We start from the raw sequence: 55,540 nt of genomic DNA on the forward strand, positions 1-55,540 counted from the left end.
TAAAAGATTGTAAAACTTACAGAATGTCATGCCTGTCTTCACTGGGTTTGGCTCTGCACTCTCCCTTCCTGGACTTTGGAAAGCTCAGTTTGAAAAGAGGATCTCCTGATGATGTGGTGGCTTGTCCTCTATCAGCCTTCTCACTGTAATGCAGTGCAGCCAGGTAGAGTCTTGAACAGTAAAAAGACAATAAAACATAAAACAATTGCAAGAAATGGGCAAATGTTCTCAAGTGATCACAGTTAGGAGTAACACATGACAGCACTGTTACAGTATAATTCAAGCACTAAAGGCTGCATCGCGTTACGTTACTCTAACCTGACCTCTTTATTTCTGTAACGAGTGATCTAACATTTCCAAACCAGTGATCAGATTAAAGTGATTTATTCAAGTCACTGTGCATTACAATTATTTTTATCATTTTCCTCAGTAAAAATATATATTCTTGCTTTCTTCTTGCGTGTTGGTAGTGATGTCACGTACGTCTCAAGTCACGTTTTTACCATGAGGATAACTCACGTGTAACACCACGCAGCAACACAAAAATGGAGGGAGGAGAGAGATGCGCGTTTTCTAGCTGGAAATATGGTCATTATTTTGAGTATTAAAAACAAAAAAGTCACGATTACTGGTCAGGGCCCGTCCAGCCTGCTGTGTAGCATTCAGCAGTACACTGGTTTTGCCCTGGCCTATGCCAACATATTCCAACTTAGCAAACGTTTTCAAATGCATTATTTCACAAAATCCTGAAAACTTAGACCCGGCGGAGGGTGTGTGTATGTACCTTGACCGACCGGTCTCTGGGTTTGCATGTGGAGACCGTGTTGATCGCGAACTAGAAGCTCGCGGTTAGCATTAGCCTGGAAGCTCGCGGTTAGCATTAGCTGGTATATGTGACACTGCTGGTTAGTTCGTGTAAAATTGCTAAATAAACACAGCTAAATACTTGCACATGCAGACATTTACCTAGACACGCATACATAATGTGCAGATCAGAAATGTAATACACAGCAGTGATTTCTGCTGTAGCCTAACTTGTGTGGTCAGAGAAGCTAACGTTAGCGGTTAGCCGCTAACCATACTTGGTCTCATTGGTAAAACACACAGTACATCACGCACCGAGTTCAGCCTTATCTACAGGAAAACACACAGCACATTATTTGTATACTTACATGTCCTTGGTCTGCAAGTATTCCTTTGAGTAGACGTTAGCCGACTACTCCTGCCTTGTACTGGCCCAAGTTGGTGAAAGACAGTCAGCGTCAAAGTGGTTCACACACACAACAGTTTTTTGCCAACTTCAGCTGGGACATTGGCCTCAAAAATAAATTCAGTCCATGCAGCTCTTTTGTCCTCTGCAGCTCGGGAGACGATGGAGTGTTTTGTGCTGGTCCTTGCAACCAACAACAGCGCACTTCTCCTTGAGCTTGGACATGGTGATTTCAATAGCGTAATGGCGGATCTCCCAGACGGTAGCTGTACCTGGTGGGTGGAGACACCGTGCGGTGAAGGGAGGGGCAGTGGGGTAGCCATATGCAAATGAGTGGCCGTCGACGTCGACAGCGCTCAGCCCAAATTTGACTGGTGTATCTGGAAACTGCAGGCAGGACCCCTTTAGAAATCTGTATCTCACTCAAAAAAGCACGGATAGTCTTTTTTCAAAGTTTCTAGGTGTGTGGCAGCACCATGGACCCACAATAACACCCCAAATCCCAGAAAAAGTCAGTTTTTCATAATATGGGACCTTTAATATGCAAGTAGCCTCCTGTGGTAACGTCACCACAGGAGCAGAGTCAAAATCTCCTGCTTTAGGAACGCGCACTATTGTGCGCTATTCCTGTTCGGAAAAAGAGCCAAAGCGAAAAAAATAAGCCACTTTCAAACTCCAGCTTTTCAGGCAAGTTTCAACAGAGGTCCAACACCAATATGCATGATTTAACGAGAGAAATTGCGATTTCCGGGTGATGACTCCTTTAAACTATGTGACATTGTGTGATATTGGAGTATGAGCAGAAACTAGAGCTGACCTGAAGTCAGTATTCAGAGACTCAGTCTGTTTAAACTGAAGAAGAGCTGCTTGATATTCAGCTCTCCCTGCTGACACTTAAAGAAATCATGTTTGTAGAGACTGAACAGAAAAAAGTCTGGAGAGAGAAATTCATGTTTCACAGCTTTCTTTTTAAAGAAGCCTCCATTTTTAAAAGAACTGGGATTATCTCAGAAGAGATAATCACGTTCTGAATTGAGTTCTGTGCTTACTGACTCAGAAAGCAGTAATTCAACATCAATACATTTGAAAAAAAGAGAAATTCACTACACTGTCTTTTCGTTGATGGTCTGTACGATAAACATTGTAACTATTAATGCAAATCTCACAATTCTGTACAAATTCTGTAAGCTCCGTTTCAGAAAACACAATATCAGGCTTAGCTGATTTCATCCAGATCTTAAACATGTGAGAGAATAAACACTGATATGTATAACCCCAAAACCAGATCTAGATTTAAGATCTGCAGATGTGAGGCATTGCAGGAGTGACAGGACCTGGATTTCTCCCAACATGTTGTAAGAGCAAAAGCAATAATAAAACAACCCGTTTCTGCTTGATGTTACAGCAGACTGGTGGTGAATACATTTCAGGTAAATGATGTTGTAGGAATATTAAAATGTCCTTCAGCACAAGGAGACAATAGCAGTGAAGAGACTCCTCAACTATAAGCAGCCATTTTAACCAGAGACTTCACAACCCTCAGCTCAGATTAGAGCGTTCAAGTATTTTTGCAGCAGTCACGGTGAGAAAAGCTAGATTGACATATTTAGCTGTTCCCTCTCTGCAGCACTGTTTTTCCTGTGGAATCATCACAGGAGGAGAAGGAGGTCTCCTAGACCCATGGGGGGTCTGGGAAACTTTGGATCAGCCTCATAGTAAAAGAGGGAATCTCTGTAATTCTGCTCAGGAAGGGAGGGTAAGCAGGTGTCAAGCAATATCACACAAAGAAAGAGATCCAAAGTTTATCCACTCTGGAAAAAAGGCCCAGCAGACTCAAAGCAAGCTGACAGAAATCCTCCAACATCCAGCAGCACAGGAGATCCAACAGACCAGTTCATCTGTTAGAAACAGGCCCAATAAAACCAGATAATCCAGCATTCAATTCAGTAGCTCACATGCTTCACATGGCTGCTGACTCTCCACAAATCCACCCAGAAAAGTCAGCGGCAAAATTTAAAATCCACAGGGAAAATCCAAATCCAACTTAAAACATATGAAAACCTCTTGGACACCAGAGGGCCTGCTGGGCTACAATGCTATAAAAACAAACCCAATAGCAGGAGTGAGTATGTGGTTACAGATCAACATAGAAATAGATTAGTTACAACTCTGGCAGTGTACCACCTAGAACACATGTACACTGATGCTCTGCCTCCCTTAGGTGCTGTAACCCAGCAGGTGGATTTCAGGTAGGCCTAGTCCTCAAACAGTCCAGATTTAGAGTTCAGTGGTAATCCAGTAACATCCAGAGAATAATGTTTCATCTGGTGATCCCACACTGAAGAGATGTTGTTCTTTCACTCGGGTCAAAGTGTCATAAAAAACATAAAACTCAGACATCAGACACTGACACACAAACAATGCACTGACCTGGTGGCCATCTTGGATTGGATTGATTGACACACTGTTTATCAATCACAGCGGTTTCATATCAATATATTCTTTTCAACCACATGACCATAAGACTGAGGAGGCTCTTTGAATTCAGGAATATTTCACAAACAGTGAGACTTGGTGTTCAGTGTGCAGTTGTTAATAGTCAGACAGTTGTTTCTCTCCAGATTGATCTGAGTGAATTTTCTGCAGATTCCTCCTTCAGTGTGACCTTCTTGGATGATGATGACTCAGCATCACTGTCATTTCTACAGCTTCCATCAGCCTGAACGTAAACAGACCACAGCAAGAGGAGGAGCTACACAACTGAATATGAAAGGCTTCATTTTAGAGGTGAAGAGCTGCTGTGTTCTCTCTGTTCTTCATTCACTACAACTGAAGATCATGCAGCTCTTTTTAATCTGGATGATGATCTTCATGTTTCATGCTGGTAAGTCAATTTTAATCAAGTTTTACTTTTACTAAACTCACTTTAAAAAAATACAGATGTCACAGTGAAATATACGTTTGTTCTTTCAGGATCCTCTGAGGATTTAGTGAAACCATTTAAAGATGTGATGCTGGCTGTGGAAGGAGACACTGTGACTCTCTCCTGCAACTATTCAGGCACTGTTACCAGCCTCTACTGGTATCAACAGAAGTCCAGTTCATCTCCACAGTTTCTCATCGCAGAAGGTTTCGTTAATACAGAGAAGTTGTCTTTCAAACATGATAGAGACAGAAAGGAGTTTCATCTGAACATCTCCTCTGCTGCAGTGACAGACTCTGCTGTGTACTACTGTGCTGTGAAGCCCACAGTGACAGGAAACACCAAAACTCTGTACAAAAACCTTTGGAGCAAAGACAACACAATACTCCACAACATCCACTAGAGGGAGTCACACACCATGAACCCATTACAGTCTGAGCCAGTGTCACTGGACTGATGACAAATACAACAAAACATCAACCAATAAAGATTCCACACAGAGCTGCTGTGACAACAGACAGAAATGGATTGGTTGAGCTGAAGTGAATAAATAATGTGAAGAGCTGATTGGCCCCGCCCATTTAGCCTCAACTCAACCAATGACATCATTCCTTCCTCATTGTGCTGCAGTGGAAGAACACTGCTCATCTGCTGTCTGTCTGGCTTTAATAAATCCAAAGACATGTTGCTTTACTTCTTTTTACTCTTCTGTCACTTTACAGGTGAGTTTTGGAACACAACAGGAATTTAAGTGTTGTTGAACCTGCTGCATTAACCACATATACACATATATTGGCACATATATTGTTTGTATGTGACTGTGAAGGAGCACAGAGTAACACTGTACACTTGATATTTTCCACTGTCTTCTCCTCTCAGCCTCATGAACAATGTTAGTCTAATGGCTTCATTTTCTACACTTTTTCCAGGACTAATAGCTGGAGACAGCATCTCTCCTGAAAAAGATGAAGTTAGTGGAACAGAAGGACAATCTGTCAACCTCAGATGTCAATATCAGACAACAACAGCAAATTATCCTAGACTTTACTGGTACAGACATCATTCTGACCTTCAGGCTCCTCAGTTTATACTCTGGAAAGGAGAGGGATCATATAGGGGTCAGCAGTACATTCCTAACAATCGATATCAGTCTGAAACAACACAAACATCAACCTCACTGACCATCAGAGAGCTAACCCTGGCAGACACAGCTCTCTACTACTGTGCTCTAGATACACAGTGATACAAAGTGTAGAAGAGGCTGTACAAAAACCTGAACACAGATATCTGACTACTCTTCAAAGAGGAGGGAAGTGGTATTCAAACCACAGCTTCATATCAGATGGATTCTGCTAATTCCTGTTTTATCACAGTCACTGTGGTTACAGCTGTTAACACAGTGACTCCAAACCAACGATGAATTGTTTTACCTCTCTGGATGATGAGGACACACCTGCTGTCAATGAGTTATACTGCTAGTCATATATTACATTAAATAATACTAATTATAAATTGAGATTCATTTCAGCAGAGTTCATGTCATGTGACCCACTGATGCAAAATCAAACCAAATTATGTTATTACTATGACAAATCAACATTTTTTGTCATGTGACCTGGAAACAAATGATAAAACATGCTGAGTCTAAAGACAATATTAATATCATAAATAACATATTTTAATAAAAAATATGATATGAACATTTTCATCCATAATAATAATAAGATCAATCCAGTAGGAAGGTACTGAAAATACCATGAACTTTGTTTCAGTCAGACAGTAATTTATTGACGGACCCTGAGTGAAACCTCTGTGTTTCAGAGGTCAACTAACGTCCTCTGACTGCCAACACCGGGACAAACTGACGCCGCTGGATCCAGAGATAATGTCTGTCCAACATCCAACCTAAAATTAACTTCACTGTGGGTGGAATATATAAGATCCAGTCTATAAATTAAAGTATTTTGTAACACATACATGGCACATGAAACAACTGACCAACAAAATCAGACTGATTGATGAACAATAATGATCAACCATGAGACTTTAGAAGAGACAGTCTGACAGATGGAAACAATCTTTCTGGTTGGAGCTGAAAATCAACTGTGTAGGTGATTTATGTTTGTACAGGACTCTCATGATTTGACTGGTCCTCACATGGGACACAATAATGTGAACAGTACTGTTTGAGACAAGTTTCCAATCAGTCATTAATATGGTTGTCATGTGGAAGTGAAGGGGAGCACAAAGTCAGATTAAAGATTGAGCCGAGTCAGGACCTTCACATGTGCTGTCAGGTGTAAATCAGTGTTACCTCATCAGCTGCTTCTTACCAGATGGAAATGATGGACGTTAGTGAATAACAGCAGCACAGCAGTGACAAACACACTATCTGTCAGAGCTGTGAGAGGAAGGAGGGAGGGATTAAGGGAGGAGAGAAACTGAGACTCAAGTTCAGAAAAGACAAACTCTCACAGTGGAGTTTCATACAAAAACAGATTGTCTTGATCTTTAAGATGCTGTCAGTGAACTTCAGTCTGTCTGTCACTTTGTTTCTGCTCACAATAACAGGTAGGTGACATAATTCACTTTACAAGAGCTTCAGTGATGAAATATTTACATCAGGAAGTTACAGAGTTACTTCTTCCTTTAGGTGTCAGCTGTGAAGAACTCAGTCCAGTCAAGAATGAAGAGTCCAGTTTAGAAGACAGCACTGTTACTCTGTCCTACACATACTCCAAACAAGCTGATAGCACTGATTATTTCTTCTGGTATCGACAATATCCAGGAAAACCACCAGAGTTTCTGTTCTACATCTCAGGGCTGAATGTTACAAGACCTGCAGAGTCTCTAAAATCAGACACAAAGTTCTCGACTAAACTGTCTGAAGAAAAACGTGGTGTGGATCTGCAGATCTCCTCTGCTGCAGTGACAGACTCTGCTGTGTACTACTGTGCTGTGAGGCCCACAGTGACAGGAAACACCAAAACTCTGTACAAAAACCTTTGGAGCAAAGACAACACAATACTCCACAACATCCACTAGAGGGAGTCACACACCATGAACCCATTACAGTCTGAGCCAGTGTCACTGGACTGATGACAAATACAACAAAACATCAACCATAAAGATTCCACACAGAGCTGCTGTGACAACAGACAGAAATGGATTGGTTGAGTTGAAGTGAATAAATAATGTGAAGAGCTGATTGGCCCCGCCCATTTAGCCTCAACTCAACCAATGACATCATTCCTTCCTCATTGTGCTGCAGTGGAAGAACACTGCTCATCTGCTGTCTGTCTGGCTTTAATAAATCCAAAGACATGTTGCTTTACTTCTTTTTACTCTTCTGTCACTTTACAGGTGAGTTTTGGAACACAACAGGAATTTAAGTGTTGTTGAACCTGCTGCATTAACCACATATACACAACCTGGATTTCATCACTTTTCTCATGTCTTTGCTCTGACAGAGTCAATGCTCCTCATGTTTTCATCAGATTGACAACATGGATGTTCATTGAATGATATTGTTTGTATGTGACTGTGAAGGAGCACAGAGTAACACTGTACACTTGATATTTTCCACTGTCTTCTCCTCTCAGCCTCATGAACAATGTTAGTCTAATGGCTTCATTTTCTACACTTTTTCCAGGACTAATAGCTGGAGACAGCATCTCTCCTGAAAAAGATGAAGTCAGTGGAACAGAAGGACAATCTGTCAACCTCAAATGTCAATATCAGACAACAACAGATTATGTCAACCTTTACTGGTACAGACATCATTCTGACCTTCAGGCTCCTCAGTTTATACTCAGGAGAGGAGCCAAAGGGAGAACAGCTGACTATATTCCTGATAATCGAGCTAACCCTGGCAGACACAGCTCTCTACTACTGTGCTCTAGAAACACAGTGATACAAAGTGTAGAAGAGGCTGTACAAAAACCTGAACACAGATATCTGACTACTCTTCAAAGAGGAGGGAAGTGGTATTCAAACCACAGCTTCATATCAGATGGATTCTGCTAATTCCTGTTTTATCACAGTCACTGTGGTTACAGCTGCTCATGAAACACTGTGGGAGGATTCACATGAGCACCAAATCCACATCAATGACAAACCAACTGGATGAAGCTTCAAACTCAACACACCATGAAAACAAAGACAATGACACTGAATCACTCAATAAATCCTCTTTGTAGCCTGTGGTTCATCAGGACACAATCAGCTGCTTCCACTGTTCAAAGTGTTGAGTTACACTCTGAACAAACTAACTAATGAAACTCTGAATTGTTTGTTCTTTAACGTGTTAATCAAAATGATCAGAAAATATTCACCGTATTTGCATTGCTGCAGAGCACCAAAATATATGAAAATGTCAATTAAGATTGTCAGTAAAGTTGTCAGTAGGGAGTAACACAGGGCTGTGAATGAGCCCTGTCACTGTGATCAGGCTCCTCCTTCTAATCCACCAACTGAGTGTTGATGAAGACTGAACACAGAGATCACAGCCTTCTTTACACTTGCTGTAGCTCACACTTACTCAACACTGCACATATGATGCAGCCTCTGTTCATCTCAGTGCTGCTGGCTGTTATGTGTCTCGGTATGAACACAACTCTGTTTCTGTGATATGGATCCAACACTGACATGATTCTTTAACAGCACACTGATACTGTTTGTTGCTGTTTTACAGAATGCAGAGCACAACAAGACAACGTGCTGCAGCCAGAAGGAGATGTGACTGCTGCTGAAGGAGAGGCAGTAACACTTGACTGTCAATATAACAGCAGTTCAACAGATTATTATCTCTTCTGGTACAAACAGGATGGAGACAACAGCCCCAAATTCATACTGAGCTGCTCTCAGTTTGGTACGGGGAACACAGAGAAGAAATATGAGGAGAGATTTTCATCCAAAGTGAATTCCACCTCAAAATCAGTTCCTCTGAAGATCCAGAAGCTTCAGCTGTCTGACTCTGCTGTGTACTACTGTGCTGTGAGGCCCACAGTGACAGGAAACACCAAAACTCTGTACAAAAACCTTTGGAGCAAAGACAACACAATACTCCACAACATCCACTAGAGGGAGTCACACACTGTTAAACTGGTTTAAATCCTGGTTTGATGTGTGTGAAACAACAACACAATGAAACAAACAATGAATGAACAATAATTCAAAATATGTTTCTTGGATCAGTAGAAGCAAAAATCATCTAAGATTAAACATTTGAGATGTCAGTATTATATCACCAAATCCTGGTTGGATGTTTGTTAAAGAAAAAACACATTTGGAATCACAGAAAATATGAAATGTGATGTTTCACCTGAGTTTAGGAGGAAAACTAAAATATATCATCTGTGTAACATTCTCACCACATATGAGACATTATTAATCAGTCATCAGAAGGGGAATCACCCCCATTGATTAAGTCCTGTGGTGATGGACGGGCTGATGATGAGGTGAACTTGTAAGTTCAGTGAAGCAGCTGGTCTCACTTCTTCAGAATGATGAGTCCAGGCTCAGACAAGGTCTATCTGAGTCCACAGAGGAGACACACAGCATGTGTTCTCTGGTCTTGTTGTGTTCAGATGCAGATGCAGAGTTGAGATGAATGGAGCCAAAAAGTCTTCAAAAGTCAATGTTTACTTGATAAAAATAAGGGGGATTAGAAAATGAATGATGATTCATCAAGCAAGCCTTTGCTTCTGGCTTTTAAAAATCTTTGCAGTTGTTGTTAGCAGCATGTAGAAGACGGAGGGCTTCACCACCGAGAGCCTTAAAAGTGTGATGAGCAAAAGCCAAAAGTCAGAACAAGAAGACGAGCTGAAAAGTGACAAGAGACCATAAGACAGCATGTGTTCAAAGTTATGACCTGAACTCATCAGACAGCAGAGTGGAATCCTGTGAATTCACACAACACAGGCACAAAGAGACTTTTGATTAAACCATCAAAATGTTGATGAAAGAATTTAGTTTCTTCGTATATTCCTGTGTTCAATCCGCTACAATCATCATGAAGAACATTTGAGCTGAACAGATGAAATGTAAATGAGATGTAAATGTAGAGAGTTCCTCAACAGATGATAAAGATGAAGGACCAATGATGTGAAGGCCCAGATCCATCAGAGTATCAATGTTCTTCCTCTCTCTCCTCCCCTCTCACTGCAGACATGAAACACTGGCTGAGAAACATCCTGATTCTGACTCTCTGGCAAGGTAACTCTTTAAACCTACTGATTGTTCTCCTTTAATCAATCAGATTTATTGATTCATCTCTTCCTCTGCATGTTCTCTTCTTCCTCAGAGTGTAAAGGAGCAGACAGAGTGATCCAGCCAACAGGAGATGTCATTGCTGCTGAAGGAGACACAGTTACACTGGACTGCATATTTGAGACCAGTAACCCAGGTCCAACTTTGTTCTGGTACAAACAGGATGGAAACAACAGCCCCAAATTCATAGTGAGTCGCGATAAGATTGGTACAGTCAAAAGAGAGGAGGAATATGTGCAGAGATTTTCATCCAAAGTGAATTCCACCTCAAACTCAGTTCCTCTGAAGATCCAGAAGCTTCAGCTGTCTGATTCTGCTGTGTACTACTGTGCTCTGCAGCCCACAGTGACAGGAAACACCAAAACTCTGTACAAAAACCTTTGGAGCAAAGACAACACAATACTCCACAACATCCACTAGAGGGAGTCACACACTGTTAAACTTCAGCAGGATGTGATGATACAGTAATGGATGAAATGCGATATAAAGCTTTAGAATTTAAACTGCTGACAACATAACATCCTGGAAAGTGACAAAGTTACGTTTTTTCGCGCTAAATTACATAATTATACATAATCACCATCAGTAAACAGGACGCTGTCTGACTCTCTTGTGGAGACGGAGGCTGTTTTCTGGGGGAAAGTTCCCTGAAATCTCTGTCAGGAGGGCTGATGGTCGTTGTGATTCATTTTCATCACAAACACTCGGTGAGTTAAAGTTTTTTGCTGGTGCCAGACACTGTTTTTCGGATAGAAATGTGAGGAAGAGTCAGTAGGACAGGCGGGAGGACAGACACTTCTCCACATACAGCTGCGGTATTTTTTTTCCTCATATAAGTTGCCAAAGACAGTTTAGTTTAGTTTAGTTTATTAGTTTATTATATCGAAGACAATCCCAATTAATTAACTGCATCAACAACAGTAAAAAGGGCAGCTTTAGCCAACATGGCTAATATCCTGCTGTAGTCCCCGGCCAGATGACAATAGGCACCCTAAAAAAACAAAACAAAAAAAATAAAAAAACAAAAACAATATATTACAGCACACTGATTAAAAAGAGAGCATTAGGATAGCTAGGATACAAGATAAATCAATAATGATGATAAGATAAGATAAGATAAGAAAGGATAAGATAAGATAAGATAAGATAAGAGAAAACAGTGAAACATCAGTACAATCATGCAAAGACAACACATAATCAAAGCATACAGAAACAGCACGAAATATAAGCACACATCAGCACATACAATCACATTCAGGAGTGCAGACAGACATCACACACTGTAGACATGCAGCATCCATGACGCAGATAACACACAGCCATATGTTAGTGTGTGCAGGTGTAACTGTCGACTAGCCATGTTTTTAACTTGGCTGTAAAAGTGGAGTATGTATGTGTGTCTTTGATATGGGTGGGAAGGGAGTTCCAATTATGTATTGCTTTAACAGAGAATGATAACTGGCCAAATGTACTTTTCTTTTGTGGGATTGATAAGTCACCACGTGTGGTGCTTCTAGTGATCTGAACAGTGCTGCGTTGGCTTATGAGTGAGTTCAGTGGAGGGGGAGCTAAACCATGCAGGATTTTAAAGACCAGACAGATGTTCCTATATTTTATGACATCTTCCCAACTCAGAAGCTTGTGTTTGACTTGTTACAATTGCTTTGTGAGACATTTCTCTGTATTTAGTTGAGTGAAGGACCTGTGCAGTTATCAGACTGTCAGACCGACACGCCCTCGCTCCGCGCCTCCGGATGATCCGTTCACACTGGGACGGCTCACCAATAATGCGGCCCTGATACTACCTCCAGAGGCGGATCAGTGCCGGAGTGAAATTTCCCCCCTCTCCGCATCTGAAACGTTCACACAGAGGAGGGTGCGGAGAATTGGTGCAGGATCCCTGCATGCAAACGGCAGTGTGAAAGAGGCTATTGATTGTAATGATTTCATTAAAAACAACACTTATATGAATTCTTTACTGCATTAAAGGCGTAAATGCACTTGTCCTGCACTTACGCCTTTTATGCACCAAGCTCAGTGCACTTACGCCTATTTCGCTCCAAACTCAGTTGAAGTTTTTCACTTATGCCTTTTTGTTTTCAGCCTTTATTTTAAAAAGTAACTATTATTGGGACCATATTTTTTACCATTTGATAGAGCTCATCAAGACCTTTAAAATGATGTATAAAACTTATTTTCGCCCATGATGTAACTTACGCCCCTTGTGCTCCAAACCCTCGATATTCACTCTGAACATTGAATTACATTTCACCAGGGTAGCACGGGCAGCACTTAAAACACTTTTGATGTTGGAATCAGATCTCAAACACTTTGTCAAGAATAATCTGTAAAGCACCATAGATCAGAGACGAATTGTTTGTTCGTCCAGATTCCTCTAGATTTCAATACTGAGTCAACAAGTTGTTGTTTGATGTTTGTTTAAACTACATTTGTTTTCACAGACAAAATCTTTAATATGATGAAAACTGAAAGATATCTTGTGTGTAACGTTCTAATCACATATGAGATGTTATTAATTATGAATTAATTGATTAATTAATGCCTCGATGGACCATGATGCGGATTTCCCAGAAAGCGTTGAGCATGGCGAGCAGACTCTGTGATCCACTGTCGTCAGGACACAGTCAGATGATGACGTAGTCGGTTCAGTGAAGCAGCTGGTCTCACTTCTTCAGGATGATGAGTCCAGGCTCCGACAAGGTTTATCTGAGTCCACAGAAGAGACACACAGCATGTATTCTCTGGTCTTGTTGTGTTGGACACCATCAGGCCTCAATGACTAACGACCAGTGGCCCTCACATCTTACATCATGAAGGTGCTGGAGAGACTGGTCTTGGCCCACCTGAGGCTGAGACTCCACAGGGGACTGTACTGTCTCCTTTCCTGTTCACCTTATACACCACTGACTTTCAGTCAGTGTTGGGGAGTAACGAATTACATGTAACGACGTTACGTAATTTAATTACAAAATGTACGTAATTGTAATCCGTTACATTACTGGGAGAAAATATGTAATTAAATTACAGTTGCTTTTGGAAATTTCAATGATTACAACTGAGGTTACATTTGAAAAATCACAGCAAAAGCTCGGATTTATCAAATAGTTTTTCGCCTGGATTCATGTTTGTTTTTAGTTTTTTTCATATCAACATCCTCCTGCCAAAACTGACGCTTGTGATTGGCTCTCTCTGGTCATGTGCCATTCGACTCAACAGACAAACCGTACGGCAGCAGTCAGACTCAGCAGCAACAGTGTCGGCGGCGCAAAAGATGGCCCTGGGCTGGAAACACAAAAAACACTTCATACAGACAGAAGCCAGGCTTCCCTGTATTACAAAGGTGGCTCTCTTTTAACCCGGCTAGATCACCATGGTAACTTATGGTTAGCTCATAACCTGGTCCCGACCAGGTTCTGTTCAGAGTTTAATCATACAATCGGCTATTAAAGCGCCGCTGTTTCACTATTTAACTCATTTACAGCTGACGTCACCTGTGAAAGTCCAGTGGAGCTGGATCAGAACATTTGTACGGAGGGAGAGATCGTGCTGATCCGCTGCTGTTTACTTTCTCTCTGAGCGTCTCCGCCGACAGATGTTCAGCTGAGGGGATACGCTGCTCAGCTGTTGATCCGACTCGCGTCAGGAGGTCATTTATTAGGCTATAGCCTATTTACTTTTATATACAGTCAGTCACCACTGAAATAAGTTGTGTGCTCGCAGCAGGACAGATAATTTAACTTAATGTGGCCATGAATACATTAATTGTTTCGCCAGTTATGTGTTGCCCAAACGCAAATCTTGAGTAGGTCTTCTCTGTTTTCTCACATTTAAAAACATGAGATTTGCTTGTAGCTACAGCACCTAAAAAACCCACTGTAACCTATTTTCATACGCACACCAGCCTCACTTTCAATAAAACACACACTGGCATTTTATAATTGCGATCAGTGAAATATATGAAAACAATATAAAACACAGTTTAAAACAACAGTTGTTGTTGCTCTAAAGCTTCATATTTAAAAGCAGCTCAATGTAGAGCTGTCAGAAATTAAAATCAGCCTCCTCTTGTCATATTTGCAGCAACACTGTTGCTTCAGGCTGTGATCAGGCTTTTTTGTATCGCTCATACTCTCTCCATTAAAACAACCTGCTCCTCTTGGCTGAAATCAGCCCGTTGTCGCTCCATTTAGTGAGGAAGTGAGCCTCCTTCACAGTAAAGGCCTGAGGTCAGACTCATAATATATGGTTAAACCTTTGAACTGAAAGGTTTATCACACTATAGGTCTTAAAATGTGAAAATGGTTAGCAGTTGAGAGATTTCATTCAAAATTAAGAAAAGTAATCATAATGTAATCAAATGTAATTAGTTACATTACTTTGAGAAAGTAATTGAAATAGTTACACTACTATTACATTTTCAACAGGGTAACTTGTAATTGTAACCAACTACATTTCCAAAGTAATCTTCCCAACACTGCTTTCAGTACAACACCGGGTCGTGTTACCTGCAGAGGTTTTCTGACGACTCAGCTGTTGTTGGGTGTATAAGTGAGGGACAGGAGGAGGAGTACAGGGCACTGGTGGACAACTTTGTGGAGTGGACTGGAGAGAATCACCTGCAGCCGAACATCAGCAAGACCAGAGAGATGGTGATAGATTTTAGGAAGAAGAGGAAGACGGCTTCCCAAGCTCTGTGCATTCTGGAAAGGGATGTGGAGGTGGTAGAGGATTATAAGTACCTTGGTGTTACCATCAACCACAGACTGGACTGGAGATCTAACACTGAAGCTGTTTACAAGAAGGGGATGAGCAGACTTTACTTCCTGAGGAAGCTGAGATCGTTCAATGTGTGCAGCAAGATGTTGGAGATCTTTTATCAGTCTGTGGTGGCCAGTGTACTTTTCTTTGCTGTGGTTTGTTGGGGAAGCAACATTGGAGCCAGCAACACCAACAGACTCAACAAACTCATTAGGAGGGCTGGCTCTGTGATTGGCTGTAAACAGGACACTCTGTAGGCTGTGATGGAGAGGGTTATCCATGATGGATAAAAGACAGTGGAGCACCTTCTCTGGAAGGCTGCTTCAGCTTCACTGTCGTAACAACAGATGGAGGAAATCTTTCCTGCCACGAGCCATCACTTCACCCAGCAACTCTCTCACCTCTGCCTGACAGAGAGATCTCTGATCTCACTACTGAGTTTACTCAGTTTATAACATGCTTACATCTGCACATTCTAGGTTCTTTTAAGTCTATTTATCTATTTATAATACCTGTGATTCTATCATTGCACACTTATATGTACATTTTGATTCTGTTCTTACACATTCATAAGTATATGTTGGTTCTGTCATTGCACATTCATAGAAATTGTTATTTTCTTGTACAGTTGTATGGAAAATTATTGTTTATAGTATAGCTTACACTGTGTATTTACATTGCATATATCTTGCTTTCTATTTATGTTATGTACAGAGCATTTTTCTTTTTCTTTCTGTCATTCTTGTGGACCCACTGCTGCTGTAACAACATAATTTCCCAGTCTGGGATCAATAAAGTAATTCTATTCTATTCTATTCTATTCAGTGACAGGCTGCAGAGTTGAGATGCTTGGAGCCAAAAAGTCTTCAAAAGTCAAAGTTAAATAGATATAAATAAGGAGGATTACTAAATGAATGATGATTCATCAAGCAAGCATTTGCTTCTGGCTTTTAGGAATCTTTGCAGTCATTTTTCTCAGTTCAGAGTTCATTCTGGAGCTTTGCCTTGTTCTCAGTAAAAAGTGAAAAACAGAAGCCCACATCCCTAAATGCTTGTCAGCTGTCCAGGAGGGTTTCAACACAGAGAGCCCAAAAAGTGTGATGAGCAAAGGCCAAGAGTCAGGACAAGAGGACGAGCTGAAAAGAGAAAAGTGACCGTAAGACGGCGTGTGTTCTAAAGTTTTATATTCTAGGGCTGTATCAAGTCATAAGTAAATCATACTGGTTAACATCAAATACACTCATGCTGTGCTGACATTTCATTATATCACTGTGTTAAAAGTTATTACCAGAACTCATCAGACAGCAGAGTGGAATCCTGTGAATTAACAACACAGGCACAAAGAGACTTTTGATTAAACCATCAACATGTTGATGAAGAAATGTAGTTTCTTCTTATTTTTCCTGTGTTCGGTCTACTACAATCATCATGTAGAACATTTGAGCTGAACAGTTGAAATGTAAATGAGATGTAAATGCAGAGAGTTCCTCAACAGATGATAAAGATGAAGGACCAATGATGTGAAGGCCCAGATCCATCAGAGTATCAATGTTCTTCCTCTCTCTCCTCCCCTCTCACTGCAGACATGAAACACTGGCTGAGAAACATCCTGATTCTGACTCTCTGGCTAGGTAACTCTTTAAACCTACTGATTGTTCTCCTTTAATCAATCATCTTTATTGATTCATCTCTTCCTCTGCATGTTCTCTTCTTCCTCAGAGTGTAAAGGAGCAGACAGAGTGATGCAGCCAACAGGAGATGTCATTGCTGCTGAAGGAGACACAGTTACACTGGACTGCACATTTGAGACCAGTGGAACAAATAATTATCTCTTCTGGTACAAACAGGATGGAAACAACAGCCCTAAATTCATACTGAGCTGCCCCCAGTTTGGTACGGGGAACACAGAGAAGGAATATGAGGACAGATTTTCATCCAAAGTTAATTCTACCTCAAACTCAGTTCCTCTGAAGATCCAGAAGCTTCAGCTGTTTGACTCTGCTGTGTACTACTGTGCTGTGAAGCCCACAGTGACAGGAAACACCAAAACTCTGTACAAAAACCTTTGGAGCAAAGACAACCCAATACTCCACAACATCCACTAGAGGGAGTCACACACTGTTAAACTGCAGCTGGATGTGATGATACAGTCTGGAGAGTTTTCACTGATGAGGAAATGATTTAAAAATCAAACTACTCACACTGAACATTCACCTGCATTTTGCCCTTGTAACCATGGCAACACTCTTGCCATCATTTCACTAGGCTCATCAGATTTGAAAAGAAAACCTAAAATAGAAAGAAAATATTTAAAAAACAAATCTATTTGAGTGTAAAGTCTGTAGAGGAGTGGGAATGCCTTCAACATAGATGCTAACTGTGTGAACAACAAATAAACATGACATTTCAGAGCTGTGACTGGTTAATGATCAGTCAGTTCTGTTGGACGGTTACTGCGTCAACGATGTCTTTACATAAATTGGACACTGTCAGACAACAAATCCTCTGAGAACTGAGCTAAAAGCTGAGAATCGTCTTTCATAACTGATGAATATTGAAAAGTACATCAAAATCAGGATGTCAAGGTTATTACTTAGAATCTTAGAAATTAATGGCATTCAGCCTGGAAGTGAATTATGTAAAACAATATATATTAATAAATGACATACAATATTTTGCAAACAAGTGTAAGGACTGCTGATGAAACAGGTTTAGATCAATTCCACCTTTTGTCATGTTACCGACAGTGATGCACAATACAGCTTTATCTGCCCACCCACTCTGACACACTGCTGTGAAACAAGAGAAGCAAAGCATGGAAGTTCATTCTCCACCTTCAGAATGTCTGGAGCTTTAAACTGATCATTGCTAAAATAAAATATTAATACTAGTATTTCTTCGCTGTGTTTTAAAGGATCTATTAAACAGCCTCCATGTTTCCAGAGTAAAGACTAAATGTTGAGGTGATCAAAGCTTCCTTCTCCTGTCACCTGCCTCGGTCTCACAGAGCTGTGAAGGACTGAAACTGGACATTCAGTCAACATTTCTCTGAACTGCTGGATTCACAAATCACCTCACAGGCTCAACTGAACTTTAGGAGGCAGATATTCTCTAAAAAGGTTTTTCATTGGCTCCACCCACTGACCTTTAACTGAACCAATGAGATGATTTCTGTCTCTGGAGCAGAAGTGTTTGAGGAACTAAAAGCACAATCAGCTTGATGTTGAGGAGAAGAGCTGACATCTGCTGTCTGTTTGACTTGAACAACTCTAAAGACATGTCGCTCTACCTCTTTATACTTTTCTCTCACTTTATAGGTAAGTGTTGGAGCAGAGATCAAAGTCTCATTAACCTGCTGTCTGAACCACATATTTGGTCTCCTTTAATAACTACAGCTGTATCTGTGGACGGTAACAATATCCACGATAGAAAAGAACATTTGGTTTATTAAAGAAGGTCTGCTGAGTCTCTTGATGTCAGAATGTTACAGACGACTAACATGAATAACACTCATTTTGCAGCGCTGGGTTCCATGAACAGCATAAAGCCAGAAAGAAGTGAAGAAAGTGTTGAAGAGGGAAGAAACATCAACCTGACCTGTAAATATGAGGGTGCTATCAACAATATCCAGTGGTACAGACAATACCAGAGATCCAGACCAGAGTTCCTGCTCTACATCACAGAGGGAGGACTCATTCATCCAACTGACTCTGAGTTCTCAGCTGACATCAACAAAGCAGACAAACGTGTGGATCTGAACATCATCTCTGCTGCAGTGACAGACTCTGCTGTGTACTACTGTGCTCTGCAGCCCACAGTGACAGGAAACACCAAAACTCTGTACAAAAACCTTTGGAGCAAAGACAACACAATACTCCACAACATCCACTAGAGGGAGTCACACACCATGAACCCATTACAGTCTGAGCCAGTGTCACTGGACTGATGACAAATACAACAAAACATCAACCAATAAAGATTCCACACAGAGCTGCTGTGACAACAGACAGAAATGGATTGGTTGAGTTGAAGTGAAAAAATAATGTGAAGAGCTGATTGGCCCCGCCCATTTAGCCTCAACTCAACCAATGACATCATTCCTTCCTCATTGTGCTGCAGTGGAAGAACACTGCTCATCTGCTGTCTGTCTGGCTTTAATAAATCCAAAGACATGTTGCTTTACTTCTTTTTACTCTTCTGTCACTTTACAGGTGAGTTTTGGAACACAACAGGAATTTAAGTGTTGTTGAACCTGCTGCATTAACCACATATACACAACCTGGATTTCATCACTTTTCTCATGTCTTTGCTCTGACAGAGTCAATGCTCCTCATGTTTTCATCAGATTAACAAAATGGATGTTCATTGAATGATATTGTTTGTATGTGACTGTGAAGGAGCACAGAGTAACACTGTACACTTGATATTTTCCACTGTCTTCTCCTCTCAGCCTCATGAACAATGTTAGTCTAATGGCTTCATTTTCTACACTTTTTCCAGGACTAATAGCTGGAGACAGCATCTCTCCTGAAAAAGATGGAGTCAGTGGAACAGAAGGACAATCTGTCAACCTCAAATGTCAATATCAGTCAACAACAGATTATGTTACACTTTACTGGTACAGACATCATTCTGACCTTCAGGCTCCTCAGTTTATTCTCTGGAAAGGAGCCAAAGGGAGAACAGCTGACTATATTCCTGATAACCGATATCAGTCTCAAACAACACCAACATCAACTACCCTGACCATCAGAGAGCTAACCCTGGCAGACACAGCTCTCTACTACTGTGCTCTAGAAACACAGTGATACAAAGTGTAGAAGAGGCTGTACAAAAACCTGAACACAGATATCTGACTACTCTTCAAAGAGGAGGGAAGTGGTATTCAAACCACAGCTTCATATCAGATGGATTCTGCTAATTCCTGTTTTATCACAGTCACTGTGGTTACAGCTGTTAACACAGTGACTCCAAACCAACGATGAATTGTTTTACCTCTCTGGATGATGAGGACACACCTGCTGTCATTGACTTATACTGCTAGTCATATATCACATTAATACTTTACTAATTAGCATTATTTTCAGCAGAGTTCATGTCATGTGACCAACTGATGTAAAATCAAAATCATGTTATTACTATGACAGATCTGCATTTTTGTCACGTGACCCTGCAGCAAATGAGAAAACATGCTGAGTTTTCTAATTACAATATCAATATTACAAATTAAAAATATATGATAAAACTATGACATGTAAATGTTTGTCCATAATCTTCGAAATTGTCAAGTCGACAGGAAGGTATTTAAAATAACATGAATTTTCTTCACATGTCATGATTATTTACCATCTCACATAATCATAAATCATTATTGACAGCCAAATTTATCCTCAAACCCTCTGTTGATGTTGCATGAAGCAATATACGTGGTACCCTGTGCGAGGCAGTGTATAATATATATCTCGGAATGTTACCAATGACAAGATTAAATTGTACAGTGTTTAAATAATGTTGTCTCTACTTTAAGAACATAGAGTAAGTCCCTCTTTTCTTTGCAAACCCAGAAAGGTGATCCATCATTGAAACCATCACAGCTACATTTCTGCAATTCATTCCAGTAATAAAGGAATCAAACACAAAAAACTACAACAAAGAAAACTTCCCAGCTCCAGCTGTTACAAACTGCTACCTCCAGTCTGTTAACCAGGAGGAAGAAGAAGAGGTGAAAATACAGATCTAAGAGGAGACGGAGAGATTCAGGGAGGAGCTGAGCTGTTACTGAACTATAGAAGAGAGAGGAACTTCCATATTCAGCAGAGTTCAATACACAAACCAGAAACATTACCTTTATTCAACATGCTGTCACTGGACTATTATGGGCTGTCTCTGATGTTTCTATCATAACAGGTAAGTTGCATTGTGCTTTTATTATTGTTTTAGTTATATTATAATGTTTCCTGAAGGCAGTTCATTTTTTTTAAAGCAATATAATTCATATTTCTCTTCCTTTAGGTGTCAGCTGTGAAGAACTCAGTCCAGTCAAGAATGAAAAGTCCAGTTTAGAAGACAGCACTGTTACTCTGTCATACACATACTCCAAACAAGGTGGTAGTGATTATTTCTTCTGGTATCGACAATATCCAGCAAAACCACCAGAGTTCCTCATCTCTCACTTGGGAAAAGGAGGAATAGTAAATAATCAAAACTCTAGACTGTCTGTTAAAGTGACCGATGATGAAACCAAAATGCATCTGCAGATCTCCTCTGCTGCAGTGACAGACTCTGCTGTGTACTACTGTGCTGTGAGGCCCACAGTGACAGGAAACACCAAAACTCTGTACAAAAACCTTTGGAGCAAAGACAACACAATACTCCACAACATCCACTAGAGGGAGTCACACACTGTGAAACTGGTTCAAATCCTGGTTTGATGTGTGTGAAACAAAATCAGAATGAATCAAATAATGAATTAACAATATCACAATCGATTCAAAAACACAAAAAGGGGAATACGTTTCTCAGATCAGTAGAAGCAAAAATCATCCAAGAGTGAACATTTTAGATGTCAATATTATAACACCAAATCCTGGTGGGATGTTTGTTGAAACATCCAAAATAAAGGCAGCAGATCAATCAGTAGAGACTCGGCTTGGGGACCAGAGGGTGGCTAGTTCAAGTCCAGCTATGGACCACAATATGGAAGTGGACTGGTAGCTGAAGAGGTGCCAGTTCACTTCCTTGACTACTGCCAAGGTGCCCTTGAGAAAGGCACCAAACCCCCATATGCTCCCCGGGCGCTGTCACAGCAGCCCACTGCTCCTAGCATGCAGTGTTACAATATATATGCAGCTAGTGATGGGTCACATGCAGAGAATAATTTCCCCTCAGGATTAATAAAGTATGGACAAAAAAAACAAAAAAAAAACACACATTTGTAATCACAGAAAATATGAAATATGATGTTTCACCTGAGTTTAGGAGGAAAACTAAAATATATCATCTGTGTAACATTCTCACCACATATGAGACATTATTAATCAGTCATTAGAAGGGGAATCACCCCCATTGATTAAGTCCCGTGGTGATGGCTGGGCTGATGATGAGGTGAACTTGTAGATTTCGATAAGCAGCTGGTCTCACTTCTTCAGGATGATGAGTCCAGGCTCAGACAAGGTCTATCTGAGTCCACAGAGGAGACACACAGCATGTGTTCTCTGGTCTTGTGTTCAGTGACAGGCTGCAGAGTTGGAATGCATGGAGCCAAATCGTCTTTAAAAGTCAATGTTAACTTGATAAAAATAAGGAGGATTAGAAAATGAATAATGATGCATCAAGCAAGCCTTTGCTTCTGGCTTTTAGGAATAATTGCAGTCGTTGTTAGCAGCATGTAGAAGATGGAGGGCTTCACCACCTGGAGCCTTAAAAGTGTGATGAGCAAAAGCCAAAAGTCAGGACAAGAGGACGAGCTTAAAAGTGACAAGAGACCATAAGATGGCATGTGTTGAAAGTCATGACCAGAACTCATCAGACAGTGTGGAATCCTGTAAATGAACACAACACAGGCACAAAGAGACTTTTGATTAAACCATCAAAATGTTGATGAAAGAACTTAGTTTCTTTGTATATTCCTGTGTTCAGTCCACTACAATCAGCATGAAGAACATTTGAGCTGAACAGATGAAATGTAAATGAGATGTAAATGTAGAGAGTTCCTCAACAGATGATACAGATGAAGGACCAATGATGTGAAGGCCCAGATCCATCAGAGTATCAATGTTCTTCCTCTCTCTCCTCCCCTCTCACTGCAGACATGAAACACTGGCTGAGAAACATCCTGATTCTGACTCTCTGGCTAGGTAACTCTTTAAACCTACTGATTGTTCTCCTTTAATCAATCATCTTTATTGATTCATCTCTTCCTCTGCATGTTCTCTTCTTCCTCAGAGTGTAAAGGAGCAGACAGAGTGATCCAGCCAACAGGAGATGTCATTGCTGCTGAAGGAGACACAGTTACACTGGACTGCAAATTTGAGACCAGTGCCCCAAGTTATTATCTCTTCTGGTACAAACAGGATGAAAACAACAGCCCTCAATTCATACTGAGCCGCCCCCAGTTTGGTACGGGGAACACAGAGAAGGAATATGAGGAGAGATTTTCATCCAAAGTGAATTCTACTTCAAAATCAGTCCCGCTGAAGATCCAGAAGCTTCAGCTGTCTGACTCTGCTGTGTACTACTGTGCTCTGCAGCCCACAGTGACAGGAAACACCAAAACTCTGTACAAAAACCTTTGGAGCAAAGACAACACAATACTCCACAACATCCACTAGAGGGAGTCACACACTATTAATCTTCAACAGGATGTGATGATACAGTCTGGAGAGTTTTCACTCATGAGACACAGCTGTGATGAAGAACTTCACAAAAGAAGATACTTTGATTTATAAGCCTGCTCCTACTGACTGCAGAGGAGCTTCATGACAGAACTGTTTGATTCCAGCTGGTTTATTATATGTAAGGTTCTACTATTAAGACCTTCATGCAATCAGCTGAACAAAGAACTGAGAAACTTTGAGGTCCTCCTCTTGTTCTGTCAACCAGCTGAAATGAAATCTTTATCAGCTGATTGTTGATGTTCAGTATACCCCTCATCATCTGAGTATAAACAATGAGCTGTGATTTAATTATAATCTGACTGAAGTTGTACAGTGATTGAAGAATACACCCTGGTATCACACCAAGTTGTCTAAAAAACATACCAGTCCACAGTGTCACTCTCATGTTGGACCTCACCTACCACCAGTGTTGGGTGTAACGCATAACAAGGTAAAAAGGAAACGGTTAAAAGTAATGCATTACAGCAACGGAACTACTTTTTTCGGGTAAAAAGTAGTGTAATGCGTTACTATTGAAAATCCGGCAACGAAATGTAGTTCCTTTTTTAGTTGGGCACAACGTTACTTTTCCCAGGGACAGATTTGACAGTGACACTGCCTCAGCTGCGCGCTTGCACAATAGTCGCAGGCTCTCATTCCACACTGAGTGTCAAGCTGGGTGGTAGAGTTAGAATCCAAAGCGGACACTGAAGCTTGGAGTAGTTGAGGAAGAGATTTATTGATTACTTGAGGAAACAGATAGTGAGGGATTTGCGAGCTCTGGATGGAGTACCCGCCTGGAGACGCGGAGATGGGGGTGCTGGAGCTGTAGCGCACGGTGGCTGGTAGCATGGTGCGACGGTAAGCCGGTGAGCACGGAGATCATGGAGAGAGTAGCTGGCTGTAGAGGTGCAGAGGGCTGGATGGCTGAGCAGGAGCACCAAGCACCATAATAACCCACAAATATCACAGGACATGACACTGAGGCTGGTGCTAGCAATAGCATGCAGAGAGCAGTCAGTGATCATGGCAAGCGCAGCGGAGCAACCACAACCAACTGTAACGTTGTTTTCTAGTCAAGTGTTCTGTTTGTTTCATTTTTTATAATAAAGAGCGCAAAATAAATTCCTGTTATGTCCTCCATAGTAGAACTTTATGTAGGCCTATACATAGGTGTTTAGGAAATGAGATGGGGTTCTGCCCAATGTCGAGCACCATAAAAGTAACTTTAAAGTAACAAGTAACGTAAAAAGTTACTTCCCATAGAGGGTAACAAAGTAAGGGATTGCTTTTTAACGAAGTAACAAGTAATGAGCAAACACTACTTTTTAAAAGTAACTTCCCCAACACTGCCTGTCACTGAATACAACACAGTCTCATTCCCTGGTCGAGTTACCACTGACAAACATGCCATGTCTACCAAAATAAAGGCACCAAAAAAACTTGCTTAGACAAAGGAGGAAAACCTGGTTTCATCATAACTCAGCAACCAGACTGCTGGCTTCAAACAGGACTGGAACCCTGGTTAAACCCTGTCTGAAAGTGTGAAAGTCCTCTGAATGAACTACCCAACCAACCCTGATCTTCTCCTCATGTGGGCGTTCTGGTTCTTTATTGGTCGCTTGTCCTCCTAATGATTTCACCATTACTGCCCCTTGATGCATTTTTACATTTTGCACCAGGTGAGACAAACTGTCACACTCACACACTGTCCTGTAGAAGATCTGTGGGTCTGTCACACTTGGTGTTGTAAAACTGAGCTGAATAATGTTGTCTCTACTTCAGGACTATAAAATCAGTCGATTGTTTTTGTTTACACACCCTGAAACATGACCCACCCTTAAAATCCTCACAGCTACAGGTCTGTAACTCATATTAGAAAGAAATCATCAACAAACAGAACAATCAGTGACGTATCTGGACGGCAAAACATTCTGATCTTTTAGTTTAGATTTAACGATGACTCTTTGTTTATCCTTATGTGAGTGAAGGAATGTAGACAAGGTCACTATAAAGTACTAAAACTGAGTTTGACCCTGACGTCAAATAGTAAAAGATGCCTAAAGGTTTATGTTCCCGTAGAAGGACAGAGAGACCATTGGGGTCATTTTGGGGAGAGGACCTAAGGTTGACCACAGCCAAGTTAGATGAGTTATGGGAGATGAGGAGGGGGAGAGGTCCACTGATCTTTTAGTCTATTGGATATATGGATCCTTAATTCACCAAAGTGACCAATTAGATGAAGTAGGTGTGTACCGGAGAAGGAACCCTAAAAAGGCCCGCAAGGGAGAAAATGGGAGTGGTTACTTGTAGATTTTCTAAGATAGAAGGTCCAAGAGGATTTCTGATAGAGCAGAGAGCAAACCATTGGGCAGAACTTTGCCAGGATCTGAGAACACCAGGGGGCGGCCGCTGCTGGTTCAGATGCAGGCTTGTGATCTGTTTCAATAAAGATTGCTCTACCATTCCACCCAGCCTTGCCTCCGCAGAATTATTTTATCATCAAATTACATGCCTACGCCTTTGTTGAAGAGAGCCCAGAAACTACAGCAGCTAAAAGTTATTAGAAGCTGCTGCCTTCAGTCTGTTAACCAGGAGGAAGAAGAAGAGGTGAAAATACAGATCTCAGAGGAGACGGAGAGATTCAGGGAGGAGCTGAGCTGTTACTGAACTATAGAAGAGAGAGGAACTTCCATATTCAGCAGAGTTCAATACACAAACCAGAAACATTACCTTTATTCAACATGGAATATTATGGGCTGTCTCTGATGTTTCTCATTATTATAACAGGTATGTTACATCATGCTTTTATTCTATCAAGTTAAATTCCAATCTTTTCTGAAGGCAGTTCGTTTCTTTTGTTTTTTTAAGCACAACATAAAACATATTTCTCTTCCTTTAGGTGTCAGCTGTGAAGAACTCAGTCCAGTCAAGAATGAAGAGTCCAGTTTAGAAGACAGCACTGTTACTCTGTCCTACAAATACTCCAAACAAGCTACTGCTCGTGATCAGTTTTACTGGTATCGACAATATCCAGGAAAACCACCAGAGTTCCTTATTTCTCACTCTGGAACAGGATCATCCATATCTGAACCAGTCTCTAGACTGTCCTTCAATGTGAGTGATGATAAAACCAAAATGCATCTGCAGATCTCCTCTGCTGCAGTAACAGACTCTGCTGTGTACTACTGTGCTGTGCAGCCCACAGTGACAGGAAACACCAAAACTCTGTACAAAAACCTTTGGAGCAAAGACAACACAATACTCCACAACATCCACTAGAGGGAGTCACACACCATGAACCCATTACAGTCTGAGCCAGTGTCACTGGACTGATGACAAATACAACAGAACATCAACCAATAAAGATTCCACACAGAGCTGCTGTGACAACAGACAGAAATGGATTGGTTGAGTTGAAGTGTATAAATAATGTGAAGAGCTGATTGACCCCGCCCATTTAGCCTCAACTCAACCAATGACATCATTCCTTCTTCATTGTGCTGCAGTGGAAGAACACTGCTCATCTGCTGTCTGTCTGGCTTTAATAAATCCAAAGACATGTTGCTTTACTTCTTTTTACTCTTCTGTCACTTTACAGGTGAGTTTTGGAACACAACAGGAATTTAAGTGTTGTTGAACCTGCTACATTAACCACATATACACAACCTGGATTTCATCACTTTTCTCATGTCTTTGCTCTGACAGAGTCAATGCTCGTCATGTTTTCATCAGATTGACAAAATGGATGTTCATTGAATGATATTGTTTGTATGTGACTGTGAAGGAGCACAGAGTAACACTGTACACTTGATATTTTCCACTGTCTTCTCCTCTCAGCCTCATGAACAATGTTAGTCTAATGGCTTCATTTTCTACACTTTTTCCAGGACTAATAGCTGGAGACAGCATCTCTCCTGAAAAAGATGAAGTCAGTGGAACAGAAGGACAATCTGTCAACCTCAAATGTCAATATCAGACAACAACAGATTATGTCAACCTTTACTGGTACAGACATCATTCTGACCTTCAGGCTCCTCAGTTTATACTCTGGAAAGGAGCAAAGTCAAACAGAGATTATGAATATATTCCTGATACTCGATATCAGTCTCAAACAACACCAACATCAACTACCCTGATCATCAGAGAGCTAACCCTGGCAGACACAGCTCTCTACTACTGTGCTCTAGACACACAGTGATACAAAGTGTAGAAGAGGCTGTACAAAAACCTGAACACAGATATCTGACTACTCTTCAAAGAGGAGGGAAGTGGTATTCAAACCACAGCTTCATATCAGATGGATTCTGCTAATTCCTGTTTTATCACAGTCACTGTGGTTACAGCTGCTAATGAAACACTGTGGGAGGATTCACATGAGCAGCAAATCCACATCAATGACAAACCAACTGGATGAAGCTTCAAACTCAACACACCATGAAAACAAAGACAATGACACTGACTCACTCAATAAATCCTCTTTGTAGCCTGTGGTTCATCAGGACACAATCAGCTGCTTCCATTGTTCAAAGTGTTGAGATACACTCTGAACAAACTAATAAACTCTGAATTGTTTGTTCTTTAACGTGTTAATCAAAATCATCAGAAAATGTTCACTGTATTTGCATTGCTGCAGAGCACCAAAATATATGAAAATGTCAATTAAGATTGTCAGTAAAGTTGTCAGTAGGGAGTAACACAGGGCTGTGAATGAGCCCTGTCACTGTGATCGGCTCCTCCTTCTAATCCACCAACTGAGTGTTGATGAAGACTGAACACAGAGATCACAGCCTTCTTTACACTTGCTGTAGCTCACACTTACTCAACACTGCACATATGATGCAGCCTCTGTTCATCTCAGTGCTGCTGGCTGTTATGTGTCTCGGTATGAACACAACTCTGTTTCTGTGATATGGATCCAACACTGACATGATTCTTTAACAGCACACTGATACTGTTTGTTGCTGTTTTACAGAATGCAGAGCACAACAAGACAACGTGCTGCAGCCAGAAGGAGATGTGACTGCTGCTGAAGGAGAGGCAGTAACACTTGGCTGTCAATATAACACCAGTTCATCAAATTATTATCTCTTCTGGTACAAACAGGATGGAGACAACAGCCCCAAATTCATACTGAGCCGCTTTAAGATTGGTACAGGGAAAACAGAGGACGGATATAAGGAGAGATTTTCATCCACACTGAATCCCACCTTAAGATCAGTTCCTCTGGAGATCCAGAAGCTTCAGCTGTCTGACTCTGCCGTGTACTACTGTGCTCTGCAGCCCACAGTGACAGGAAACACCAAAACTCTGTACAAAAACCTTTGGAGCAAAGACAACACAATACTCCACAACATCCACTAGAGGGAGTCACACACTGTTAAACTGCAGCAGGATGTGATGATACAGTCTGGAGTGTTTCCACTCATGAGACACAGTTGTGATGAAGAGCTTCACACATGAAGATGTGTTTAGCATATGAGTCTCCTACTGACTGCAGAGGAGCTTCATTACAGAACTATTTGATTCCAGCTGGTTTATTATATGTAAGGTTCTACTATTTCGGACCTTCATACAATCAGTTGAACCGAGAACTGAGAAACTTTGAGGTCCTCCTCTTGTTCTGTCAACCAGCTGAAATGAAATCTTCATCACCTGATTGTTGATGTTCAGCGTACCCCTCATCATCTGAGTATAAAATATGACAATAAGCTGCTATTTCATTATATCTGACTGAAGTTGTACAGTGCTTGAATAATACACCCTGGTATCACACCAAGCTGTCTAACAAACACAACAGTCCACAGTGTCACTCTCATGTTGGACCTCACCTACCAGTGAATACAACACAGTCTCTTTCTCTGGTCGAGTTACCACTGACAAACATGTCATGTCTACCAAAATAAAGGCACCAAAAAGACTTGCTTGGACAAAGGAGGAAAACCTGGTTTCATTATAACTCAGTAACTACACTACCTGCTGGAATCCTGGTTAAATCCTGTTTGAAAGTCTGAAAGTCCTCTGAATGAACCACCAAACCAACCCTGATCTTCTCCTCATGTGGATGTTCTGGTTCTTTACTGGTGGCTCGACCTCCTAATGACTTCAACATTAGATGATCTGTGGGTCTGTCACACATGTTGCTGTGAAACTGGGCTGAATAATGCTGTCTCTACTTCAGGGCCCGTATTCACAAAGACTTTTATCTTAATGTTAGGAGTACTCCTAAATCGGACTAAAAGTTTTTATGTGAGTCGTTTCTTAAAAGTAATTCACAAAGCTGCTGAGACCTACTTTTAGTTGTGAAAACACTGAACTCCTAAACTAGAAGTAACTCTCTGTTGCTATGGATGATGTCATTTTATAAGGACGCACTTAGAAGCGGTGACAACGGTGATTGGTTGTTGAGTGACAGGGCAGCCCATTAAAAAAAGTCATTTAGGCTACGCAATGCATGAAGGGAAAATAAGGAAATTGCCTACGAGCCCATGACAAAGCCTATGAAAAGATATTGGATAAAGAAATGTATTTATGAGGAGAATGAAGTGCCCCCCCCCAAACAAAAACGCTTCGGACAAAAATGACAAATTAGAAGATTGCGATGAAAAACGTGAATTGCCAATAAAAGCGGCATTTGCTCGAAAAGCTGCGTCAAACCACTCTCCATTAAAATTCGGGAATCGTGTGTTGATCCGAGCCATTTCGCAACAATGTCCAGTATATTGTAACAAGCGTCAAAGACAATTTGTGTATTGATGGAATGCAACTTTTTCCGATTGACAAAAGCCCTATTCGCACGGGACTAGTATAACCTGGGGACCTCCAGTAATCTGTAATAATTGCGGAGGTCGTCTGTGATCTTAATCCCATGCGAATGTCCGCAATTTAAAAATTCCACCGCAAATTACCTACCATATTTCACCAAACACAGAGGTCATTTGATAATATTAGTCCCGTGCAAATCGGCATCTCTGTGATTTGGGGTTGTTTTTTGTTTTTCTTAAGGTTTTTTGTGTTTTCCACACCTTTTTTCTGCCTTTTTCCCGGTCGAGAATTATGGAGGCTGCAGAGGGAATTATGAATGAAAGTTTTGACAGCATTTTGGGTGCAAATTCAGGAGGCTCATCAGAAGAGCAAAATCTCGAAAGATGATTAGATGGATTACATACATGGCAGCATGCGGTAAGGAAAATGTTTCCATCTTTCAACAGGCTCACCAGTTATTATATTAAAAATATCCATATCTAACTGTTGTGCTGCTCCAGCGATTGGATTGGATTGTTTCAGTTGATTGGGAACGTTATTGCGTCTCTCACCAACTCAACCACAACTTCAATCCCTTTGCGGTCCATCCAACATCGTTTTAATAATTCCCTGTCATTTAGCGTCTTCAAAACATTCGGCTGTTACCAGGTCTTAGCGAGTTAGGAGTCCTCTGGACTACTTCTAAGGTCTCCCAGACTTAGCTGCTACTTTTAGGCTTAAAATGTTTAGTGAATAACTCTTATTTTCAAAAATTAGGACTCCTAAAGTTACGACTGACACGCCCATTATTTTTAGGAGTTGCTCCTAAATTCGCCTGTTAGGAGCTACTTTTAGCCTTAAGATTCTTTGTGAATACGGGCCCAGGACTATAAAATCAGTCCATTGTTTTGTTTACAGACCATGAAAAGATGATCTACCCTTAAAATCCTCACAGCTACAGGTCTGTAACTCTCATTTCAAAGAAATCACCAACAAGTAAAACTATCAGCTGAAAGCTGTTACAAACTGCTGCCTTCAGTCTGTTAACCAGGAGGAAGAAGAAGAGGTGAAAATACAGATCTAAGAGGAGACGGAGAGATTCAGGGAGGAGCTGAGCTGTTACTGAACTATAGAAGAGAGAGGAACTTCCATATTCAGCAGAGTTCAATACACAAACCAGAAACATTACCTTTATTCAACATGCTGTCACTGGACTATTATGGGCTGTCTCTGATGTTTCTCTCTATTATAACAGGTAGGTTGCATTTTGCAGCATGTAAAATGTTTGAAAAATTCTTGACAGTATAAAACAGGTTTCTCTTCCTTTAGGTGTCAACTGTGAAGAACTCAGTCCAGTCAAGAATGAAGAGTCCAGTTTAGAAGACAGCACTGTTACTCTGTCCTACACATACTCCAAACAAGCAACTGCTGGAGATTATTTCTTCTGGTATCGACAATATCCAGGAAAACCACCAGAGTTCCTTATTTCTCACTTAGGAACAGGAGAAATATTAAAAAATCAAGACAATAGACTGTCTGCTGAAGTGAGTGGTGATAAAACCAAAATGCATCTGCAGATCTCCTCTGCTGCAGTGACAGACTCTGCTGTGTACTACTGTGCTGTGAGGCCCACAGTGACAGGAAACACCAAAACTCTGTACAAAAACCTTTGGAGCAAAGACAACACAATACTCCACAACATCCACTAGAGGGAGTCACACACTGTTAAACTGGTTTAAATCCTGGTTTGATGTGTTTGAAAAAACATCAGAATGAAACAAACAATGAATGAACAATAATTCAAAATATGTTTCTTGGATCAATAGAAGCAAAAATCATCTAAGATTGAACATTTTAGATGTCAGTTTTATATCACCAAATCCTGGTTGGATGTTTGTTAAAAAAAACACATTTGTAATCACAGAAAATATGAAATGTGATGTTTTACCTGAGTTTAGGATGAAAACTAAAATATATCATCTGTGTAACATTCTCACCACATATGAGACATTATTAATCAGTCATTAGAAGGGGAATCACCCCCATTGATTAAGTACTGTGGTGATGGACGGGCTGATGATGAGGTGAACTTGTAGGTTCAGTGAAGCAGCTGGTCTCACTTCTTCAGGATGATGAGTCCAGGCTCAGACAAGGTCTATCTGAGTCCACAGAGGAGACACACAGCATGTGTTCTCTGGTCTTGTTGTGTTCAGACAGGCTGCAGAGTTGGAATGCATGGAGCCAAAAAGTCTTCAAAAGTCAATGTTTACTTGATAAAAATAAGGAGGATTAGAAAATCAATAATGATTCTTCAAGCAAGCCTTTGCTTCTGGCTTTTAAGAATATTTGCAGTCGTTGTTAGCAGCATGTAGAAGACGGAGGGCTTCACCACCGAGAGCCTTAAAAGTGTGATGAGCAAAAGCCAAAAGTCAGGACAAGAAGACGAGCTGATAGTGACAAGAGACCATAAGACGGCATGTGTTAAAAGTTATGACCAGAACTCATCAGACAGCAGAGTGGAATCCTCTGAATTAACACAACACAGGCACAAAGAGTCTTTTGATTAAACCATCAAAATGTTGATGAAAGAACTTAGTTTCTTCGTATATTCCTGTGTTCAGTCCACTACAATCATCATGTAGAACATTTGAGCTGAACAGATGAAATGTAAATGAGATGTAAATGTAGAGAGTTCCTCAACAGATGATAAAGATGAAGGACCAATGATGTGAAGGCCCAGATCCATCAGAGTATCAATGTTCTTCCTCTCTCTCCTCCCCTCTCACTGCAGACATGAAACACTGGCTGAGAAACATCCTGATTCTGACTCTCTGGCTAGGTAACTCTTTAAACCTACTGATTGTTCTCCTTTAATCAATCATCTTTATTGATTCATCTCTTCCTCTGAATGTTCTCTTCTTCCTCAGAGTGTAAAGGAGCAGACAGAGTGATCCAGCCAACAGGAGATGTCATTGCTGCTGAAGGAGACACAGTTACACTGGACTGCACATTTGAGACCAGTGACACAAGTCCATATCTGTTCTGGTACATACAGGATAGTAACAACAGCCCTAAATTCATACTGAGCCGCATTCAACGGGATGAGGGGAACGTACCAGATGAGTTTAAGGAAAGATTTTCATCCACATTAGATTCCACCTCAAAATCAGGTCCATTGAAGATCCAGAAGCTTCAGCTGTCTGACTCTGCTGTGTACTACTGTGCTCTGCAGCCCACAGTGACAGGAAACACCAAAACTCTGTACAAAAACCTTTGGAGCAAAGACAACACAATACTCCACAACATCCACTAGAGGGAGTCACACACTGTTAAACTTCAGCAGGATTTGATGATACAGTCTGGGATGATAATGAGATGTAAAGCTTTAGAATTTATACCACTGACAATATATTCACTCTGAACATTGAAGTATATTTCACCAGGGCAGCACTGAAAACACTTTTGATGTTGAAATCAGATCTTTGACAAGATTAATCTATAAAGCATCATAGATGAATCTAATTTGTTGTTCGTCCAGATTCCTCTAGATTTCAATACTGAGTCAACAAGTTGTTATTTGATGTTTGTAAATCTACATCATGGTCTTGTTGTGTTGGACACCATCAGGCCTCAATGACTACCGACCACTGGCCCTCACATCTTACGTCATGAAGGTGCTGGAGAGACTGGTCTTGGCCCACCTGAGGCTGCATGTGAGATCCCTGCTAGACCCTCTGCAATTTGTTTACCAGCCCCACTTGGGAGTTGATGACGCTGTCATCTACCTGCTGCAACGAGCCCATACGCACCTAGATGGTGGTGGCAGCTCTGTGAGAATCACATTCTTTGATTTATCCAGTGCTGTTAACACCATCCAGCTACTGGGTGAGAATCTGCGGGTGATGGGTGTCGACACTTCCATTGTCTCCTGGATTACTGACTACCTGACAGGCAGGCCACAGTTTGTCCGTATGGGCAGTGTTCTGTCTGATGCGGTGGTCAGTGATACAGGAGCTCCACAGGGGACTGTACTGTCTCCTTTCCTGTTCACCTTATACACCACTGACTTTCAGTACAACACCGGGTCGTGTCACCTGCAGAAGTTTTCTGACGACTCGGCTGTTGTTGGTTGCATAAGTGAGGGACAGGAGGAGGAGTACTGGGCACTGGTGGACAACTTTGTGGAGTGGACTGGACAGAATCACCTGCAGCTGAACTTCACTTTGCGGCAATAGCTCAGTCCGTAGGGACTTGGCTTGGGGACTTGGAGGTCGCCAGTTCAAGTCCCACTTGGATTCATCCTGGCATGTGTTGCAGCCCGTTTGCTCATCTCCTCTACATTGTGTGTGTGTGTGCACGTGTCAAATACGAGTGATAAAAAGAATTTACCAAGTTAGGATTCAAATAAATGAATAAAATTATGGTGATTGATTTTAGGAAGAAGAGGAGGAGGGCTTCCCAACCTCTGTGCATTCTGGGAAGGGATGTGGAGGATTATAAGTACCTTGGTGTTACCATCAACCACAGACTGGACTGGAGATCTGACACTGAAGCTGTTTACAAGAAGGGGATGAGCAGAATTTACTTCCTGAGGAAGCTGAGATCCTTCAACGTGTGCAGCACGATGTTGGAGATCTTTTATCAGTCTGTGGTGGCCAGTGTACTTTTCTTTGCTGTGGTTTGTTGGGGAAGCAGCATTGGAGCCAGCGACACCAACAGACTCAATAAACTCATTAGGGAGGCTCTGCTCTGTGATTGGCTGTAAACAGGACACTCTGGAGGCTGTGGTGGAGAGGAGGACACTGACCGAAGGCTGCTTCAGCTTCGCTATCGTAACAACAGATAGAGGAAATCTTTCCTGCCACAAGCCATCACTCCACTCAGCAACTCTCTCACCTCTGCCTGACATAGAGATCTCTGATCTCACTACTGTTTTTGTTCAGTTTATAACATGCTTACATCTGCACATTCTAGGTTCTTGTAAGTCTATTTATCTATTTATATTCCCTGTGGTTCTATCATTGCACACTTATGTGTACATTTTGGTTCTGTCATTGCACATTCATAGAAATTGTTTACTTCTTGTACAGTTGTATAGATTATTATTGTTTATAGTTTGGTTTGCACTGTGTATATACATTGCATATACCTTGCTTTCTATTTATGTCATGTACAGAGCATTTTTCTTTTTCTTTCTTTTATTCTTGTGGACTGTTACGGCTCCCGCCGGCATCTGTCTGTAGTGTGTGTTTTTCTTTCAGCCAGAGTGAGCGCTCATATCGCCCCAAAGATCGAGTGGCTCCCGCACCCCATTGGCTCCGCATTCCTGGCGTGGCAGCGATGGATTGGCCAACACAGGCAGCGAGGACTTAAAAAGCCGATGCTGCCCGACGATGAGTGTGGATTGTTTTTGCCAACGCATCTACCTAGCTGAGACTCTGTGCAAATTGTACTGTGAGAAATTAACGTGTGAATAACTAAGAGTGTGTTTGTTTGGCTGAGTGCGGGAGTGCTTGTGAGTGTGCGTGTGCTCTGGGTAAAACCAGAGCAAGAGTGTCTGAGCTAAGGGAAGCAGTAGGTAGTGTTTTCTCCTGTGTTTGGTATTAGGTTAGGGAGGTAGGTTCAGCACTTGTCTTTTTGTTTCTTTTGTTTTCTGTAGGGATTATTAAGTTTCATGCTCCAGAGTTTAGATCGGTATTTTGTTTGTTATTTTAGGCCTGGGTTCACCCTGAAGCCACGCTTCATCACTATTGCACCTATCACTGTACATATTGCACCTGTTGTCCTGTAATAAATTGCATTCTTCTCTTAACTTACACCGTGTTCTGGTGTCGGTTATTTATGTTAGGCTCGGCTCCCTAGACCGAGCGTAACAGGACACACTACTGCTGTAACAAAATAATTTCCCAGACTGGGATCAATAAAGTAATTCTATTCTATTCTATTCTATTCTATTTTATTCTATTCAGAGACAGGTTGCGGAGTTTAGATGAATGGAGCCAAAAAGTCTTCAAAAGTCAAAATTAAATAGATAAAAAAATAAGGAGGATCACAAAATGAATGATGATTCATCAAGCAAGCATTTTTCTTCTGGCTTTTAAAAATCTTTGCAGTCATTTTTCTCAGTTCAGAGTTCATTCTGGAGCTTTGGGTTGTTCTCAGTAAAAAGTGAAAAACAGAAGCCCACATCCCTAAATGCTTGTCAGCTGTATGTCCAAGTAGGAGGGCTTCAACACGGAGAGCCCAAAAAGTGTGATGAGCAAAAGCCAAGTGTCAGGACAAGAGGACGAGCCAAAAAGAGAAAAGTGACCGTAAGACGGCGTGACTTGTAAAGTTTTATATTCTAGGGCTGTATCAAGTCATAAGTAAATCATACTGGTTAACATCAAATACACTCATGCTGTGCTGACAATTCATTATATCACTGTGTTAAAAGTTATTACCAGAACTCATCAGACAGCAGAGTGGAATCCTGCAAATTAACACAACACAGGCACAAAGAGACTTTTGATTAAACCATCAAAATGTTGATGAAAGAATTTAGTTTCTTCGTATATTCCTGTGTTCAATCCGCTACAATCATCATGAAGAACATTTGAGCTGAACAGTTGAAATGTAAATGAGATGTAAATGTAGAGAGTTCCTCAACAGATGATACAGATGAAGGACCAATGATGTGAAGGCCCAGATCCATCAGTGTATCAATGTTCTTCCTCTCTCTCCTCGCTCTCACTGCAGACATGAAACACTGGCTGAGAAACATCCTGATTCTGACTCTCTGGCAAGGTAACTCTTTAAACCTACTGATTGTTTTCCTTTAATCAATCATCTTTATTGATTCATCTCTTCCTCTGCATGTTCTCTTCTTGCTCAGAGTGTAAAGGAGCAGACAGAGTGATCCAGCCAACAGGAGATGTCATTGCTGCTGAAGGAGACACAATTACACTGGACTGCTCATTTGAGACCAGTGGAACAAATCCAACTTTGTTCTGGTACAAACAGGATGGAAACAACAACCCTAAATTCATACTGAGCTGCTCTCAGTTTGGTACAGTGAACACAGAGAAGAAATATGAGGAGAGATTTTCATCCAAAGTGAATTCTACCTCAAACTCAGTTCCACTGAAGATCCAGAAGCTTCAGCTGTCTGACTCTGCTGTGTACTACTGTGCTCTGCAGCCCACAGTGACAGGAAACACCAAAACTCTGTACAAAAACCTTTGGAGCAAAGACAACACAATACTCCACAACATCCACTAGAGGGAGTCACACACTGTTAAACTGCAGCAGGATGTGATGATACAGTCTGGAGTGTTTTCAATGATGATGAAATGATTTAAAAATCAAACTACTCACACTGAACATTCGACGGATTTTTGGCGATGTAACCATGGCAACACTCTTGCCATCATTTCCACTCTTACTGGGTTCATCAGATTTTAAAAGAAACTTAAGATTGAAAGAAAATGTTTTAAAATCAAATCTATTCAAGTGTAAAATCTCTTGAGGAGTCAGAATGCATTCAACATAGATGCTAACTGTGTTTGAACAACAAATAGAGCTGCTACGCAGCAAAGAAGAGCTGCTAACTGTGTTTCATTGTTTCTGAAACATGACAATGAACATCTATCCTGTTTTATTCTGAATAGATATAATATCTGAGAGCTGTGACTGATTAATAATCAGTCAGAAATGACTACTTGGGGATTTTTTTTGCTATCAACAAATTTGAACTGATGGAAATCAAGTTCTGCTGGACGGTTACTGCGTCAACAACGTCTTTACTTTAAACTCTGTCAAACAACAAATCCTCTGAGAACTGAGCTGAAAGCTGAGAATCGTCCTCCAGCATCGTCTTTTATAACTGATGAATATTGAAACGTCCACTAAAATCCAGATGTCAATGTTCTTACTTAGAATCTGAGAAATTAATGGCATTCAGCCTGGAATTGAAATATTACGTAAAACAACATATTGATAAAAAAACATGCAATAATTTTTGCAAACAAATGTGATGACCACAAAATAATGATCAACTGAAAAAAGAAAGAGAGAGATCGTTGAACTTTTGTCAGTTCCTCTCATGCTTTACTAAGTCTTTAAATATGACACAGCTGCAGGACTGCTAATGAAACAGGTTTAGATCAATTCCACCTTTTGTCATGTTACCGACAGTGATGCACAATACAGCTTTATCTGCCCACCCACTCTGACACACTGCTGTGAAACAAGAGAAGCAAAGCATGGAAGTTCTTAAACTGATCATGGCTAAAATAAAATATTAATATTAGTATTTCTTCGCTGTGTTTAAAGGATCTATTAAACAGCCTCCATGTTTCCAGAGTAAAGACTAAATGTTGAGGTGATCAAAGCTTCCTTCTCCTGTCACCTGCCTCGGTCTCACAGAGCTGTGAAGGACTGAAACTGGACATTCAGTCAACATTTCTCTGAACAGCTGGATTCACAAATCACCGGTTCAACTGAACTTTAGGAGGCAGATATTCTCTAAAAGGTTTTTCTTTGGTTCCACCCAATGACCTTCAACTGAACCAATGAGATGATTTCTGTCTCTGGAGCAGAAGTGTTTGAGAAACTAAAAGCACAATCAGCTTGATGTTGAGGAGAAGAGCTGACATCTGCTGTCTGTTTGACTTGAACTACTCTGAAGACATGTCGCTCTACCTCTTTATACTTTTCTCTCACTTTATAGGTAAGTGTTGGAACAGAGATCAAAGTCTCATTAACCTGCTGTCTGAACCACATATTTGGTCTCCTTTAATAACTACAGCTGTATCTGTGGACGGTAACAATATACACGATAGAAAAGAACATTTGGTTCATTAAAGAAGGTCTGCTGAGTCTCTTGATGTCAGAATGTTACAGACGACTAACATGAATAACACTCATTTTGCAGCGCTGGGTTCCATGAACAGCATAAAGCCAGAAAGAAGTGAAGAACGTGTTGAAGAGGGAAGAAACATCAGCCTGACCTGTAAATATGAGGGTGCTATCAACAATATCCAGTGGTACAGACAATACCAGAGATCCAGACCAGAGTTCCTTCTCTACATCACAGAGGGAGGAATCATTCATCCAACTGACTCTGAGTTCTCAGCTGACATCAACAAAGAAGACAAACGTGTGGATCTGAACATCATCTCTGCTGCAGTGACAGACTCTGCTGTGTACTACTGTGCTGTGAGGCCCACAGTGACAGGAAACACCAAAACTCTGTACAAAAACCTTTGGAGCAAAGACAACACAATACTCCACAACATCCACTAGAGGGAGTTACACACCATGAACCCATTACAGTCTGAGCCAGTGTCACTGGACTGATGACAAATACAACAAAACATCAACCAATAAAGATTCCACACAGAGCTGCTGTGACAACAGACAGAAATGGATTGGTTGAGTTGAAGTGTATAAATAATGTGAAGAGCTGATTGGCCCCGCCCATTTAGCCTCAACTCAACCAATGACATCATTCCTTCCTCATTGTGCTGCAGTGGAAGAACACTGCTCATCTGCTGTCTGTCTGGCTTTAATAAATCCAAAGACATGTTGCTTTACTTCTTTTTACTCTTCTGTCACTTTACAGGTGAGTTTTGGAACACAACAGGAATTTAAGTGTTGTTGAACCTGCTGCATTAACCACATATACACAACCTGGATTTCATCACTTTTCTCATGTCTTTGCTCTGACAGAGTCAATGCTCCTCATGTTTTCATCAGATTGACAAAATGGATGTTCATTGAATGATATTGTTTGTATTTGACTGTGAAGGAGCACAGAGTAACACTGTACACTTGATATTTTCCACTGTCTTCTCCTCTCAGCCTCATGAACAATGTTAGTCTAATGGCTTCATTTTCTACACTTTTTCCAGGACTAATAGCTGGAGACAGCATCTCTCCTGAAAAGATGAAGTCAGTGGAACAGAAGGACAATCTGTCACACTCAGATGTCAATATCAGACAAGATACGACGATATTTACCTTTACTGGTACAGACATCATTCTGACCTTCAGGCTCCTCGGTTTATACTCTGGAAAGGAGAGGGATCATGGAGGGGTCAGAAGTATATTCCTGATACTCGATATCAGTCTCAAACATCAGATACATCAACTACACTGACCATCAGAGAGCTAACCCTGGCAGACACAGCTCTCTACTACTGTGCTCTAGAAACACAGTGATACAAAGTGTAGAAGAGGCTGTACAAAAACCTGAACACAGATATCTGACTACTCTTCAAAGAGGAGGGAAGTGGTATTCAAACCACAGCTTCATATCAGATGGATTCTGCTAATTCCTGCTTTATCACAGTCACTGTGGTTACAGCTGTTAACACAGTGACTCCAAAACAACGATGAATTGTTTTACCTCTCTGGATGATGAGGACACACCTGCTGTCATTGAGTTATACTGCTAGTCATATATCACATTAACCACTTAATGAACGCCCCCATTTTAAGGTTCTTTTTCCAAAACGACACACTGAAATTAGAAGCATGACAGCTCCCAGATAGTTTGAGACTCAGGGATGTGCTTGGTACCATTGGAAAGGTAACACCCTCAAGTTTTTTTCTAAAAGTGTAAATGTGATTCTATGACATACTGACACAGAGTTATAGAGGTTGGAACACAGGTTTTGGTTTCCATCCAATTCAAATGTCAATAAACTGACTAAGATATAAGGGCTCAGGTATGTCTATGGACACAGCAGACACAATTAGGCCATAGCCACAGGTCTCAGCTTGCTACACTCAAAATTTGAAGTCAGAAGACTAAAAAACTGATTTGTCACAGTTTCTTTTTCTAAAGGCATGTCTGTGCATTTTGCTTGGGTCTTTTTTTTTCCAAGAGCGCCTACTGAGATTCAAAGGCTTATAACTTGAGAACCCCTTTACCTAGAAACATAATCTTGGTCTCAAATGAAAGCCAAGACCCTGGGGTTTTTTGCGTGTTCTTGCTCTTCTGGTCGAGGGCTCTTTCTAATGTTGTCATGGTGATTTTAGAGGGCTATTACATGGTCTGGAAATAACTTTTTTCCTTTGTGTTTGGGCTTAAATAATCATGACAGTCTCAGCTTTCCAACATTGAGTGTATATACTGTTAAGATCTGATGCTTAAAAGTATCAGCAAAAAAACTTTCGTTTTCATGAAGGGTGTTCGTTAGTGAAGGGTGTTCCTATGTTGGAACGGTGTTCCTTAAGGGGTTAAATAACATCATACATTTTCATTGCTTTCAGTAGAGTTCATGTCATGTGACCCATCGATGCAAAAGCAAATCCAAATTATATTACTATGACAAATCAACATTTTGTCATTTGACCTGGAAATAAATGATAAAACATGCTGAGTTTTCTAAAGACATTAAAAATAATAAATTTTAATAGAAAATATGACATGAACATTTTTATCCATAATCTTCACTAATAAGGTCAAGCCAGCAGGACGGTACTGAAAATAACATGAACCGTTTCAGTCAGACAGTAATTTATTGATGGACCCTGAGTGAAACCTCTGTGTTTCAGAGGTCAACTAACGTCCTCTGACTGCCAACACCGGGACAAACTGACGCCGCTGGATCCAGAGACAATGTCTGTCCAACATCCAACCTAAAACTAACTTCACTGGAATATATTAGATCCAGTCTATAAATTAAAGTATTTGTAACACATACAGTGGGGCAAAAAAATATTTAGTCAGCCACAAATTGTGCAAGTTCTCCCACTTAAGATGAGAGAGGCCTGTAATTTTCATCATAGGTATACCTCAACTATGAGAGACAGAATGAGAAAAAAAAAAAAAAAAAAAAAAAAAAAATCCTGAAAATCACATTGTCTGATTTTTAAAGAATTTATTTGCAAATTATGGTAGAAAATAAGTATTTGGTCAATAACAAAAGTTCATCTCAATACTTTGTTATATACCCTTTGTTGGCAATAATGTCAAACGTTTTCTGTAAGTCTTCACAAGGTTTTCACACACTGTTGCTGGTATTTTGGCCCATTCCTCCATGCAGATCTCCTCTAGAGCAGTGATGTTTTGGGGCTGTCGCTGGGCAACACGGACTTTCAACTACCTCCAAAGATTTTCTATGGGGTTGAGATCTGGAGACCGGCTAGGCCACTCCAGGACCTTGAAATGCTTCTTACGAAGCCACTCCTTCGTTGCCCGGGCGGTGTGTTTGGGATCATTGTCATGCTGAAAGACCCAGCCACATTTCATCTTCAATGCCCTTGCTGATGGAAGGAGGTTTTCACTCAAAATCTCACGATACATGGCCCCATTCATTCTTTCCTTTACACGGATCAGTCGTCCTGGTCCCTTGGCAGAAAAACAGCCCCAAAGCATGATGTTTCCACCCTCATGCTTCACAGTAGGTATGGTGTTCTTTGGATGCAACTCAGCATTCTTTCTCCTCCAAACACGACAAGTTGAGTTTTTACCAAAAAGTTCTATTTTGGTTTCATCTGACCATATGACATTCTCCCAATCCTCTTCTGGATCATCCAAATGCTCTCTAGCAAACTTCAGACGGGCCTGGACATGTACTGGCTTAAGCAGGGGGACACGTCTGGCACTGCAGGATTTGAGTCCCTGGCGGCATTGTGTGTTACTGATGGTAGCCTTTGTTACTTTGGTCCCAGCTCTCTACAGGTCATTCACTAGGTCCCCCCGTGTGGTTCTGGGATTTTTGCTCACCGTTCTTGTGATCATTTTGACCCCACGGGGTGAGATCTTGTGTGGAGCTCCAGATCGAGGGAGATTATCAGTGGTCTTGTATGTCTTCCATTTTCTAATAATTGCTCCGACAGTTGATTTCTTCACACCAAGCTGCTTACCTATTGCAGATTCAGTCTTCCCAGCCTGGTGCAGGTCTACAATTTTGTTTCTAGTGTCCTTTGACAGCTCTTTGGTCTTGGCCATAGTGGAGTTTGGAGTGTGACTGTTTGAGGTTGTGGACAGGTGTCTTTTATACTGATAACGAGTTCAAACAGGTGCCATTAATACAGGTAACGAGTGGAGGACAGAGAAGCCTCTTAAAGAAGTTACAGGTCTGTGAGAGCCAGAAATCTTGCTTGTTTGTAGGTGACCAAATACTTACTTTACCGAGGAATTTACCAATTAATTCATTAAAAATCCTACTATGTGATTTCCTGGATTCTTTCCCCCCATTCTGTCTCTCATTGTTGAGGTATACCTATGATGAAAATTACAGGCCTCTCTCATCTTTTTAAGTGGGAGAACTTGCACAATTGGTGGCTGACTAAATACTTTTTTGCCCCACTGTACATGGCACATGAAATAATTGACCAACAAAATCAGACTGATTGATGAACAATAATGATCAACCATGAGACTTTAGAAGAGACAGTCTGGCAGATGGAAACAATCTTTCTGGTTGGAGCTGAAAATCAACTTTGTAGGTGATTTATGTTTGTACAGGACTCTCATGATTTGACTGGTCCTCACATGGGACACAATAATGTGAACAGTATTGTTTGAGACAAGTTTCCAATCAGTCATTAATATGGTTGTCATGTGGAAGTGAAGGGGAGCACATTGTCAGATTAAAGATTGAGCCGAGTCAGGACCTTCACATGTGCTGTCAGGTGTAGATCAGTGTCACCTCATCAGCTGCTTCTTACCAGATGGAAATGATGGAAGTTAGTGAATAACAGCAGCACAGCAGTGACAAACACACTATCTGTCAGAGCTGTGAGAGGAAGGAGGGAGGGATTAAGGGAGGAGAGAAACTGAGACTCAAGTTCAGAAAAAACTAAATCTGCATTCATAGTATAACTGTAGCCATGACTACTGATTAACCAGAGACTGGACCTTCAGACACAGGTGTCTTTATATTACATTCACTGCACTCAGGTGATCTCCATTTCACTAACTGTGAGACTACTAGCACCAATTGGCTAGACTTCTGTCCAATTAGGTCAGACAATTTAACAGGGTTAATACTAGGTTAATGCAATCACTTATTTGACATTAAGTTTTTGTCAAAAAAGCTAAATTATGTTCAACTAAAAGGGAAAAACATCCAAGGGGGTGAATACTTTTTGTAGGCACTGTATTAAATTGAGCACGCCCCTAATGTGTGTGGTAACCTTAGCTGATGAGTTCAACACATTTTATACTCACTTTGATCGTCTCAACAAAAACGGACATGTAATCAGCTTCCAGAGCGTCAAACACTGTCAGGGTTCACAGAGTCCTGCTCGACTGAGTAAAACTGGACCCTCACCAGTTTACATTCAGCACCAACACATCCACAGAGGAGCTCACATACTAGTAAAATAAAGTGTTGAACACATTCATGCATCAATAATTTTAATCCAGTAATCTGTGTCTGAAATGAGACATTCTGCCTAACGAGTACTCTCCATGTGAGTACTTTAAGTATTATTTGGTTAAATTGGAATGTATAACTTCAACCTGTAGCAGAGTATTTATAATCTGACTCTTCACCAAGTCAAAGTACTGATATCACGTAGTACTTCTTCCACATCTGTTAATTTACAGTGAATGTTTTTGCTTTTGCTCAAACAACCAGTTGAGTTTGAGGAGGCCTGTAAGTCAGTTAGAGGACAGAAATAGCTGCCGATCAGTTATCATTAGGGATGCACGATAATATCGGCAAGCTATTGTTATGGGCTGATATTGACTTTAAAATAAATTCTTCGATTCAATAAACCTATAAGTAAATAGAATGCACGTTCCTTGATTAAATCAGATGCCTGACAGCACAAGGATTGTGTGACGCAGTGCGACGTGACATGTCATTGTCATTTCTACAGCTTCCATCAGCCTGAATATAAACAGATCACAGCAAGAGGAGGAGTTACACAACTGAATATGAAAGGCTTCTTTTTAGAAGTGAAGAGCTGCTGTGTTCTCTCTGTTCTTCATTCACTACAACTGAAGATAATGCAGCTCTTTTTAATCTGGATGATGATCTTCATGTTTCATGCTGGTAAGTCAACATTAAGAAGACATGTGAGACAAGATTCAAAACTACTTCCAGTTTTGTAATATCATACATTTCTTTGATTATACTGACTGTAAATAAATACAAATATCACAGTGAAATATATGTTTGTTCTTTCAGGATCCTCTGAGGATTTAGTGAAACCATTTAAAGATGTGATGCTGGCTGTGGAAGGAGACACTGTGACTCTCTCCTGCAACTATTCAGGCTCTGTTAACAGCCTCTACTGGTATCAACAGAAGTCCAGATCATCTCCAAAGCTTCTAATGACAGAATATTCAGAGAAAACAGAGAAGTTGTCTGTTTCACATGATAGAGACAGAAAGGAGTTTCATCTGCAGATCTCATCTGCTGCAGTGACAGACTCTGCTGTGTACTACTGTGCTGTGAAGCCCACAGCAGTCAATAAAAATCACAACTATTCTACATGTCTGTGTGTCTGACTCTCTGGCTAGGTAACTCTTTAAACCTACTGATTGTTCTCCTTTAATCAATCTTTATTGATTCATCTCTTCCTCTGAATGTTCTCTTCTTCCTCAGAGTGTAAAGGAGCAGACAGAGTGATCCAGCCAACAGGAGATGTCATTGCTGCTGAAGGAGACACAGGTACACTTGACTGCACATTTGAGACCAGCGACACATTTCCCTATTTGTTCTGGTACAAACAAGAAGTAAACGACTTCCCAAAGTACATTCTGAAATGTTCCTCACTAACAGTAGAGCATGCTGCTGACTTTGAGAAAGACAGATTTAGTGCTACAATCATCAACAAGTCTGTTCCTCTGAAGATCCAGAAGCTTCAGCTGTCTGACTCTGCTGTGTACTACTGTGCTCTGCAGCCCAGAGTGACAGGAAACACCAAAACTCTGTACAAAAACCTTTGGAGCAAAGACAACACAATACTCCACAACATCCACTAGAGGGAGTCACACACTGTTAAACTGCAGCAGGATGTTACTATGATGTCTACCATCTTCGGACTCACAATCTCACAAAAACAAAAGAGGGAACTGATGAGTTCTATTTGTGAGATCATTGCACTACATGACAGTTTGGTCCAGAAGACAAATAAGAGGATAAAATGATCACTGATTACTTTAACTGACACATGATGTGTTTCTCTGTATGTTGACTGTGTTCATCAGTAACACATCATTGTTGATCTGATATTTAATAACTTTACCTCCAACATGAACAAAGACATTCATTAGTGGACAGAAGACACTTAAATAAATCATGCTTGTAGAGACTGAACAGAAAAGAGTCTGGAAAGAGAAATTCATTTTGCACAGCTGGGATTTGTTATAAAGAAACCTCCATTTTCAAAAGAAGTGGGATGATTAATTCCAGCATGTGTTTCACATTTTTGATTCATCAACAACACAAAAACACTGGCTTGTCTCCAACACGAGTGAAACATGATTTATATGATAGTGACTGCTGCATCAGTGTCATTTCAGAGTTCAAGGCAGAGGAAGTGTTACACACTACATATGGTGCCCCGGGTGAGGCAGCATACAACATATATCTGAAAATTATCAACATCAAGATTAAGTTGTACAGTGATGAAATGATGTTGTCTCTACTTTAGGAGTGTAGAATGAGTCCCTCTTTTCAATGCAAACCCTGAAAAGATGATCCACCCTTGAAACCATCACAGCTACATTTCTGTAATTCATTCCAGTAATCAAGGAATCAAACACAAAAAACTACAACAAAGAAAACTTCCCAGCTCCAGCTGTTGCAAAATGCAGCCTTCAGTCTGTTAACCAGGAGGAAGAAGAGGAGGTGAAAATACAGATCTAAGAGGAGACGGAGAGATTCAGGGAGGAGCTGAGCTGTTACTGAACTATAGAAGAGAGAGGAACTTCCATATTCAGCAGAGTTCAATACACAAACCAGAAACATTACCTTTATTCAACATGCTGTCACTGGACTATTATGGGCTGTCTCTGATGTTTCTCACTATTGTAACAGGTATGTTACATCATGCTTTCATTCTGTCATGTACAAATCTAATGTTTTCTGAAAGCAGTTCATGTGTTTTGATCTCTAACATAATATAAAACAGAATTTTTTCTCTTCCTTTAGGTGTCAGCTGTGAAGAACTCAGTCCGGACAAGAACGAAGAGTCCAGTTTAGAAGACAGCACTGTTACTCTGTCCTACACATACTCCAAACAAGCAACTGTCCAAGAAACTTTCTTCTGGTATCGACAATATCCAGGAAAACCACCAGAGTTCCTCATTTCTCACTCTGGAACAGGATCATCCTTATCTGAACCAGTCTCTCGACTGTCCTTCAAAGTGAGTGATGACAAAACCAAAATGCGTCTGCAGATCTCCTCTGCTGCAGTGACAGACTCTGCTGTGTACTACTGTGCTGTGAAGCCCACAGTGACAGGAAACACCAAAACTCTGTACAAAAACCTTTGGAGCAAAGACAACACAATACTCCACAACATCCACTAGAGGGAGTCACACACCATGAACCCATTACAGTCTGAGCCAGTGTCACTGGACTGATGACAAATACAACAAAACATCAACCAATAAATTCCACACAGAGCTGCTGTGACAACAGACAGAAATGGATTGGTTGAGTTGAAGTGAAAAAATAATGTGAAGAGCTGATTGGCCCCGCCCATTTAGCCTCAACTCAACCAATGACATCAGTCCTTCCTCATTGTGCTGCAGTGGAAGAACACTGCTCATCTGCTGTCTGTCTGGCTTTAATAAATCCAAAGACATGTTGCTTTACTTCTTTTTACTCTTCTGTCACTTTACAGGTGAGTTTTGGAACACAACAGGAATTTAAGTGTTGTTGAACCTGCTGCATTAACCACATATACACAACCTGGATTTCATCACTTTTCTCATGTCTTTGCTCTGACAGAGTCAATGCTCCTCATGTTTTCATCAGATTGACAAAATGGATGTTCACTGAATGATATTGTTTGTATGTGACTGTGAAGGAGCACAGAGTAACACTGTACACTTGATATTTTCCACTGTCTTCTCCTCTCAGCCTCATGAACAATGTTAGTCTAATGGCTTCATTTTCTACACTTTTTCCAGGACTAATAGCTGGAGACAGCATCTCTCCTGAAAAAGATGAAGTCAGTGGAACAGAAGGACAATCTGTCACACTCATATGTCAATATCAGACAACTGTATCAGGTCCTGCACTTTACTGGTACAGACATCATTCTGATCTTCAGGCTCCTCAGTTTATACTCCGGAAAGGAGCAAAGTCGAACACAGCTCAGTATATTCCTAACACTCGATATGAATCTAAAACAACACCAACATCAACTTCACTGACCATCACAGAGCTAACCCTGGCAGACACAGCTCTCTACTACTGTGCTCTAGAAACACAGTGATACAAAGTGTAGAAGAGGCTGTACAAAAACCTGAACACAGATATCTGACTACTCTTCAAAGAGGAGGGAAGTGGTATTCAAACCACAGCTTCATATCAGATGGATTCTGCTAATTCCTGTTTTATCACAGTCACTGTGGTTACAGCTGCTAACACAGTGACTCCAAACCAATGATGAATTGTTTTACCTCTCTGGATGATGAGAACACACCTGCTGTCATTGACTTATACTGCTAGTCATATATCACATTAATTAATACTAATGATACATTTGCATTTCTTTCAGTAGAGTTCATGTCATGTGACCCACTGATGCAAAACAAATCCAAAGTATTTTATCACTTGCTTCAATGGCTCTGACCCCGAGCCTGTTCACTGTTTCAAGATGTCTCTCCACTGCATTGACGTAATTAGTGGCATTGTCCGTTCCCTTTTTAATGCCATAAATGTCCAAGATCTCTTGAATGCATTCGCCTACATGGTCTGCAGTGTGGCTTTCTGTAAGCTCTTTTGTCTCAAGTACAAAGTTGTGCATTTCCCAGTCACTTGAATTCCAGTGGGCCGTTGCTGTAACATAGAATGCTGTTGCTACGGAGGTCCACCCATCCGTTATAACAGCCACATCTTGGTCTTTGAGTAACTCCTTTATATTGTCTGATGTACTGTTATGTCTAGGATTCTACTGGTGATTTTTCCATGGCTCGGAATACGGTACCTCGGTTCCAATTCTTCACAAAACTCTCTGAAGCCCATGCCATCAACGATACTGATATGCCTCATGTCCTTGCATATGAATGAAGCTAGTTTTGCCGTGCATGCCTCTTGTCGTGCTGCAGACATAGAGCTTGTGGCGGGCGGTCAAAAATATGAATCGAGACGTGGCTGTTTAGTTGGAGTTCCACACATGGCATGCACTTTTGGGTACACAGTTTCAAGATGTGCCCTCATGTTGCTTGTGGTCGAATGATAAGCTAACCGTCGCTTATGCACCTTGCATAACACTTTATCTCGATGTTCTGCATTTTTGCCTTCTACTGGCCAAAATCCGAAGTATTTCCAAATGGGCCTTTTGAGGTTGCAAGGAGTCCAAACCACTCTCTCTGCTGCCGAGTTGGGCTCTGAACTTTCTGCCATTTGGATTTCTCTCTGCCATCTGCGTCACACTGTGCATGTGCGACTCCTGTAACCTGTCCCTGACCTGTCATGCAGTACGCCCACTTGAAATGAGCCAGTGTTTTTAATTTTCACAATCGAATCTCTGTTCTGTTTAATATTCGAATATATAATATATTCGTATTTTGAATATTCGTTGACAGCCCTAATACATGGCACATGAAATAATTGACCAACAAAATCAGACTGATTGATGAACAATAATGATCAACCATGAGACTTTAGAAGAGACAGTCTGACAGATGGAAACAATCTTTCTGGCTGGAGCTGAAAATCAACTTTGTAGGTGATTTATGTTTGTACAGGACTCTCATGTTTTGACTGGTCCTCACATGGGACACAATAATGTGAACAGTATTGTTTGAGACAAGTTTCCAATCAGTCATTAATATGGTTGTCATGTGGAAGTGAAGGGGAGCACATTGTCAGATTAAAGACTGAGCCGAGTCAGGACCTTCACATGTGCTGTCAGGTGTAAATCAGTGTTACCTCATCAGCTGCTTCTTACCAGATGGAAATGATGGAAGTTAGTGAATAACAGCAGCACAGCAGTGACAAACACACTATCTGTAAGAGCTGTGAGAGGAAGGAGGGAGGGATTAAGGGAGGAGAGAAACTGAGACTCAAGTTCAGAAAAGACAAACTCTCACAGTGGAGGTTCATACAAAAACAGATTGTCTTGATCTTTAAGATGCTGTCAGTGAACTTCAGTCTGTCTGTCACTTTGTTTCTGCTCACAATAACAGGTAGGTGACATAATTCACTTTACAAGAGCTTCAGTAATGAAATATTTACGTCAGGAAGTTACACAGTTATTTCTTCCTTTAGGTGTCAGCTGTGAAGAACTCAGTCCGGACAAGAATGAAGAGTCCAGTTTAGAAGACAGCACTGTTACTCTGTCCTACACATACTCCAAACAAGCTGATGGCAATGATCATTTCTTCTGGTACCGACAATATCCAGGAAAACCACCAGAGTTTCTGTTTCAGACTCTGCTGTGTACTACTGTGCTGTGAAGCCCACAGTGACAGGAAACACCAAAACTCTGTACAAAAACCTTTGGAGCAAAGACAACACAATACTCCACAACATCCACTAGAGGGAGTCACACACTGTTAATCTTCAGATGGCTCTTACTATGACATCTACAACCTTTGGACTCACAATCTCACAAACACAAAAGAGGGAACTGATGAGTTCTATGTGTGAGATCATTGCACTACATGACAGTTTGATCCAGAAGACAAATAGGAGGATAAACTGATCACTGATTACATTAACTGACACATGATGTGTCTGTCTGTATGCTGACTGTGTTCATCAGTAACACATAATTGTTGATCTAATACTTGATAACTTTACTTTCAACATGAACATTTATCAGTGGACAGAAGAACTTCTGTCAAACTATGTGACATTGTGTGATATTGGAGTATGAGCAGAAACTAGAGCTGAACTAAAGTCAGTATTCAGACACTCAGTCTGTTTAAACTGAAGAAGAGCTGCTTGATATTCAGCTCTCCCTGCTGACACTTAAAGAAATCATGTTTGTAGAGACTGAACAGAAAAGAGTCTGGAGAGAGAAATTCATGTTTCACAGCTGGGATTCTTTTATAAAGAAACCTCCATTTTCAAAATAAGTGGGATTAATTAATTCCAGCATGTGTTTCACATGTTTGACTCATCAACAACACAAAAACACTGGTTTTTATCCAACATGAGTGAAACATGATTTATATGATAGTGACTCCAACATCAATGTTACTTCAGAGTTGAAGGTAGAGGAAGTGTGACAGAGAGGAGAGGAAATACAGATCTGAGAAGACGGAATCAAATCGTATTATTTTTCCTATTCGATAATCATCCCTGATAATCATTGATTATTATTGACAGCTAATCTTAACCTAAAACTCTCTATCGATGTTACAGGACACACTACATATGGTGAACCGAGTGAGGCTACATACAACATAAATTTCTGAATATTAGCAACAGCAAGATTAAGTTGTACAGTGATGAAATCATGTTGTCTCTATAGAATGAAATATAGAATAAGTCCCTCTTTTCTTTGCAAACCCTGAAAAGATGATCCATCCTTGAAACCATCAGAACTATATTTCTGTAATTCATTCCAGTAATCAAGGAATCAAACACAAACTACAACAAAGAAAACTTCCCAGCTCCACCTGATACAAACTGCTGCCTTCAGTCTGTTAACCAGGAGGAAGAAGAAGAGGTGAAAATACAGATCTAAGAGGAGACGGAGAGATTCAGGGAGGAGCTGAGCTGTTACTGAACTATAGAAGAGAGAGGAACTTCCATATTCAGCAGAGTTCAATACACAAACCAGAAACATTACCTTCATTCAACATGCTGTCACTGGACTATTATGGGCTGTCTCTGATGTTTCTCACTATTATAACAGGTATGTTAGATCATGCTTTTATTCTGTCAAGTTAAATTCTGATGTTTTCTGAAGGCAGTTCATTTCTTTTGAGTTTTTTTCCTCCAAAATATGAAAGATATCTCTTCCTTTAGGAGTCAGCTGTGAAGAACTCAGTCCAGCCAAGAGTCCAGTTTAGAAGACAGCACTGTTACTCTGTCCTACACATACTCCAGAAAAGCAACTGGTACTGATTATTTCTTCTGGTATCGACAATATCCAGGAAAACCACCAGAGTTCCTTATCTTTCACTTGGGAACACAAAATGACACAAACAATAGACTGTCTGTCAAAGTGAGTGAGGATAAAACCAAAATGCATCTGCAGATCTCCTCTGCAGCAGTGACAGACTCTGCTGTGTACTACTGTGCTGTGAGGCCCACAGTGACAGGAAACACCAAAACTCTGTACAAAAACCTTTGGAGCAAAGACAACACAATACTCCACAACATCCACTAGAGGGAGTCACACTGTTAAACTTCAGCAGGATGTTACTGTGATGTCTGCCATCTTTGTTTCATCAGTAACACATCATTGTTGATCTAATATCTAATAACTTTATTTCCAACATGAAAAAAGACGTTCATCAGTGAACCGAAGGACTTCATTCAAACTAAGAGACAGTGTGTGATATTGGAGTATGAGCAGAAACTAGAGCTGACCTAAAGTCAGTATTCAGAGACTCAGTCTGTTTAAACTGAAGAAGAGCTGCTTGATATTCAGCTCTCCCTGCTGACATTCAAAGAAATAATGTTTGTAGAGACTGAACAGAAAAGAGTCTGGAGAGAGAAATTCATGTTTCACAGCTGGGATTTATCATAAAGAAACCTCCATTTTCAAAAGAAGTGGGATTAATTCATCCCAGCATGTGCTTCAAATACTTGACTCATCAACAACACAAAAACACTGGTTTGTATCCAACATGAGTGAAACATGATTTATATGATGGTGACTGCAGCAACAGTGTCAGGTCAGAGTTGGACGTAGAATAAGTGTAACAGAGAGGAGAGAAAATACAGATTTGAGAGGCGATGGAGTGAAATGTTATTGCTTATCATCATTAACAATAATCCCTGATAATCAATAAATATTATTGACAGCCAAATTTAATCCAAAACTCCCCATTAATGTTACAGACACTACATGTGGTGCCCCGAGTGAGGCACAACATATCTCTTCATGTTACCAGTAACAAGATAAAATGTGTACAGTGATGCAATGATGTTGTCTCTACTTAAGAGTATAGAATAAGTCCCTCTTTTCTAGGCAAACCCAGAAAAGATGATCCATCCTTGAAACCATCACAGCTACATTTCTGTAATTCATTCCAGTAATCAAGGACTCAAACACAAAAAATCTACAACAAAGAAAACTTCCCAGCTCCAGCTGTTACAAACTGCTGCCTTCAGTCTGTTAACTAGGAGGAAGAAGAGGTGAAAATACAGATCTAAGAGGAGACGGAGAGATTCAGGGAGGAGCTGAGCTGTTACTGAACTATAGAAGAGAGAGGAACTTCCATATTCAGCAGAGTTCAATACACAAACCAGAAACATTACCTTTATTCAACATGCTGTCACTGGACTATTATGGGCTGTCTCTGATGTTTCTCACTATTGTAACAGGTATGTTACATTATGCAGAATGAAAAAGATTGATTCCAATGTTTGAAACATTCTTGAGAGTTTGGTTTCATAGTATAATACAGATTTCTCTTTGTTTAGGTGTCAGCTGTGAAGAACTCAGTCCAGTCAAGAATGAAGAGTCCAGTTTAGAAGACAGCACTGTTACTCTGTCCTACACATACTCCAAACAAGCTACTGGTAGTGATCAGTTTTACTGGTACCGACAATATTCAGGAAAACCACCAGAGTTCCTTATTTCTCACTCTGGAACAGGATCATCAATATCTGATTCAGTCTCTAGACTGTCCTTTAACGTGAGTGATGATAAAACCAGAATGCATCTGCAGATCTCCTCTGCTGCAGTGACAGACTCTGCTGTGTACTACTGTGCTCTGCTGCCCACAGTGACAGGAAACACCAAAACTCTGTACAAAAACCTTTGGAGCAAAGACAACACAATACTCCATAACATCCACTAGAGAGAGTCACACACTGTTAAACTTCAGCAGGATGTGATGATTCATGCTGTGACTCAATTCAGTGTCTGCAACCTTATGAGGAGCATTTGAAGGCCAATTACGTCACTACACCGTGCAGGCTGTCCCAATCCGAAGGTTCCTTCAAATGCAGCCACAAATGCTCCTTCTTTCCCATTTTCACATATCGCAAGATTCTTTACATGCCTCAAAAAGAAGAAAGAAAGAGAGAAAATGGCGACATCACGTGGCGTAGATCGTCACTTTCATTGGCCTGGGCGGCAGAAATCGTGAAAACATCTGGTGACGCAACCAGGAAATGCTCCAAAGGCTAGACCGTCACATTTAACAACGGCTGACACAGTTAACAAGGTCTCTCTGAAGGACTTGCCTTCAAAGACCACAAAGGCCAAGTCCTTCAGAGGAGGCAGACCCTGAATTGAGGCACAGCAACAGTCTCTGATCACTTCACTCTCAGACAGGATTGAGATAGAAAGCTTTAGAATTGAAACCAACACCATTAAATCTCATTTCATCAGTGTTACTATGTCAGCACTTGAAATGCTTGATGTTAAAATCGGACCTCCAAGATTTTGAAAAGAATCTATGAATTTATAAAGCATCATAGATTAATCTATTTTTATGTTCGTCCAGATTTCTCTACATGTTAATATTTAGTCAAAAAAATCCTCATTTTATGTTTGTAAAACAACATTTTTTTCCACAATTAAAACGTCTTCAATCTGATGAAGACTGAAATATATCTTCCGTGCAACATTCTTATCCCATATATGAGATATTATCAAGCAGTTGTTGGAAGGTGCATCACCTCCATTGATTAATTAATGTGGTGATGGACGGGCTGATGATGAGGTGAACTTCCCGGAAAGCGTTGAGCATGGCGATCAGACTCTGTGAACCTCAGTCATCAGGACACAGCCAGATAATGACCTCTGTACAGTCGGTTCAGTGAAGCAGCTGGTCTCACTTCTTCAGGATGAGTCCAGGCTCAGACAAGGTCTATCTGAGACCCACAGTATGTGTTCTCTGGACTTTATGCATTCAGTGACGGACTGCAGCAGTGGTGATTCTAGGCAATTAATCATACAAAAGTTTATTTTGTACAT

At 40.8% G+C, this 55,540-nt stretch overlaps 5 gene segments (V, D, J or C); all 5 read left to right on the forward strand.

Moving 5' to 3' along the window:
- The first annotated feature begins 8,549 nt into the window (after nucleotides 1–8,549).
- LOC115577780 (T cell receptor alpha variable 38-2/delta variable 8-like) lies at nucleotides 8,550–9,739 on the forward strand. The segment is given in 3 exon segments: nucleotides 8,550–8,736; nucleotides 8,827–9,128; nucleotides 9,722–9,739. Coding segments are annotated over 3 exon segments (441 nt in total).
- Nucleotides 9,740–16,764: 7,025 nt separating this feature from the next.
- On the forward strand, nucleotides 16,765–17,215 carry LOC115577788 (T cell receptor alpha variable 38-2/delta variable 8-like; the record flags this gene model as incomplete). The annotated part of the segment is given in 2 exon segments: nucleotides 16,765–16,813; nucleotides 16,902–17,215. Coding segments are annotated over 2 exon segments (360 nt in total), but the record flags the coding sequence as incomplete, so codon positions are not given.
- A 1,138-nt stretch (nucleotides 17,216–18,353) lies between these two features.
- On the forward strand, nucleotides 18,354–18,987 carry LOC115577787 (T cell receptor alpha variable 12-3-like; the record flags this gene model as incomplete). The annotated part of the segment is given in 2 exon segments: nucleotides 18,354–18,499; nucleotides 18,704–18,987. Coding segments are annotated over 2 exon segments (381 nt in total), but the record flags the coding sequence as incomplete, so codon positions are not given.
- Nucleotides 18,988–28,344: 9,357 nt separating this feature from the next.
- Nucleotides 28,345–28,837, forward strand: LOC115577791 (T cell receptor alpha variable 38-2/delta variable 8-like; the record flags this gene model as incomplete). The annotated part of the segment is given in 2 exon segments: nucleotides 28,345–28,442; nucleotides 28,533–28,837. Coding segments are annotated over 2 exon segments (354 nt in total), but the record flags the coding sequence as incomplete, so codon positions are not given.
- Nucleotides 28,838–33,094: 4,257 nt separating this feature from the next.
- On the forward strand, nucleotides 33,095–36,610 carry LOC115577781 (T cell receptor alpha variable 14/delta variable 4-like). The segment is given in 3 exon segments: nucleotides 33,095–33,140; nucleotides 33,229–33,524; nucleotides 36,524–36,610. Coding segments are annotated over 3 exon segments (429 nt in total).
- Nucleotides 36,611–55,540: the final 18,930 nt, after the last annotated feature.

Source organism: Sparus aurata, unplaced genomic scaffold (genome assembly GCF_900880675.1).
Source record: "Sparus aurata unplaced genomic scaffold, fSpaAur1.1, whole genome shotgun sequence".
Classification (NCBI taxonomy): Eukaryota; Metazoa; Chordata; class Actinopteri; order Spariformes; family Sparidae; genus Sparus; species Sparus aurata.